The sequence below is a fragment of the Antedon bifida genome, chromosome 10 (genome assembly GCF_963402885.1).
Source record: "Antedon bifida chromosome 10, ecAntBifi1.1, whole genome shotgun sequence".
NCBI classification, from domain to species: Eukaryota; Metazoa; Echinodermata; class Crinoidea; order Comatulida; family Antedonidae; genus Antedon; species Antedon bifida.
In genome coordinates, this window is record NC_136235.1 from 3,790,108 (window position 1) to 3,862,196 (window position 72,089).

A 72,089-nucleotide genomic window follows, 5' to 3' on the forward strand; every position below is an offset into this window, starting at 1 on the left:
ATTGTCTGATTAAACAAAATCATGACTCTTTTAAATGAAAGAGATAATTTATTTTAAATTTATTTCAAAGTGAGGAAATGTCGTGATGGCACTAGTTACTCTTCATTGTGCATGATTATTTTTTTTAATGATTGCGTAATGTATACAGTATTGCCTAAAATACGTGTTGTCATGTTCATTACTGGTACCAGTGGATCTGAGAATGTATTCATTTGCAGAAGCAATCGTTGTAAATAAAGAACGAATTAATTTGATTTAATGTCATTACTTTGTACTTTAACGAATATAATATTTTGATAATGTGTTTTATTTCATTGGTTCAAAATAAGAAATCAAATAATCAGATAACCAGATGAGTGTACTCATGCAGTATTCGACCTTTTGAATTATTTTATTCTACGATGACCAACGCATGCAATATTAAAGAAAAAAACTAAATGGTCAATGGAAGAAATAATGCCTTTGAATTAAGTATCGAACTCTCGCGCAATGGCGACTCTTACGTCATCATAGTAATCCTAAATGGTTCTACGTATTATTGATATCTCTCATTAGGTTACCGGCCATCCCCTATTATATTGTAGTCAGTACTGTAGTTTGGTTGTAGTTAATCATTCTATACAGTGAATCAGATATGTTTATTAATCTAATGAAATAGGTTCAAAACACCGTAAATATAACGAATTGTTGTTATCAGTGATTGTTTAACGTATCGTTACACACATTTGTTTAAAAATCAAAATTGACTTGTTAATAAATGTTGATAAGAAGACAATTTCAGATTTTTGGTGTAAATGCAACTTTCAGCTCACTTGAAAATAAACTGCAAGCACATGCATGTTTAGTGTGAATGTAGCTTTAAGCTCGCTTGAAAATAATTCGATGTGATACCGTACAAATCGGCTAATTGAATCATGCCTAATCCTGAGCCTAATACATAGGTTTAAAGCTTAGGAGATTTCGTAGTTTTTTTTTTTATAATAGCTGACATGCTACTGTATGTGTCAAAAAGTAAAAATAGTAAATAACATAAGTTCAAATTGATTCACCTAGAAATGTGTAAACGTAGTTTAAACGTTAACATTTGGCAATAAAATGTAAATTGATGAGAAATCTTTTAAAGATGTAGAATGCAAATTGCAAACAGAGATTTTTTCTTTTTTAAATGGTCACATATGATGAGGAGATCACAATTTGAGCATCACACCTCTGTTACTCATCCCGAATTAGCTTAAATATGCAAATTAGTGTGAAATTACAGAGTTACCACATCTCAAAAACTACTATTCAGATCTAGAGAGAGTTGATTTGTTCACTGATTTATTCAGAATGTATATATTTATATTTACTCTAATGAAACATTTTACGAAAAGTACCGAAAAGTATAACATTTGACCTTCGACCCCATTTCTAAATGTTTGCATACATAATGCGACTAAAATGTATGTAGCGACTTCGTTTTGGCCTCAAATGACTCATTTACAGGTTTCCAATAGCCAGCATAGGACTGCTTTGTAATTCCCAAAATCACACTTTTGTCAAACACCTCGAAAGTATGCAAATTAGTAGTACACGTTAAATGAAATATGCAAATGAGGGGGTAAAATTACAGTCGTCCCATATCTCGAAAACCACTAATGCCAGAGTCGTCCTACGCTAGCTATTAGGAACCTATATCTGAGTCATTTAAGGGCAAAACAAAATCTCTACAGACATTTTAGTCACATTATGTATGCAAACATTGAGAAATGGGGTCGAGGGTCAAATGTTGTACTTCCGGTCATTTTTTCGTAAAATGTTTCATTAGAGTAAATATAAATACATACATTCTGAATAAATCAGTGAAAAATCAACTCTCTCTGACTAGTAGTTTTTGAGAAATGGTAACCATGTATTTTCACCCTAATTTGCATAATTTAAGCTAATTTGCATATCATTGTGATGAGTGACGGAAGTGTGATGCTCAAATTTTGATCTCCTCATCATATGTGACCATTTAAAAACAAATCCCTGCTTGCAATTTGTTTCACTCAAAATGATAGATTGCCTAGTCTATAATAAAACTTATCAGATGAAACAATACGATTAGCATTTACTGGAAAGCTGCAATAAGAAAAAGTCATACTCTGGACATATACAATAGACCCAACGCAGTCATTAAGGATAAGCATGCTTTAAATAGGAGACACTGATACAAGTTTTATTCTAAAAGATAAACTAATCTTAGTGTTCCCAATTTCTTTATCCAACGCTGCGCATAAATGTTCATACTTGTTCTGGTTGTGCCCATAAGATACTTTTCTTGATAAAGAAGGTGGGAGTTACAATGAAACGTTAGTTTAATATTTTATTACTTTATTTTCACCATTTAATTTTTATATTTTTACTACTAAAACCAAGGACTGCCACCATAAGTCAGTGCTGAGTGCGTAGGCCTAATGTAACAATCAAAGGAAATACATTCACGGACAAGTTGTATACATTATTTCTATCCCTTATTAATTAAACTTGTTGTTTTATTTTTAATAACTGCTAGAAAATCTTGAGAGTTTGATTAACTATCATAGCAATATTCCATCTCATTTAAATCACCTGTGGTGCCTGTATCATGTAAGGTTAGGTTAAGGGTTAGGTTACTACTATATACTATACATGTGATGTTGTATTACCAAATATTCCTATGATACTTCGGAAATAGATATAGTACCAAGAATCGGCTGAGTGACTTTAACAAATTTCACATTGTGAACATGAGCTCCTTTCAAAGTTGGCAAGATCCTACAGACCGAAGAAACAAAATTCAAGAGATCGATCTTTATTCTTTCTTTCCTTTTTTCATTTTCTATATTATAGGCCTAAATTGCTTTGAATTTTAATTCGTAATGTAAGATTTTTCCATTTTTAAATTTCTTTACAAGTGGGCCAGATTACCGTGTTTTCCCATTGGGCCCTTTATTGATAGGCCGACCAGGAGTTTAACGGCATCGTGCGTATAACGTTTGTCAAGTTTTAACTTCACTTATAGTGCAATATGTCCTAATTCGGCAAATGTTCTTCATTAATATTTAGCAAATGGCATCGATCTTGTAATTCTTAAGTGCCGCTCCGTCTTTGAGAAAGCGCCTGTGAGTGCATACCACAATCGAAGAAAAGTAGAACGGAATATATCTTACAGTGTGGCAGGTACAAAAAGAAAAATATGTACAATTTAACTGAAAAAGTCTAACTTGGAGAAAATCGAGTTTACTGAAAGTGAAATACACCGAGCTACTAAATCGAATTACAACACACCACCCCTGGCTTTTGTTGCTCTGGGCATTCGCAACAAAAAGTAGAACGAAATATATCTTTGGTATGGTTGTGTACTGTATGTAGAAATGTACGCAATTACTGAACAAAATGTGTTTGAAGTTTATATAACGAAATAAATGTCGAAGTGCCAAGATTAGATTAGTTGCTGGAGGTAAGACGCACGAATGAACAAAATAGGCCTAAAAACAAATTAGTACAATTTTTTTTATATCGCAAAAAAAGATGTAGATCTTCAGTAGTATGTGTAATAAATAAACCTTGTCTTAAGCTTGAATTGCGTTTTTTCAAAAACAATATTGTAAAGAAAGTAACAGTGAGTGCCATTAGTTTGTAAACAAGACTCAAATATCGAAAACCTATGGCACAATCACTTTAATTTATTATAGAGGGGTATTAAACTTAACTTTTTGTTTTTCTTTGATGGTAATATTGTTATCTTCTCCACAGTGTTAAAATTATTTAACAAGTGAAATCGTATGCCACTGGCGGAAGCTTCCGTCATTTCACGCTGAGCTGAGGGGGTTTTCATTACATATAATGACTAGCCTACGGTATGAACTACATTGCTATACATCTTGTGCCAAAACATTGGGTAACAAATTGCATTTTTATTTGACAACGTCAGATTGAAATGCACGTTTAATTGGATGTCTCATCAGCTACTGTTTATAAGTATACACTTCGTTCGACCTGGATTTGATACACCGGTACATCGTCATGTTGTCTTTGTAGGTGTATATTAACAAAGTTGGGTAATAACTAATACAAGCCTTCATTTTTACTGATGATACATCTAATATTATGTTTAGTTATATTTTAAAACGGTATCCTCTGTACGCGCACGTCGTCGTATTGCATAGGACTACTGAGCGCATTTCCAAACTGATCGTTAAAACAACACAAAATGCATCTATATATAATTTAACATAATTAAGTGTTCTGCGTTTTTTTCAAGCCGTCATTTTAGAAACTGGGGATACTAAACGAACTTCGTGAGTGGAGTAAAACAACAAGAAAGTCGAATTCGACTGATTCTCTGTTTATTTGTATCTGTAATTTCGGCCTAAAACTTATATCATTTTTGTTAAATCTATTGACGCCTGTGTGATTGCTTGCAGCAAAACAGTATCAACCAAAACATCAAATAAAATGAATGAATATATTATACACGTCTACATATTTTACTTTCGTATATCGTCCTTTATATCAACATTTTAAACAAATTTTTAGTGTCTACTACATTTTTGAAATACGATCTGAGATTTGGCAAATGTTTGTTTTCTTAAATCAGCTGTTTAAAAAAACTCTGAATATTCTTATTAGCGCGAGAGTGATAGTATGAAAATATCATATCTTCCAAGGGCAGCTGACTCAATTAAGTTCATTACCATGACAACAACGTAAAATCATATTTAGTTTGATCTTATATCGTTCGTTGTGTGTGTTTTAATTGTAAATTTGACCTTTACACTTTCATTTGAAGATAATTTAGTCTGTTTTAATTATCTTTATTTTGCAGTAAACGCATCAATTTGTTCCAGTTGGTCAGTTGCTGTACCACTACCACGCAAATATGACATTTTCCGCGTTTCAACGCGCGTGTGTGGAATGTCGTTTTCCTTCACGGTCTGTAGCATTGACCAAGAATAACTATTTAAAATACATTACACTATTTATTGATTGATAATTATGTTTGTGTAAACATCATACTGCTATGAACATTTTGTTGAACAAATGTGCGAGTAGACTACCGTACTCAAACTGTGCGTTGCCCACCTGGGATAATAATCGAGACGTGACGGATCATCCGAATTGTCTCTCTCGCGATTGATCAACTCACTTGCGTTGCATGCACGCCATTGCGTTGTATTCAGGTGGGAACCAATTATTTGCTTTTCTCTTTTTCAAGTATCACACATAAAACAAATTATTGAAAATGAGCTTATGATGCAATGTTGAGCTCTGATCAATCCTGTAGGCCTGCGCTAAATATGTGCCCTCTATTTTGTTGTCTGTATTCTTTACCAGTATGTTATTATGGAAATTATTTTCTGAACTAAAGTTGATCAAATAAAATCAAATTTGAAATCTTTTTCCAAAATCCTCTCTCTCAGTAGTGTTAGCAGTGGTGAAAGGTTGAATACTGTTAAATAGAGGGCGTGATCTAAATTCAACTGAACAAGAGCGATTTAGATCCTCTATTATAACACACCTATTGGTTGATTGTGGTTACTATATACAATTCTATAGAACACTTAATTAATCGTTATATGCAACTACTTATATTCTTGCAATGTAACAAATAATTTCATTCGATGAAAGATGAAATTAGAACACATTTTCATTTTAAACAATAATATTTACATAAACAGGTAGTTTAAATAAATCTAAAAGATACAATGCCACTATCATGTGCTAGACAAGTACAGGTTGTATTTCTTCTTTTTTCAGGAAAGATCCAACAAGCAAATTAAAGTCTTTGTTGTGAGGCGAGTTAGTTATAATAAATCAAACAAATATGTTTGCCTGCAATATTTCTACGAAAAAGCATCAGACTGGAATGTAACACGGTTTGTCTTGTCCCCAACTTTTGTTTTCTTTGATATTTTTGTCTTTTCTCGTCGAACAAATGCTGCGAATACATTTTTCACAATGTCGTAGAAACATTCTAAAAACTCCAAAAACGTTAGAGCTGACATACCGATCCATAGACCAAGATGGCCACCAATGTTACTAACTAGAGATAACAACTGAAAAAAAAACATTAATTAATAAAATAATTAAGTCTGTTTCATTAATTGGTATGATAACGAACGACGATAAATACAAAATTTACATTTTTTTCCAAAGAAACAAACGAAATTGGAAACGGTTTCATCATAGAACTATAGCATAGGCCTAACCATTTATACCCAAAATGACGTCATAATCAAATTAACAAAAAACCGATTTAATTGTTGTTATTGATGTTGGTGATGTCATTTGTTTGGATTTCTGGATTTTCATCCTACTATTCTGTCCTACAAACTATGATTTGTCTTTTCCAAACCATAGTGTCTTTCAATAAATTACAAACAATATTTTATTTTGTGTCGTACCGCGCCCCGTACAATGGACATAACATTAATTCATTATGTATTTTATTAACAAAACGATTTTGTTTCCGTAGTATAACGTCTCATTCTAAAGGAACAGTTGGGAATGCAAAAAGAACCACTTACTGTGTACGTTGGTACTTGCTGGACTGTATCGTATTGCAGATTTTCATAATAAACATTCACTTTGGCAAAATTCAATCTGAAATATAGAAAATAAAAATGTTCATGGTGTCTGAAACCAATACCTTCATACATTATATACTATAAAATGAATGAATTCGAAGTGTTTTTGAATACATATAAAGTGAATCGTATCCATACCCCCTGGACAATTACCACCCGGAGGATTACTCCCTAGGACAACTACCCTCTAGGACAACTACCCCCTAGGAAAACTACCCCCTAGAACAACTACCCCCTAAGACAACTAGAACCTTGGAAAACTATAAGACAGACAGACAGACAGACATATACTATTAAATATTGCCACCAAACTAAGTCAAAACGATATTGATTTGTAGTAGTTTTGTGTAGTATTGTTTACGTAATTACGAACGTAGTTAGAAGGAATTGATACGTTTACCGGTATTATTACAAAAATATTTCACTTACGAAATAAATGATTCTGTATCATTACTGGTAGATAAATACGGAGTATCCTCAATTTTATCTATGACAGTTGGCTGAATAAAAAAGAAATAATAAAGCAAGTAAATTATTATTTTCTAGTTTTTCTGGACGAGGAAGGGTCTAGGACAACTATCCCCTGGAAGGGTCTAGGACAACTATCCCCTGGACAACTACCACCCGGACAATTACCAACCGGAAAATTACCCCCCCCCCCCCCTCCGGACAATCAATCACCCTTCTAGGAAACTACTCCCCGGACAACTACCCTCTTAGGACAACTATCCCCGAGGTCAACTACCCTCTAGGATAACTACCCTCTCTGATAACTACCCCCTTGGACAACTACCCCTAGGACAACTACCCTCTAGGACAACTACCTACTAGTACAAAATTACCCCCTTGGACAACTATCCTCTAGCTACCCACTAGGACAACTACCCCCTAGGACAACTTCCCCATGTAGGCCTACAACTACCCCTTAGGACAACTACAGCTTTGGACAACTACGATTGGTAATCAAATAAACAAGCTGATTTTTTTGGTGCCAATTGTATTGTAAATCAAATTGTGTGTGAGGTGGTGAAATTGAATGAAAATCCTATAGGTGTAAGTGTCATGATATTAGCTATTTAGAGGTGTGGTTTTCCGGGTGGTAGTTGTCTAGGGGGAAGTTGTCCTTGAGGGTAGTTGTCCTAGTGGGTAAGTGTCCGGATGATAGTTGTCCTAGGGGGGTAGTTGTCCGGGTGGTAATTGTCCGGGTGATAATTGTGCAGGAGGTAGTTGTCCGGATGATACGGACGAGGAGACATATCTTCCAATTCGAGTAGTTATTATACAAAATAACATAGTAGCTTATTGTTTTTTGTCATACATTGGAGACGTTATCAACTTTATTTTATGCTGGGCGTTTGGTTTGTTGTCAAATCTACCTATGTTTTCATGCAACGTATGTTGAATAGTGGTAACATCCTTGTTGCTTGTGTTTGCAAACATATGCTCCATAACTCCAAAATGTATTGTAGATGGAGAAGCATTCTATATACTTAAGTTTAGATTTTTCTTTTTCTGTTTATGAGTTTATTAATATGGATGATATTTCCGAAATAAAAAGAAATTGAATTGAATTGAATACAATCATTATTATTAGTAGTTTACAGATTGTTTTCGGGAAAAGACATAGGCTTAACTGTTAATAATTAGAGTGAATGAGAAAGAGATATAGTCCCACAAGTGAGGACAAAAAGAAAATTGAAAAGAGGGACTATACCTACCATGTAATTTAAATTAGGCCAGGATGAAGACGAAGTTGTTGTTGTGTATGAAACCTCTCTAGAAAATAGAAGTGTAAATACAGCCTGCTCAAAAGAAGTTGTTTTCTAGGGATTTCTAAACAAATCCTCGACTGACTTTAATATTATTCGATAACATGGTAAAAATGTCTTGTCCATCTTTAATAACTCATTGTGTACGATTTGGAAATACTACCGACAACCACCATATGCAATAACGATAATATACCATTAACATTAATATATCATTAATACAATTATATCAACAACAAAGTAAAACCTATATTATAAAGTAATTGTGATATTCTATATAGGATAATGAAGTCTTACTTGCATGCTGGAGGACAATCACATGTAAAACTGCCTTCTGCAATCCTTTGTTCCGCTTCAAGCATACATTGCTCTGTAATGAAGATACAAATATGATTCTTAATGTAAAATCAATGTCTATTTATTAAAGCATATAATATTTATTTGTTGCTTTCGACTGCTGTTTATTATTGCTTGTTTATTATGTATTATGTATGTTATATAATTTGTTTGCGAACGTTAATAATTATTGTATAATAATTGGAAATACTTGTTGTATTAATACGTTTTTATCAAAACTTACCTTGTGTTGGATTGTCAGCTGTACATAATGGTGTTACCGAAGGGTCAAATGTGTATTTAGGAAGGTAACATTTGCAGTGGTCATACGTCTTATAATAAATACAATCTTTCAAACAGGCCTAGAAAAATAACACATTCTACAATTATGCCAAAGAAATAAACTTCTATAAGAATCAGTAGGCCTACATTTGTATTGTAGCCGATTCTAAGTATCAAATTATGTGATACAGTGTCACGTGTATCACATGTGATACCTCCTGTATTATACGGTTTAAAATGCATATACAGTATTACATTGTAGGCCATATTACAGACTGTTGTTTTCCATTGCTGAACCAAGAATCTGGAACAATTTACCAAGTTACATTAAACATTTTTGAATGACTATTATCAGTTTAAAAACATTTAAAGACTTTTTATTTTAACCAATGTTATGAGAGTATGTGAAGCAATGGGTGCTATATAAATGTTGATGTTAATTGTGTTGCCTCACCGGTTTGCTGTATGTAAGCTGTGAAAAGAGTTCACTGAAGAGTGTATGAACACTGCTATCACTGCAGTCTGAAGGGTAAGGTGATGGAAGTCTTTCAAACTCCGTCTGAAATTACAAGTAAAACAGCAACATTAAGATTAGGCCTATTTATTTATGGAAATGTCTTCTTACCAAACATTCAGCAGGGAAAACTCCATGCATTGAGGTTATAATGAATGATGATATAACCTTTCATAAACCTTTTTGAATCTGTCTTAACCACATGAAATTCATCCTGCCTCGAGAGGAGGAATTTTTAAACTACCAGATAAATAGGACAAAATTAAAATCAATAACCTGTTTTGCCATTAGGTTTCGAATTGCACCATTCAAAAATGAATCAATTAAGTTAGTTTATTGTTATTGAATAAGTGTCAGTAATTTACACTTTATAACAAACATTAATTGCATGCACAGAATAGAATTGAAGAGTGAACGATTGGAAGCAATAATAAGCATAAGCTTTGGATTACATATTGCGAGCAAGGCAACGCTCGCTCCCCCTCTAGGAAGTGTAGACGATGGTTCTCGGAATGATAATGACTAATGAATAAATGGTTTTAGAAGGATGTTCTGGCTTGGACGTTTTCTGTCGGTTACCATGATTGAAATGCTTGATATTCGTAAAACTAAACCTACTCTGTTTTACAGTGTCTTAGATGATTAATAACATGTTAAAGTATAGTGTTTATTGTTTGGTAGGGCCCTTGTAAGGCTGTGTAAAACTAAACCTACTCTGTTCCACAGTGTCTTAGATGATTAATAACATTTTATTAATAAACAAAAAACTAAAATGGCTATCGCCACCAACGGCCAACTTGCAAGGTGAACCCGTGGACTCGCCGTTAACCCGGAATTTACTTCTAAACGCCCACTGAGTTGAAAATCTACCGATGAAATTAGAAATTTTGATTCAAAACCCTTTATAATATCTTTCTAAGATAGAAATATGGAAAAATATCGTAATAGTAGTTATCAATCTACGTTTCGTGGTACATTTGAGATAAATAAGGTAACCAAGGCTGAGATTTGTCCCGAAGTTTTTCCATTGTGCTCGCCTACGTCAGAATTAACCATAATTTATATATACATTAGATACATTCTACTGTAACGGAATGAACAAATTGTGGAACGCGTTCAAATAAATCTATAAATATATCTATAATTTTATATTTATTTAATAATAAATTAACTCGGACGCAACCCAACGACAAGGTTGACCAATCACAAATGACAGTTCTGGTGATCCATCGCGATCGTTCTTTCGGTGACCACTTACTATCATCATTATACCACTACCACCGATTCTCTGCTGTATCTCTACATAAGATACTAGATTATGGATACTGTACCGAGAATCGGCTATAATAGTTAACGAAAACGTTACCCTGTGTATGCCAATGGATGTTTCTTTGCCAGGGGAAACAGTGACGCCCTGATCCTCTGGAAAGGGCATCTCCGACTGGTCGTGTATAAGGATTCGTAGTCCGGCCGCGGGTTGTATATCTGAAATGTATTCATCCTGTTGTATATTCATTTCCAATGTTAAGCCTGTAAAAACAAACAGAACATAATAATTTTCTTTCAAAGCAACATTTTTCAGCACTGCCGATTATGAGACTTTTCAGTTTACAATAAACGAAATAATTAACGTTTTTGGCCAAAGCTCAACGAACTGGTTCGGCAGTTCTTTCACTATGATCGACATATTATTTCTAATAAACCATGTGAGGCTATCAATAATGGTAAGTGTATAGATAAATAAATGTTAATTAAGTAACAGAGACTTGTGAGTATAGTGTGCATTGTAAACCATGCATAATTCAATTATTTTTTAAATTGTTTACTCATTAGTCCTGTATTTGTATTAACGATAGATATATCAATCATTTCCATGACTTTTAGGATTAGACTATAATAATACTGTACAATACAATTGCATTAGGTCAGGTTCCTATAATGTAAATAAGAATAATACCGTAATAAGTATGATCAGGATAATAACGGCAAGACCATGATACAAATACAACGCCCCTTCCAACCGTCCCCACTATCCTCGTAAGTCCCTTACTTCAATAGTAATATCTAGCCTTGGTTTAGTTAAAAACAAAAGTAAACGCTCACCATATAGAGGTCCAGCATATGAGGTGTTACTTATAGTATTATCAAGACCGTTAAACGTATAGCAATTACCGTACAGATAATTGTATGAAAATGTGAAATTTCTGAAAACAAAAAGATATTGTTATTATTATTATTGTCCACTATAAAGTTTATCTAGCCAATCTAGCAGAAATATTAATTAATCATTAAGACATACACACATATTAAATTCAAGAAATTAGCCTAAGCAATCAGGAACTATGCGAATAAAATGCAAAGCGATGTCGTGCGTGCTATTTAATATTCCATGTTCTATTCAGGACGATAACTTCGGGAAACAAAAAACAAGCAAGCAGACAAACAATGCAAATGTTGTTTTGCCAAGTATAATGATACCAACTTGAACAGTATTCTAATGCCTTACGCTGGTACACATGGGTATCCATTGAAATTACACGACAGCATAGAGCTAGTGATCCTGTGACCTGCATACTCTCTGTCTTCATACGGCATTTTGGCGAGTGTTTCTGTCACTGCGCTGATCATATCAAAGTAACCTTCACGACTTTCAAGATTAGAGCTCGTCCATTCCATAAATTGATCATCCTAAAAACATACTCAATTTCAATCTTTTATTTCTGGATCCCCAGTTCATATAAAATTATAATTACGTATTAACATATTTTAAAACCTATGAATGACTGGGTACAATATGACAATTAATACCTACCTGTTCCATAGCCTGATTATATAATGAACTACGTAATTCAGGAGTTTCCAGCAAATATGAAAGTTTCATTCCGTTCAAGTTACAAATGGTGACAGCAGGGAATATAAGAGTAGTTGCCACTCGAACTTCCAAGTTTGTGGTGATCTGCCAAGATATGTAGGCACTGACCAGAAGCGTCACTTGCCATACGCACACGGAGAATGAGACAAGAAATGCAAATACCCATAGAAGCCGTCTGCTAGGATACTGTGCGCGCTTTATGTTGGGAATTCCATGCGCAGAAATATTCTCCATGCTGGTCCCTACAACAAGTGCAACGTTCGTGCCATTTTCATCTTCAATTTTTGTTTTACTTAGTTCGTGAATAACCGTCATGATGTTAGTCGTTCTCCACGAAATTAATTTCTTAAAGTTTCAATCTCCAGTTAGTATTTCTCCAGTTTAGTAACAACTAATTATTTAGCTATAAATGAAGAGAATGTTAATAACCATATAGTATTAATGTTCCATCAACTGTACGCTTCAACAATCAGTTGAGCAACAATTATTCTTAAAAACCTTAACATGTCAGTTGGGCTTCCCTTAATCTACTGTTGAATGCTCTAATGTATATAGACCTAATGTGAAGATTTACATATAGGAAAAGTACGGGTTAATTTAATAATATTTCATAATTACAAATTACAACGTTGTATGTTTACCCATTGTTTACCATCACGTCTTAGAAATCTAAATTACAATAGTTAAACCAGAAATCTTAATTGCAAATTCCTAAAACGGTTAATAACCATTACACAATATCAAATACATTATGATAGGTATGATAATAACAACATTAATTACTGTTTTGTTACATCTTTAATTTTAAATAGATGGCCTACCTTGTTAGTTTTTCACACAACTTGATTATGTATATTACAGAAAACCTGTCACTGCATTGGTTGACGAGACACTAAATGACGGAGATTTATTAAACACGCTTCTACCTGTAGCTGGTGTGGAAGGAAGTGGCGCACTTTAAACTCGTGCATGCACTTACCTTTATTAACAGGCAAATCAATCAGACGGTGTCGTAATTAGAATGTCGATACCTACAAGAAATACAAAAAAAAACTATAGCAACGTTGGTTTCATAGTAATTAAAGTGCGTGATATTAAATTTAGAAATGATTGCAAATAATTCACGAGTGAGATTCATTACAGATTTATTTTAGTAGTATGAGTAAAGTTTGTGGTTCAACATGTGTTTAAAAACATAACCGTCTTCTAGAGTTGTGTGGGCAAGTCAAATTGATTCGAATAAGTAGCGCAGTCTAACTATAAAATGTTAAATGTTAAAATGTTAAATGTATTATTACTGGTCCTCAAGTTTAACTGGATGATGTGACATTGCTAAACAAAACCAGTTTTGTTACAGAGTATGGTAAGCCTTCCTTCACTCCCATTTGTATAGGTAATTGCTGGTGATACATTTTTGTAGTGACATTTATTCTTTCTGGTGGGAACGCAATCATAGAGATTTTATTTGCAGCCTACTTTATAAATTTACCTTCCTATTATATAACCCTATCAATAGTATTTAATAAGGTTTGCTGAGATATTGTAATTATTGGCGTTGCTGAATGTGGTACTTTGAGATTGTTTTCAATGTCTACTTAGCTTATTCTGACATTTTTCTCATTGTAAGAAAATCTATCCTTGATTTATTGTTCTCTAAACACAACATGATTAATTCAGAATCGTTGTCTCAAATTAAAAATTTTTCCAGGCAGGTCGGAAGATAATTATGTAGACCTACTGTAATGCACCTCTTGCTTGAAGCACGCAATAAGTAAATATAGTAATTTATAGATAGAATCAAACGTTTAGCGTGCCATGACGATATTTCGTAGTGTTCCAATTGTAATTTGTATAATGTATAAATTGTTTTTCATTTTTTATAGAATAAAAAGATATAGAATTCTTCCCTACTTTTCAAAAACGTACTTAAACAAGAAATATTTCTTACAAAAAACGCCGCTCGACATTTTAAAATTAACCATTTTTGGTCGCCATTTGAATCGCAATTTTTTTACTGTGAGTGTGGGTACTGTTAGATATATAAACACATGTATAAATGAATGTAGCTAATGAATGTGAAAAATATACACATATATTTTTGGATTTGGATTAATGCCAGTAATGTTTTTTGGTTGTGAATGAAACTTCATTTCCTCATAAAACTAAAATGTTGAAACGTTAGCAAGTAGAGTCAATCAGCAGATTAGTTTGATATAAATCAAGAATGGAATCGATCCAATTCCTTTTTCCAATTATAAACGCTTACAAACAGTTTTTTTTTGTTTTCAAATAATCACCAAATTTGAATAACACAATAATGCATATTATTAATATAGTTATAGTTCCCACTTTAACGCAACGACGCAAGGACGTATACGCAACGCAGGTGAGTTGACCAATAACAAACGACAATGCAGAGGATGCACGACGTCGTGATTGGTTATTAAAATACTGTAGATTTTTATCTACAGTAATCACTTGCTTGAGCAATAGATGTTATTGAGATTGTAAAAGAAAATGAAGATGTAGAATACTATTTTACATCTCCCTGCTACATATTTGTTTGTTCATTGGATTATTTGTATACCGTATAATTTACGCAGTGTAAGTCCTAAAAATGTAGATTACATGGGCGTGTGCCACTACGTACGTCACGTGGATCTTATGATAATGACAAATTAATATTAAGAGTCATATCCGTGTTTAGACAACAAATAGAACCGACTGATTCTTTCTAGTTTCATAAAACCAAATTATTTTGTTTTGTGGTTAAGATGTTCAAATCCCGATTTCATTTTCTTCTTATAATAACACAAAAAAAACTATGTACACTACACTCCTTCAAGACTTATTTAGGTAGAGCAAAGTTTAAAGCCTAGGTCCACACATGCGTCATCTAAATTCTTTACTTTTGCCAATTTAGTCTGATTGCTCTCAAAATAAACATACGTACAACATTTTTACTTATAGGCCTAATTTTCGATCACATCAAGGCTTTGTTTATTTTCTACCATCTTGTTTGGTTTGTCTAGGTAACCGTCATTTATTCCTAATTATTTTATTAAACATGTTTAATCTTGTTAAATATTTTGACCTTGTATTGAATGTTTTTAAAATGCAAAGTATTATTATTCTTTAGACCTAAATCAATCGTTTCTTGAAGATATAATACACATTATTATGTGTGTACGTGACTGAAACGTGGAGGAGTCAGGGGGGAAACTGACCTCCCAAAATAAATCATGGGGTCAAATACCGTAAAACCTCGAAAAAAAGCCCATGGGCTTCTTCTATTTTTAGTGCTCTTGGGTGGGCTTCTTTTCGAGAAGGGCTTCTTTTCGAGATGGGCTTCTTTTCGAGAGTACTTTTGCAAACTGTAGAGGGGGCTTCTTTTCGAAATGAACGCTGTAAATTTTGTGAATTTCTACTACAATAACATGACTTTTGAGACATTTTTTCAACCATGGAATTATGTTTAATATACCAATTAAAAAACAATATAAAAAGCAAAAAAACAGTCCTATGATTCACCGTCAAATACAATCATTTCGTTATCATTTTCGTCGTCATCCACAATGGAATACAAGAGTGTCGTCTGTCGATGATTGCATCTCATATCCAACCAACCCTTCGACGTTTACTTCTTTGTTTTCAGAAGGAAAATGGGTACTTGGTGGAGGTGTGGAAATTCCCTGTCGATTTTACATATTTGACAAGGAAGAAGACGAGAAAAAGATGCGATCAAAGCACCATTTGGACGACAATAAACTGTAAAATAAATGTATGATAAACACGACCATACATATTAATTATTATCATCAGTCTGCATCACAAGTATCTGGCATTAAATTATCCTACTACAGTAACTCTTAATCACGTGTTTGTATTGTTTATTTCTGTTCCTTTGACGTTCAATTAATAAACCTACATTTTTGGGGGGCTAACTTTTCTGAAAAGCTTGTCAAATTTAGAGAAATAATTAAATGGTTTTTGGGTTATAATTAAACGTTTCTTTTCTCTTTTTATACTTGAATAAATATTATTTTTTTGTTACAGAAGTGAATAACTTTGATATGAAACACAGACTCAATTTCTGTCATTTTAGTTGATTTTATTGCTAAGGTCAAGTCTGGGGGTCACTTCATCACGCCTAGATACGTGTGAAGTATCCTATTACAAACAAAAACTTTAATAGACTGTTTTGATAATAATTCAATGATTATCTGACAGCGAATTACAGTATTATAGTCAAATGGGACTCATAAATACCAGAAATGCTTTGGGATTTGTAATTTTAGCATGACATATCCTAATAGACTCTTTTCCCAGACGTTGTTTGGGTCCAGCAGCTGGGACCTCTAAATTATAGTCGAGTTTCCATTTTAGCAAAAACGTCAGTGTCTAGTACTATAACTGCTGCTTGCTTTCAGCTAAAAAATGAGTCATCTCTTGCGGGCTAGAGCAGCAGCGTGAAAAAAAACTTATAGTGAGCCACCTATAAGGTTGCCGAGTATGACGTCACCAAACAACAACAAACATATTTTAATAATGTGCTCTGTTGTGTGGTGGTGGTGTTGTTAATAATACGTTCGTCGATGGGAAAAACACATCATTAAAAAGGAAATGCTTTTCCATTGGTTTCGGATGTTATTGAATATAATTTGTTAAGGTATAGTATGTTACATATAGATTATTATAATTTATATAAATAAAAGCGTAATGACAGTGAAACGAGACTATTTAATTCAAAACTAAGTTTAAAGTTGAGTGACACATTTTGGTGTCTAGCCTATAGTAATAGTATATCGCGCTAAAATTGAGGTACTGCTGTATTATTGTAAGACCCACCACACCACCACTGAGTTCACGTTTAACCCAACTAGCCTAGTTACTAGTAGTAGGCCTAGGACAAAATGTGATTAGAGAGCAGATAAACCTATTTCTGATTCTTAATCCTTTTTATATGTACTTCTTGACTTAATTGTGTATCCCGCGTGACTTGACACACTGAATGACATGAGCAAACAATAATAATATATTGAATTTAAATGAAGGATTGAGTTGTAATTTTCCTCAATCAACAAAATCCATTGGGCGAGTGTCTACACTGACTGAGGAGTAAAATCTCTCAGATAAAGTTTATTTTTTTCAGTACAACATCCTATGACCAACAATAATATACAATCAGCTGCAATTGTCATCTTATCTAATTCATACACAACTACAGTAACAGTATAACTCCTACGGGTCAGTCTAATTACCGGAAAAAACCGAAAACAACCACAAACTACTGAAAACAACCGTAAACAACCGAAAACAAAATAAAAAAAATCTAAATACCGAAAACAAATTTGTATAATATTTTTTTTAATGACGCCCTCTACTAATGGGTGTTTCTAAAGCTAAGATTATGCAGAGAGAAAACCGCGCGCGCAAAAGCCAAGGAAGCGTAAGACCCTACGAAATTGTAGTGAGCACAAAATACAACTCAAAATCGTACAAATTCAATGATTTACACTGTAGACTGCAGGGGCGGACGCAGGGGTGTTGCCCCAGTTGCCCGGGCAATCAATCAATAATAATTAATTTGTATTAATTGATTTTAATTGCTAGAATTGATTACATTACCAGAAGTACCTTCGTCGGGTACCTTCCCTGACCTTTGCATTGAACGCAAACAATTTTTGTGTTATACCGGTGGAAAAAACAGGCGTGATACAATCTGTTTGCTACTGTAGCCCGATTATCATTTCTATTTATCATAATTTGTACGTGCGAGAGTACCATTTCTGGCCATCTAGGGGTGTAATTTATATATGTATATTATGTATTGAAAATAGACTGTGAAAAAATGGGAAATTTAGTGCACAACTTAAATTGAGCATAATTATACTGTTTGTTTTTGCCATATAACTTCAAAGGTCAAATGTCTCTTTATCATTTATCTTATGATCATTTAGATATGTCAACTCATTAATAGTTTATTAATATTATACTAGAGTATATTAACTTGTGTCAACATGTCAACTACTATTTGAATTTTAAATTAACCTGGTAATTCAGTACTAGTTTTCTGGTGTGGCCTGTTATTGTGGATTGTTATTGTGATCCAAATCAGGTGAGGATTTTTAGGCGAGGGCTAAACAGGCTTTAGCCCCCCCTCCCCCCCCCCCCTAAAATTTAACTTTAAAAAATAAAATAATGACTATTTTTATTTTTCTGCAACCTGACGGATCTTTTTTATCATTTATGAAATATTTATCCCCTAATCTACAGTATAATGCTGGACCCGCCCCTGCAAATACAGTAGAAGTGCATAGCGTCATGGTTGAAGTCCAGAGAGGTCCTGAGAATCATCTCCTCTGTCAATCATGTTTTATTTTAATTGATTGATACAATGTTATCAAGTAAAGTCAATTTGCAGATTTTAATATTCAAATTATATATTTTCTTTTAGAGTAAGTGAATTGATGCTAAGGCCATGAGCTTGGAAAAAGATTTAAAGGAAGTTGACAAGTTAGTCCAAAAAGGAACATTTTGCATCAAAGAAGGCCATCCAGATGCAGCAGTTTCTGTGTTCCTTGAAGCCCTCAGAAAAGCAGAACTCATAAACAATGGGCACTCTGTGAGAGTATGCTCATGTAATCTAGGTGGTCTGTATCTTCTGCTTGGTGACACTCAAAATGCATTGCAATACCTCGAGAAGAGCTTGCCTCAAAATGGTGCCAGCTATGATTCAGAAGCATTTTACTTAAACGGTGATGTTTACTATAACTTTGGTCTTGCATATCTTATGATTAAAGAGTATGAGAAAGCTATTAGTAATTTAAAGTTTGCTATTGAGAATTTTGACAAAGTTGCCTCGAAGCGAGCATCATCAGCTGAGTCGCACACCTTACTAGCACAGGCTTACACAAGCCTTTCAAATTACAAACAAGGAGCATGCGAATATAAAAAAACTGCCGATATATGTAATGAGTTGCATGATTATTACAAAGCAGTGAAAGCATTAATCAACCAAGCAAATTGTTTATATCATAGTTGTAACCCAGAATCTTGCCTAAATGTTATCAGAAAATGTCCTGAAATATGTAGACAGTTGGAACAAGACACTAAAACAGGTAACCTTTTGTTTGTGTATTCTACAATTTGTTCGCATACAGTAGAACCCCTGTTTTAAAGGAATACCTTCAGGGTCCAACCTAGTGTTACCTTAATACTGTAAGTGTTGGTCATACTGTAGTAATAAACACAATATACTCGGCTATTTTATATTCAACTCATCTTTTCTTGCCTATCATTCTCTAGAAGACGGTTTAGCATAACAACCAAAACGTCAAGACATTCTCAGCCATGTACACTACTTTATTTCCTTTGGAATCACATGGTGTAGTACTGCAAACCTAGCTTTCTAAACTCAAAATAGATTAAATGTTTTTTTACGATCTTAAATTTACAACATAAAATGTTTTCTGATCCATTCATTTTATATTTCTATTAAGATAAATTCATTGGCTATAAAATCTACAGTAAATTGAGGTACTCCACAACAAACAATATATTACTGAATTGTTAATAATGAATTGAACTAATAAAATGTTTATTATATAATAAAAATATCTATACAATACAGTATATCATTGCTGTACTTTTTAATAATACATTAGTAAAGAAGTTCATATTATAGAGATATTGCCTGCTTTGAGGTAAAATATAAGATTTGACATCCCCGAGGAAATGATATTTTGCTTGAGGGAATATATATTTCCAGAAGCGCCAGCTGAGGGAAATATAATCCTTGAGAGCAAAATATCATTCTCGAGGCGAATCACTGTGAGTATTGACCATAAACAGTGTTTCGTCGCATCTTTAGAGGACGAATAACAAAATGAGGGCGCTATGTATGCATAGTTTAAATAGCTCAGTTTAATTATTTCTTCAAGCAAGTTACGTGGTGCGGCGTGTACAACGTTGTCTCATGATGATGTGGACTAGTCTTTGTGATATGAGTTCGAATCCCAGTAGATGACTTTTATTTAATTAGAAAACAAAACCAAAACAAAAATGACTGAAATATGCTTCAGGAAAACATAATTTCTTGAGAAAAATATAATGTTATATACACCCCTTAAGCAGTCAATATCCTTACTAATTCATATCATTCATTTACATTTTGTTTTTATAATCCGAATATATGGAAATTGAGATTTTAACGATTTAAGCTATTTCCATTTCAAGGTCAACATTAGAAATTGATCAATCAACATTGAAATGCTTTATGGCATCTATCATTTTTATTATGTCTTCATCTGATTCATTACATTACATTACTCTCACCCCTTTTGCCACTTTTTGATGACTAATAATATGTTAGTACAATAGTACAGTATGACTCAACATTTAGGTTGTTTAGTACATTATTCCAATTTTATTATCGATTAGCATAGGATGATGCATATTTATCATTATTATAAGAGGATTTTTAGGAACTACTATGAATAACAAAGACCAATATGTTTTACTATTTGTTGTATTTAACACAATTGAATCAATTTTATAGGAAAATTATATCACGATCTTGGTATATTATTTGGAAGAACAAGCGTCGCATCAGATGCTATCGATTGCTTTAAAACAGCTTTAGAGTTATTACCTACTACACCGTCTATCACAACGAATGTAGTACATGATCAGCAAAAGTTATTGAAGTACAGAGCGTCGTGTCTTCAGCACATAGGGGAACTTTTAAATGTTGAACAGCACTACCATGAGTCTTTGCAATATCATAAGAAAACTCTCAGATTACTCGGTAAGTTTATGCGTGTGTGATGCGTGTGTTGGGACGCTGGACTTTTGATCGCACAAATTTAATATTTGTAATATACAGTAGGTAAAAGAATATATATTATTGAGAAACATTTGTTTTTTAATAAAGAACATAATTATTGTTATTATGTTCGATTCATGCATCTTTATAATATAATTTATTATTCAATGATTTTGTTTGTGCAAACAATATTACGAGAGAGATAATGATTGGTTGGTTTACAGCGATCATATAACTGATGAATGAAAACATAATTAGCTCAATTGCCTTCACAAACATATTGTGAGAAATAATTAATTGTTACCAATAAATTCTGTGCAGATAATTATAACAACTGCATGGTTTTTCAGGTGTGTTGAATAGTCAGAAGTCAATGGGAAGGTGTTTTGCCAGCATGGCCTTTTCATACTCTCAATTACATGATTACTTGAAGGCTGAAAAAGCTTATCACAATGCATTACAGAAGATGGAAGAAATTGGTATAGTATTTGATTTTATTAGGGAACTTTCAATTTGTGATAATCATTGACCTACTGTACGACCTAAATACAGTATACTGTGATTTTGTCGTCTGGATCTAGAACCCACAATGTGTTTTCACTTCCAAGAAGAGGAAGGGAGATGGCAGCCAGCCAGCACCTTTTTCCTCTTAAGGTTAAGTTTAGCCCTTAATTTCATAATTTTTAGACCTTCGGCAACCACTTTACTCTAATGTGTACCAGCCCAGACAATTTAGAATATTTGTATTATCATTGATTTATTTGATTGCTTAATTTCTGTTTGCCTTTTAAATAAAATCTTAATATAAATAATATTTTTCTTAAAAAATATAACTGCTAATATGCGCAAAATATGTGTAGTGCAGTATATCTAGTAGAATATACATTTTTAATTTCAATTAAATCACATTTTATTTGTTTGAACATTTTTGATACAGTATTAATGTAATTCTGATAATTAGGTATTTTCAATATTTGATTTACCTGTTGCTTCCTGTATTTCAGCTGCCATTTTGAAATATACGATTCAATACAATTACCTGCATCTCTCATTTTCATTAATCATTTCACTACTCGTTTGAAATTATTCTCTCTACATAAAGGAGATTTAAATGGACAATGTTTAGCGTATGAAAGCTTAGCGGATGTAAACTATGAAGAGCAGGATATTGAGAGAGCGATAGTTCACTATAAACTGTCTTCGTCGATAGCACAGCACATAAATTTAGCACCATCCGTGTGTCGTCGCATTCTCAGCAAACTTGCCAATGTGTTGGAATGTCAGGTGTCTGGTGCTGTAAGGGCAACTTTGAATGGACAGAGGAGGCCAATATCACTGTCCAGAGACAAGGTATATTTCTATTTTTTTTTTTAACCATATTAGTTTATTTTGTTTTGTTTTGATTCCTTCTGTATTTGTAATCTGTTTTTTCAATTTTAAACTATGCATGTTTTTCTTTATGTACAAAATGTTACTTCTTATATTCTTTGTATACTTTTATAGCTTACAATCGTTCTGTTGAAATCAAATCAACATTTCCATTGTCACCACTGTACCGTAGGCCTGCGATCTCGTCCTTTACTTGAGATCACCTATTTTGATTATTGCCAATATTATTGTGTAAAGCCCTTGGCTGCTAATATTTGTCATGCTATAGATTTTGTTTTTATTTTAAAATAAAGTATACCTCAATAAAAATTCAAAATTTATGATAATTAAGTGAGTTAGTGACAGCTTAATAATAACAAAAAATAACAGAAAAACCTTATCAGTGTTTTAAGGGGGATGTTTTATAATGCACTTTCTATTCTATTCTTCTATGATATTTCAGTTCGAAGGTCAAAGCATAATTTCGACACCAATACATGGTATGTTTACCCACAATAAAGTAGTTCCACAGAATCTTGATAGACTTTCACACAAACCAGTTCAACGTAGCACAGGAAAACCTAGTAGCATCCCCACAACAGAACAGACATCACCCCAGAGGAGGTCGACCAGGTATGTGTGATTGAGTGCCGACATTTTAACTTGTTTTCTCCTTTATTTATTAGCTCGTTCACTCATTTTGAAAGTTGAGACTGTGCTGTTTTATAGTTTCTTTCAATTTAAATTTGTAAATATAAATTTAAATAAAAGTTCTCAAAACTAGTTTAGATATTAGAAAATTAGCTATAGTAGATACCACAAAAACAAAACTCTCCAACTAATTTTGTAGTCAAACATAAGTTGCACAATATTGCTTTTATTAAGGAATGCATATTCAAAAACTTTTTGTTTTGTTTATTTTAGCTAGGAATAGACTGACTAGCATGTGAATTATCGCTGTAAATTTATTCATTATATTTCCAAGATTGTGTATTGATGATATTTTATTATGCATACTATTATTTTAAATGTTTTGTAAAGAGAGCCTCATAAAGACACAACATTTTATGTCTTTTACTATCTTTGAATAAGAATAAAAGCTGAAACCAATATCTGGTGGATGAAAGTTACAAGTGGATTCTATATAGCGCCCTCATTTATTATTATAAATTCTGTTTAGTTTAAGTGCTTTAGCGTTACTTAGCGCCCTCAATTATTACTTTTGGCAAAGAATTCAGATACAAGTTTTAAATTGTATCTAGCACCCTAATTTATTATCGTAAATGCATTTACTTTTGTTAAGCACTTTCATACATAGTGTTATATATGTAGAGCAATATCTACCAACTGAAAACCAAAAGCAGTTTTTGTAACATGTTTTGCGCCCTCCTTAATACTATTGGCAAAGAATTTATATTTGTTTTTGTAAGGCGCTTTTAATAAAGTGCACTATAGGAAATCAATACTCCCAGTTGTTAAAATCAATACTAAGTTTAACTAACATGTGTTAGTGAATTACAAATTCATTTATTTGATACATTGAAATTCTTTCTGTTATGTAGGAGAAAGAAGGCGAAAAAATCAAAGGGAAAAAGGCGAACTGGAGCGGCGGAGTTGCCTGTTCCTCAGGGAGTTGTATCGTATGAAAGTGAATCAGAGTTATCAGTTGCCTTACAAGCCATGGCTATGGATGGTATTAATGATAACTTGAATTACGTGTTATCAGATGGTGCAAGTTCTACCAATGAATTATTTGAACAGGCTTATCAAATTCAGAGGTGAGTCTATATACACTTTTATACTCTTGCACAACATTCTAATTTCCATTTATTTCACTTTAAACATAAATTTTAACTCATTTGTGTTCAGAATCATTGTCATTCAAAGAGAACATAAATTTATTGATTTAAAATCATATTTTTAATTCACATGAATTACATGCAATAGACTTACCACAGCCATGCATAATTTACCTTATTAATCATGAGGTGGAGCTGTATCTTGGTGGATGCTTGCCAGATTCATTCTTGACCATATAGTGCAAGGGTTTTTTTTTTCAACTCTACACTCTAAGCCTCAAATGAAAATGAGATTATTATAAGCATGATAGATTATAAAATAGTTTTGACGAGTCGCTTGCTGTTAGATGCGTATGAAATAAATTATTTTAAAGATAACAGGATTCTGTTGTTTTAATGTTGTTATAATACTAAACATTTTTGATAAAAATATTGCAATATAAATGTGTTACTAGTACTGGTTCTTGATACTAGATCACATATGGTAGCTATTGACTGTATACAGTTAGCGCTTATGGACAATACCTGTTGATGCTCAAAACAACATCACTTCCGCAACCCACCAGACCACTATCGTGTATATATATATATATATACATTTTGTTTATGTTTTGTAGCTGAAGCCATCTCTGAGTAACTGCACAGTAAAATAATCTTGAAATTGATTTATAAGCTAAACCCATAGTGAAACTATACTGTATTTTGTGATATGCTGTAAAGCATAGGAAATTAATGTTTATAGTTTGTCACATTCATTACTTGAAATGCAATATCGTTTTGGAAACCTTATCCCATCATCAGTGTAATCAAATTAAATAAGTTATGAAAAACTGCAATGCACTTTTTGACAATTAAATGAGTCACATAGTTAATATAGCTTTATGGTTATGGTGCTCCAGCTACTGACCCCAGAGTCCTGGGTTCAAATCCTGTCAGAATTTTTTATCTTGACAAAAAAAAAACTTCACTCCCAAAATCTTTGTTTAGCTTTAAGACTTGCCACCTTTAAGAAAAATGGATGACACTTGGTTTTCCTTGGCTATATAAATGAAAACATTAAACATTATATTTCAATGAAGATTATCAGTTGGTTAAGTGCATTGCTATTAATAGCACTATAATAAGAATTAAAACGTAATTGCTTCAAGTAGAAAGCTACATTGTCTACAATTGATTTAGTGATCATACCCTTATAACTAATGATATAGCATTATACACTGTCAATGCAATTGAATTAAATTACCTATCTGATGTGAATAAATAATAAAAATAAATAATATGTTTTGTCCTGTGGCAAGACTATTAATCAATTTTGAATTTTCAATTGACATTTTTATCTATTTCAATTGCTTTTAATTGTTAATATTGGTAGGCAGTATAGGATAAATCAAACTGACAGGATAATTTGTCTTTGCATCTAGATACATATAGTTCTATCCTAGCAACCCTTAAACAAATATCGTATCTGTTATTATAAGCCGCCCACAAATGATGAAATGCTTCTTAGATATTACTGACAGAATAAAACAGATTGTCAAAAAGTAACTACATTATTCTGACTTAGTAATTATTATTATTAACTGATTAAACTCATATCATGTAATGTATATAATTTTGCTAAACTGACTGCTATTGAGGCTTGTTTACTGACTGAACTGAATATTATTATTATTAGATAACTGCTTTACTGACTGATAAGAGACTACAGTAGTTTACTGACTGAACTGAATATTATTAGATGACTGATTTACTGATAGGAGACTAGTTTACTGACTGAACTGAATATTATTTAGATGACTGATTTACTGATAAGAGACTAGTTTACTGACTGAACTGAATATTATTAGATGACTGATTTACTGACTGATTTACTGACTGATAAGAGACTAGTTTACTGACTGAACTGAATATTATTAGATGACTGATTTACTGACTGATTTACTGACTGATAGGAGACTAGTTTTACTGACTGAACTGAATATTATTAGATGACTGATTTACTGATAGGAGACTAGTGTACTGACTGAACTGAATATTATTAGATGACTGATTTACTGATAGGAGACTAGTTTAATGACTGAACTGAATATTATTAGATAACTGATTTACTGATAAAAGACTAGTTTACTGACTGAACTGAATATTATTAGATGACTGATTTACTGATAGGAGACTAGTTTACTGACTGAACTGAATATTATTAGATGACTGATTTACTGACTGATAGGAGACTAGTTTACTGACTGAACTGAATATTATTAGATGACTGATTTACTGATAGGAGACTAGTTTACTGACTGAACTGAATATTATTAGATGACTGATTTACTGACTGATAGGAGACTAGTTTACTGTCTGAATGATTAGATGACTAAATTATATAACTAGATAAGTACTAGGAGATTAGTTTACTGACTAAAGTGAATACTAACTGACCACCAATTAATCAATTGCACATGACGGTCTGGATTACTTAAACATGTCTGAACTTATTTGACTGGTTACTGACAGGTTAATTGATGGTTATTAAATCTTCCCACTAAATCATTACCATTTATGATTCCTTTCATTTTTTTATTTACACGTTTTTTCCAATAGTATCCCATTAATGACAAGTTATCAGTAGAAACTTGAATAGAGTGTTGTTGTAGCAACTATCTTCATTAGGTTTTATGTGTAAACCAACACTATGGCAACGCTTTATACACTGTGTGTCTTTTTACCAATTAATTCTGTGTAAAGATAATGGCATTGGACGCGAGATAAATTCTTTTGTATTTAATGCATAATTAATCATAGAAGGTATGATTGTGTGATTGGCTGATTTCCTCATTTGATTTGTGACAATCGGTGTGAAGGCAGAGTCGTTAAATGGTTTTAAAAAGAAGATTTATGCATTTGGTGTACTAGACAAAGTTTATTGTACTTTCTTAAAAACAGAGATTTATTTGCCAATCTTTGATGACAACAACTACGACATTGATTTATCACCATCAGTCAGTATCATGGTAAATTTAACTCTGTAATTTTGTTATCTTTAGATTTAGAATTCAAATTAATTTTTTTATTAGTTATCCGCAATATGCGGATAACTCCTTGTTTGAATTGGATCAATATTTTTTTTCTGTATTGTTCTTCTTTCTTTCTTCCTTTTTTGTGAGTCGCGTTTTTCTAAAATGTGTGAACATAACTGAAATTGCATTTTCTCGAGAACTACTTACAAGAGTAATTTGTGATTTATCATTTTAAAACATAATTTGATTTAATGTACAGGTTTTTTGATACGAGTAGTTTTAAAAAATCTATTTCTTTTCAAATTCACCCGTTTGTTTTTGGCGTTTTCCTGTTCTATTGTTAGTAAACTTAAACTATTTTTAGTTGAAAGGCTGGTTAATACATAACCTTTACACCAAACTCATACACATGCTTGTAGTGAAATTAGCCTAAATCACACACAGCATTAACACACACACAACAATATATATATATATATTTACGGAGAAATCTTATGTAGGAGAATTTTACAGTAGGCGGAGGTATGTACTCTCAGAGTGCCTCTCTAATTTTATATATCACCCTTTCTGTGCAGAACCTCAATTGAGTATAGTTGCCCATAGGTTTGTCACATTGTTGCAGCTTGGCTTCTCAATGTCTTTCTCCTAAATTTTCAATATATTATTATGTTTTAAACATTTTCCTATTTTTTCTAAATGTAATATATTATATTTCAAGTTTAGTTTCATAAATTAAAATATAATTTTAAATAACTTCATTCATTAGTTTTAGTTTATGATATCAAGAATATAAATTAAAATCTTTAATGGTCTGTCTCATATAGTAAACTAATTACAAAATGTACAATGCACAGTGTATGTGTTTAAAGCAACAACGAATACTAGAGAAGTGCAATTATTTGACATGTACAAATATAGAATACCCTGATGATGACATATAATTAATGTAGAAGTATTGAAACATTACACAATGGTTTGTATTGTATTGCTTCAAGTATACCATCTCTGCAGCTGCAGGTTATTGTACACATTGTAATGATCCAATAAAAATTAAGAAAATAAAGCTGGTCTATGTCACCTCATTATTGTTTAGAGTCTGTGGGTCACTGCATTGTCGATGATGTCAGACCATAGCACCACCACCAGTGTTACTTAAAAAAATGAGAGGAGTGTTTGCTTTCTTATCTTTGATTGGATCTAAAATAGAACATCACACATATTTTAAATTTTCTATGTTTTAGTTCATCTTTACCAGATGTAGACGTGAGCTCATCCAGGCCTGGTTCTACCAGAAAGAGAAATGCACCACTTAAGATTCAGCAATCAGGAGATGCTGCGACATCATCATCTTTGACAGACAGTACATCAGATGATCAGACTCCTATGTATGTATCTACTCACAATACAGTAGAACCTCTGTTAAGGGGACACCTTTGGACCCAACAATGTGTAACCCATAATAAGTTTGGCTGTATACCGTTGAAGCATCCTCATTGTCTGCCTTAATATAAAGAGATCAACTGTAATAATAATAATAATAATTCAACATTTATTAGTTTCTATCAATGGTAAAACAATACAATAAAAAAGAATGATAATTTATAATGAGACAATACAAAAATACCATTAATAGAGGATCTTGCAAGAAGAGATTACTTGTCACGCAAGACCCATAAACAAAAGAAAAAAATACATTTGTATATAATTATTAAGTAAAATAAAAAAACAGTTTGAATGTCTAGTTTGAGTACAATGATAATAAATGACTTTTAAGTTTTTTACGAAAAGTTGGAAGAGAGGAAGAGTTAACAATACTAGTATTTAATTGATTTATGTAAACAGATTGTGCTGTTTATACTATGTATATTCATGAATCTATAAATTTGGAAACATGATCTTAAATCGCATGCATTTATTAAGTTACAGTACTGTACATTGCTCAATTCAACATCATCCACATTTCAGCAGTTGAATTGGTAGAAATATTTTGTACAAATTATCATAGATTATTATGATAAATCATCAAAAATCAGAACAATGGCCTTGAAATGTTACACATTAATTACTATTTATTTCAGTTTTTTATGGATATATTTGATTTGTTTTGACTAGTCAATTATGGTTTACAATGTTGCAATCCCTGGTTGCAATCATCATTATCTTATTAAATTTCATTTATAATAATAATTACAGTAGGAACGATTTTAGGTTTGGAAAACATGAATTATTTATTAAATGCATTACTTTTTTCAATCAAACCCTTTTTGTGGCAAAGGTTACATTTATTCTTGAGATCAACATCAACACAGGGTAATGTAATCAAAAGTTGATTAAAATATATTGATCTAATACCGTCACTGCAAATTAAATCGACACACAAATTTCTATCACAATTAAATGAATTTAAAAGATGCAGAATTACTTTCATTAATCTCAATGTGCCATGTCGCCAATCACAATCTGAGGTCACCAATGGTAACTATCTGCAGTAGCAAGGAGGTCACCAATCACGGGCGGATTCATGGGGAGTGCTTACATATAATATTAATCTCAGCTCTAGAATTTTCTGTCAAAAATACGTAGATGTAAAAGAGTAACTCATAATATTATTTTAGATGGGGAGCCCCAAGTGCAGCCCCCTTGATCTGCCCTTTTCAATAACAAATGTACACATTTTAGTGTGAGGTCCCTAATAAGTTACTGTACCTACTGTTTAGTTTCCATTTTTGTTTCAGTTCTCTATAATGGATTATACAGTATAAATAGATTTCTATTGAAGAAGCAATTTTGTGATTTTATTGTCATAAAAACATTTACTGCATTTTATTGATTTACCTTGATTTTTACTAGCATCTCTGTGAAATATGGTTGGCATTTTAATAGCACAGTTTAATGACAATTTATAGAGTATTGTTATTATTAATTTTGTTCGCAGACCTCGATTAAATGGGACATGTGACATTGATGAAGTCGAAGGAAACCATGAGAATGTGGTATATGCGCAGGTGACAAAACATAAACGTAAGTACAGTACCATACACATTTTAATTTCATACCAAAGGTAAAGACATTTTCCCAATAAGGTAATTTTATTTACTTTATTTACTATCACTGTGATAATTATGCTGTATATTCATGTTATTAAGGTTCTAATCTTGTTCAACGTAGCAATTAATTTTGGTAAATTTATATTATTATGCTAGTATAAATATTGAAGATGTTACATGGTTATTGAGAAATGAATCATTTGTTGATTAAATTGTCCATATGTTTATATATATAAATCCAAAGGTAAATTACTGAAAAAAATCCACGTCGGCGAGAAAGTTTGTTTCGTCGTTGGTTCTACTATGCCTAGCCTAGCCCAGTAGCTGGGCTATAATTTCTACCGAAAACAACAGGCCTAAAAAAGGACATGCAAAACATTGTTAGCCTGGACTGGGAGGGATGTAACGTTGTACTTGTAATGCAGAATCCTAGAGTCTCTCGGTATAATTCTCCCCCACAAAATAATAACAATCAAATGTTATCTCATCGGTCCACATTGTTGTTTTGCTGATCATCGTCAATCGTGGAAATAAACAGCATGCTCTGTGAGTGAGGGTTGTCATACTCTAGAGGTCAAAGTGGGGTCAATAATCGCTATTTGTGTTGCAGCTCAAAACTTCTCCGCAATAATCGGTTAAAAAAAGAAATAATCGGTTAAAACATGCAATGGATTGAGTGTTTTTAATCGGTTATTTTTAATCGGTTATTTCATTTTGCTTTTGATACTGTGTTGAAATTATTATTATTATATATGTTTGTATGAGACTAGAATGATAATGAGCTTACAGCAAGATTAATTTAATATTTACCATTTTGTTATTTGAATTTATTGTCGCATGTGTGAAACAGACAAAATAAGGAACTTTACAATTTTCAAAATAATCTTCTATATAAAAGGTGCGGAGGGTAATTCTGCTGCAGATGAGGAGAGGCTATATGAAACTTTAAATTATGGATTAAAGAGCACAGCACCGCTTGGCTCATCAATGCCTATACGTGATCCGCCGTCACCACCACCGCCAACACTACCAAAAAGACACAGTGTACGACATAAGGATCAATCTTCGTCTTCAGAGAGTGAAACAGATGATGATGTTGATGGAAGCACTGATAGCGGGGAAGATGAAATTTCTTATAAGACATATGAGGCACCAAGGTTTATGAAGCAATTATCAAGAGGTCAAAGGTAGGTCAAGAATTCTGTTAAACATAATTCTATTTTGAGAACTACAAGGAACATGCATTCTCATTTTTCATCGGGTATTTTTACATGGTCAAAAAATGTATCATTTCATATCAGTATATACAGGTGAGAGTAAAGTGTGTTGCTTTATAAGGGTTCCTGTTGACCTTAGTGCCAGAGTTCTGATTCATTACTGTAAAACAACTTCACCCTGTAAAGCTCTGTCTACACTATCAAACTTTATGTGACAAAAAAATGTGATGTGCTCATATATGGACATGATGATGTCATATCAATACCATATTTGGGAATATCACTACCATATTTGGGCACATCACACTTTTTTTGTCAAACTAGTTTGATAGTGTAGACAGAGATTTAGCCAAAATTGACACTGCACGATATACTGTAGTTTATCCATCCTGTAAATGTGCTGTTGAATGCAAGTGAATAGAAAAAACGAGTTTATTATCTTGTAAGTGGCAATTATGTATATTTAATTATCGAATGATATGGTTATAGAGAAAGAAATTTTGGGACACAGTATTTTAATTTGTTTAATTCTGTTTTCAGAGAAAAAGGACTTTATCAGATTGCTTTACAGAAATCAAATTCAAAAACATTTATTGATGCAGTAAATAAAGTCAAAGAGAACAATAGGAAATTATCAGAAAGTCAGAATAGCTCACAAAATCTGTCAGAAAATCCTTCTAGTTCAATGACATCTATGAAGTCATCAGGCTCAGAATTGTCAACAAAATCTACCATGTCAACCAAGTCTAAAGCATGTGTTGTTATGTGAGAAAAACTGTTCCATTCCACCATGTGGCAGTAACATATGCTCAAGCGATTACGACCAGGAGTGCAGTATAACATATTTAGCAGCATTAGAAGGCTGTTCCTCAAGTCACGATCATACTGTGATTAAGGCGCTGACCACCTGATAGTGGTGTGTGATCAGTAATCACCATAGAGTTGAATGTATTATGACAACATGCATGTGTACTGTATCATGTGGACAACATACAGTGCTTGTCTATTATGTGGACGGGTCAGTGGTGTAATGCAGGGTGCAAAGGCCTCTGGTTTATCACTCCTAAGGGCCCTCCAATGCTGGGTAGTTGAATTGTGTCTGCTTATGCCCTGTTGCCCCTTAAGCCTTGGGGCCCCGGGGTTTAGCCAGTGAGTGCTTATAGCTGTTACGCCACTGGGACGGGTATATCAACAGGCAGTTACAGGTACAACATCTGTGTGTGTTTATATAGTCTTCAATATTTTTGCTTATGATCTGGCAAGATTATTTTCCAAGACTGATAATCGTTTGCCATGTTTAAGTATCCGATGGTTATGCTTCCATCAGAAAAACAAATGGGTACAAGAGAATTTTTGCTTATATCTTCGTACACATTTTTAGGTACTTCAGTACACAGAACGAGACTCAACATGCTCAAAACCAGACTTATGATTTCATAATCTTTTTTTCTTTTATTCTGGAAGAAGAAATACAGAAAAAAGTCTTGATATATACAAATTTCTTGCTGTAGGAAGGCAAAATTGTTATTAATATAACAAGCTGTACAAATCTATATAACTACAGTACCAGCGCCTCCAACGCCAATTATTTAGTTACTAAAATTATAAAAACCATGCATGATGTTATACACCAATATAAATACATATTTGTGTGTAATTATATTATACAAATATATGATAGTATTAGTTAATTCTTATGTTTATTATTGAAGCTTTATAAGGATTTTCCATATATTTCAATAAAGATACATTAAGAAAGAATACCAATTGATTTTTGTATGAACTTATAAAACGATGGGACACCATGTCATACATACAGAACCTTGGTTTCCTATAACTAAATTTCATCATTTCTCATATTACTCAATGTATGCAGGTTTCCTAACCATGTAAGCACACACTATCAAAAGCATATTTGTCAAAAATTCATATATTATTAAATCAGAAATGCATTCATTTTTTCCAATCAATACAAATATTTCTTTTGATAAATTGACATTGTATGTATACTTTAAACTAATTAATTTAGATTTGGATCTAAATGGAGAAACACAAAAAAAAGCGAAAAGCTAAATCAAAACGATTAAGTAAAACAGCCAGAAAAGTTAATAACAGAGCTTTCGGGCAACACTAGCCCTCATCAGTTCAAGTTCTGGCATATTAGCCATGACCAATTGTTATATATATATAAAACTCGCAAAGAAAAAGAAAACCACTGGGAATTACAACTTAAAACCACAAAACCTTTTGGACTTAACATTAGGAACATACTCCCAGATCGGTACAATTATTCCATTGACTACCAATGCTGATGAAGGGCTCCATTGAGATCCAGCCACTGATACCCACAGCATTGTCATTTTTTCAGTAATTTGCCTTTGGATTTATATATACATGTGTATATATATATAACAATTGATCATGGCTAATATGCCAGAACAACAAATTTCCACATACATATACAATACAAGATGTTTCAGAAGAATGGATATCACACAACGTGTAATAATGGTGAAGAATTAGTTTGTAGACACAATAACAATAGAGAAAACCATATGTATCTTGAAATTTGTCTTTCAGCTCAAGCATTTCCAATGTAGATATAGCAAGAGTAAAGCAAGAGGGAGCCCTTTCAGTGACTTATGACCTACTCATATTGCAACGTTGGTTGTCATCTGGACCTAGAATCCTTTAAAAATGTCTGTTTGAAAAGAAACACGACATAAATACAATCTGAGCAATGTTTAAATTCTGTTTAACCATTTATTATTCATAAATGCATTTACACCAATGTAAAACATTAAAAGCATGCAAATAAAGTACAGTTTTAATATAGTTGTTTTTACCTTGTCAATAATAAATTACATGGAATAGACATAAACTATCAAATACTAGATTAATAGCAACATACATATTATTACATATTGAATAAATAATGTCCAAATATGGATTGCTACATTTTTTACAGATTGGCATAATAATTATTAATTGAGGCGAGATCTAGTCATTATTTAAATTGTATGTTATAGTATTAAACAAGATATTCATTAGATTGTAGTTACACAACATCTGAGATGCCAAGAAACCAATGCATTTATAACATTATTTGAATACAATAAAGGTCCAGATGACAACCAGCAATATGAGTAGGTCACTGAAAGGGCTCCCTCTTTCTTTACTTAAACATATTTAAGCATAAATACATAATTAAGTATATAGTGTTTTTTATTACAGTTGTCAATAAAGATGACAATGTCTCTGGTAATTATTGTCAACTCCAATCAAAATATTGGCAAGATATTAAAGACGTTTTGCGATGTTTATGTATTCAATTTAATCCATGGTAACATTTAATGCTTGACTGATCAAGCGGCCGCAACATGCTTTGTTTCAGGCAAGTTTTGTAAATAATTTTTCAGAAGCATATTGACCAAGTTCAAGCCATCTCAGTATTATATTAGAACTACAATAATCAATAATGTGAAATAATATAAAAATATATAGACCACTATTTACTCTTGGCTATGAATTTAAGCAAATTATAGATCCAAGCTGAAGTGGCCTTGTTCATCTTTCAATTCTCTATAACATGTACAATAATAAAGGCTGGACATGACACAATAACCTAATTAAACATCTGCTCGCTGTAATATAAAAATTGATACCAATATCTGAAAAGAACAAACACTTTACTATTGTAGTTTGTATACAATAATTACACTAAGTGCTATTACCAATGTTTGTAATTGACTACTAGAATGTTAATCTGTTACCATGGTGATGTAAATGAAAAATTTGCCTTTTGCTCATTCAAGAATGCCTATTATAGTTTTCCTATAGCAGCTATCAAAATCATATGATGTAGTAGCATAGAAAAAATGAATAACTTTTTGAGAATGCTGTCAGTAAACCCATGTATTAAGTGCTAGACTTTTTGAGAATGCTGTAAGTAAACCCATGTATTGAAGTGCTAGACAAGTAGAGCAGAAATACACCCTATGTGGAAGCGAAATAAAGAGTGTTGATGTTGCTAAATACCTTGGCGTCAACATCTCCCAAGATATGAAGTGGAACTCCCATGTGGATGCCATAACCTCCAAGGCAGATAGTGCACTCAACTTTTTGCGAAGAAACGTGTGTGTGAGGAATAACGGATAAAAGGCCTTGCATATAAATGTTGTGTACTATTATCTATTAGAGTATTCTAACACCGTCTGGGACCCATATAATTCCAATTTAATTGGTAAACTTGAAATGGTACAGAGAAGAGCGGCTAGATTTGCCTGCAACAACTATAAGCGCACGTCAAGTGTAACCGAAATGATGAAGGTCCTTGGTTGGGAAACCTTGAAGGAGAGGAGGAGGATAGCTCGACTGCTAATGTTCCACAAGATACACTACTGCAATGTAGCAGCCGATATGAAATTGGTCATGAAAAACACTTGTCGACCCAGTCGGAGAGAGAACAGTCAATCATACCATATTCCTCACTCAACAGTGGATTAATTTAGGTATTCATTCTTTCCACACACTGCCATCGACTGGAATCATCTACCAGATAAGGTTGTAAATTGTACTTCCATTCTGGAATTCAAAACCCATATTGTCCAAACTTAATTAATAGGGTACCCCTTATCACAACTTACTCTCTGGGGGTCTCTGTCTTGGTGACAGCTTGCTGGGCACCTGGATGGCTGAGGCGGGGTAAATGGGTATCCGGCTACTTTATTCTGCCTACATCTGAAGTTGGCTCCAAATACGAAGAAGAAGAAGGAAAACACGTATAAATATATTCACAAATACATGTAAAAAGATTTAGATTAGGGGTAGACTAAGAGAAGAATCAAAATGAACTTGTGGGGGTCACTGACTCGACTGTAAATCCTGACGTCGGGATTATCATACCAGGAAGACATCTACACTATTAATTTAAGCTAGATAAAACATCATACAAAATATATATATAAATAAAAAGCTATCATCACTCAGTGAAACTATAAAAAACAAAACAGAGGTAATTTAAAACAAATAAATATATATATATACCTGTACTGTATTAGCACCAAGTAATTGTACTAAATGTGTATAAATGGTCTAGTGATGCTACTAAACAACATTTAGATCTAATATTATACGGTGGCTACTGGGTTAAAATTGAGCTGGGTGCATATAGCATACTTATACATACAGTACTTAATACAGTAGACCAAATGCTTCAAAATTCAAATTTAAACACCTCATATTTATAAAATTTAAAAAAGTTATTCTATGGTTACATTACATAAATACAACATTTATATGATACAGTGTATAAATTAACTAAAAATAATACAGTGAAGTGGAGGATGATGGACTTTGTATCAGCCAGGTTGAGCCTTTAGCTTTTCCAATGGCCTTTACAACTAGTTGTTTTATGACTCTGTATGTTACCTTGCATAAAAATACAATCTTAAATAATAAACACAGTTACAATAATTAATGACAATGAATTCCTAGAAAGCCTTCTTATTATGGTCCTTTTAGTACCCATCACTCCAATCATAGATTTTAAATATAGCACTTTTTAAAAGAATTATCATCATTCAAAAAAACAAAATGAACTTAGCACAATTTTAATACTGTTAACAATTAAAAGTTATTAAATATTATACACTATGTTAAAGAATCGGTAAACTAGAATTATTATGTTCGTAATATATAATATATTGTCATTTTATACAAAGAATGGGTAATTGCACATAGTCCTAATTTGTAATACAAAAATGTCTTATACAATTATTAAATATACTATCAAAAGTTACAACTAAAAAAATGACAAGAATGTATACACTCACAGTGACCATCAATATGTTATATTACTTTAAACAACAGAAGGACATGATTGTAATAATGCTCTTTAATTTAACTATTACATATTTTGTTTACATTTTTATGTGGTAAAAAGTAACATGGGAGGAAAATGTTAATTTTTAAATCTAAAGTTAAAATATAAAAAACGTAAACTTTATATTTTAACTTCATGAACTGCTGGGTAAGAGAAGAACACAGGCTCTCTTTTGTGTTTCCTACCAACTTATTCTTTGGCGCGATACCCCTTTACATCGCCTAGCAAAACTCTGGATTTTACACACATCAAGGTGTCAACACCAGAGTTCAAACTACCAAAGTTTAACATCTTGAAATTCTGGGGATACAATGTCATCTAGGGACACAATGTCAAATGTACGGAGGCGACCATTTATTTAAATGTATTTGGAATACTTCAAATATTTTCTTATTGGACATTTTCATGGCATTACCACACTTGTTGATTATCAACCCTTTGACTAATTTATAGTAAGCTTAAAATAGTACATTTTCCTGAATGTCCTTCTGTTGAATTACCTTATTGCTTAACGTAATAAGATAATTATTGCTACATAAAATCAAATTTAGCACAATTATTTTTTTCCATTTAATAATAACCTTCAAATTAAATTGGTCCCTAATCTTCTACAAACATTTTTGGGCAATAACAAACTAAGGCATGAATTGAAGGTTCTATACATGTAAAATTGTAACAATGAAATGTGTTAGATTTTTAGGCCCAGATTCTTAGGGTATAGTCCCAGCTTCCAGTACACAGAGCTGTTCCGTCTGGGGAGATACAGAGACAGCTTACCCTGTTTTCATGTCCATTCAACATTGCCAGCCTGTTTGCTTTAAGGGTGTCCCAGATATTGACAGAGTAATCGTTGTAGCCAGCGAATAACAAACGACCTGTAGAATAAAGTGTAAAATATCTATTTTATTTGCAGTAGTTTTTATAACAATAGCTCTCAATTACATTTGAAAGATTTTATAAGTCTCTTCTATTGATTGTTTTAATATGGAAAAAGCTTCCCGATATTGTAGAAATTTATTATATAGGCTCTACTAGTAAGGCTATATGTTGTTAACTAAAGACAAAAATGCATTGTCCCATCAATGGAAACTGCCTGGCTAACATTTATCACATGGTGGCCATGCAGCCACTTACTTACCACTAAGTGAGAAGTCTAATGAGGTAGCACCAAAAATAATGCTTTCTTTCCCATAGCAATTAATCTCTCTATCAGCTCGCAAGTCATACAAACGACACTATAGTGGAAAAGTAGAATATTGTGTGATATAAACATAGAATTGCAAGACAAGTGTTAGGTTATAAATATTTCTTATCTTATAACTTAAAATAATGTCATTCATATGATGATTTTTAGCCATATGAGGAATATTAAGTACACTTAATTAAATTAAGAGTACAAAATACATAAAACACAATTAAAAACTGCTTGATTTGAATTGCCGTGTTATAAATTTGTATGTATTATTATAGCATCAAGTCCTGACTACTTATTAAATACACAGAACTGTAACATAAATTGGAACTTTTCTCATTGACCAGTCATCAAACGCATATATTAGATAGTGGCCCCTAAATTAACACTTACTGTTGCATCATCAGATGCTGTGGCAAATGCATCTCCGCTGGGAAAGAAACGAATGGCATTAATATCCGACTGATGGCCTTCAAATGACTGCACGCACTGACCGTTCCTCATGTCCCACACCAATGCTTGTTTATCACAGCCCTACAACAAATTATTTAGAATATCATGAAGTTGAATCAAGATTATGTATATATATCACCCTAGGTTGCCTCCATTACGGGCTATTATTGAGAAACATATGCCCATTCTACAGTCCACAGAATGTCTCAGGACTGTTTTTCAGGAACCACACATTATTGCATTTCGTAGACTTCCCAACCTTTGTGATATATTAGTAAGATCCAAATTTAAGAGTGAAATTAACTCTCATGTCACCTTTGCGGCAAATCATGCAGAACTTGTTCACTGGTTGACTCTACTGGTTCAGTCCGATAAAAAAAGTTCAATACATAGAATTAAGCCATATGTACTGTATTTTATTATACTGATTACTTGTTTTATTTTTATTCTTGTATATTGATTTTATTTAAGGACTGTGTTTATTGAGAATTTGTAATCATTTTTATCATATTAAAGTTTTAATTATTGTAATTTTAAGATTTATCCTTTTCGGCTCTCTGTTTTTTTCTTATTATCAATCATCTAATATAAATCTCATTCCACCTAGGAGTTAAATTGCAAATCCATTTTTATTTAACAATGCAGTAGATGGCTATTGAAGATCTAACACCCATGCTACGTGCATGTTTTTTTCTTTTGTGGCAATGGCGGGCCGGTTACATAATAATGTCGCTTCCTTTATGTATAGCGCGAAGCGCATCATGAATCGCAGCTTCTTTCATGTATTTTCTCCCCTAAATCAAAGCAGTGGAAATCGCACTTATCTGGGAGGGGTGACTACAAACTAGTTTATATTAGGGGTAACACAGATTGTTTTCTCTACCACCAATTGAAACTACAAAATAACATATTCAAAGTCTGATTTAATTAATCTTCATTTTTCATGTTTTTGGGGGACAGTACATCTTTAATTATGAACTAGAAGTTATTGAAAAGCATCTATTCTCTGCTAAATGTGTTTAAATAATTTGTTTATATAATTATTGACATGCATTATACTAACTATAATTTTAAGTAGAACACTTACACCAGATACAAATGTATGACAGGCTTCTGAGGGTGAAAGGTCAAGTGACATTACATCAGCATCATGACCATGGAAACTTTGCAACAGCTGACCACTTTCAACATCCCATAATGCACAGGTACTGTCACCACTTCCTGTCAGAATCTAATAGAAAATAGGATTTAAAATGTAAACGTTGAACCGTAATAATTTCCCGTGCTATTAATATCTTTCTACTTTATTTCTATATCATTTTCTCCAGGCATCATTCTACTACATATATTCACAACTCATGTTTTGTAATTCACCTGAAGAGTGTGACCAGTGCTGGCCATACGAAACAAGCTTGTAGTGAATAAATATGAAGTTATCTTAGTTCATCTTGTATCGTTTTATTTTATTTAGCTCTACCTCCGTGTATCAAGCACTCTATCCAAGTGTTCTTATTCATATATTTATATAGTTGATTGTGTTGTCTATAGTTTACATTTGTTATTGTGTAATACATGTGCAATTCAGCCATGTGTGCCATGTATGCACTTTTAAATGTGAATTTTTGAATAAAAATACCGAGATATCTGAATAATTTATATATTATATTCACAACTATATATACTAAACTGATATTCTATCAGTACCTGATGATGACCTATGGTCAAAAGTACTCGTATAATAAATATTTTATTTTGAGGCAGAAACAAGAAATTTGTTTTTCTTTCCTAATATTTACTATTTTATCTTTATGTCTCAAGCTAGCTACTGCTCTATTATCCTAACAATAAGCATCTTAATTATAATCTTTATATCACAATATTATTGTCTTCTTTCTATTGACTTATAGTTTTTTTTGGTTAAATCAACAACCAAAGCACATACTGTACAGCAAAGCGCTATATAAATTCATTATTGAGATTGTGTACATGGAAAAGAATTTGCTAACTAATTGAAACTGTAGCATGCAACTTGCCTGTTGGTCAGAATTGGTAAATGTACAGCACGACACATAGCTGGTGTGCATGGCAACTGCTCTCTTTTTGCTTGACAAATCTTCCTCTTGGTTTAGCATGTATACACAGCATTTATTATCCAGTCCTCTGGGAAAAAAAGTTCAATATACATTTTTCACTGGCTGTACACTTATAGAAAATGAATATGCTGAAATTCACAAATTTAGCGCCAACTGCAAACAGGATTAGCATAAGGTCATATGTCAAATTGGGAAAGAGGGGATGTTTAGCTGAAATGCAACCAATTTGGACCGCATTGGAAATCGGCTGTTTTTTTCCGGCCTAATGGGTGTTCCTGATGCTCGTTATTTTGTCTGATGAAATTCTAATGTTGAGCATCAAATAAATTCAATCAATCAATAAAGAATACTATAGTTTTTTTAATCAGGTTTTTTTATTTTTTGTTGTCTGATACTAACCCACAAGCAACCATTGTTCCTGAAGGTGCATATGAACATGCCATCACCCATGTTGTTGGCATTGTGATGCTGTGTTCCTATAAAACCAAATAAACATTTAATTACCTATCATTGCAATTTAGTATTAATAATTCCATCTACCACAAAGTATTTACTGCAGGTTTTTTAGCTTGGCCTAACTTACTCTATGCAAATTAGCAAAAATAGCAGAGTCAGAACTATTTCTGTATTATTTTTATACTTAAGTATGCTCGTTTAAAAATGGAGAATAGGTACTAACAAAGCTCCTATCATCACTTTTTAAGCTTCAAAGACATACATAAGAAATCCGTCTCTATTTTACCATCACCAAAATGTAAACATTTTTTAATTCTGTCACCACTAAACTTGCATCAAAATACCACAACCAAAACCACCTAGTCATGTCCACCACCACTGTGTACCATGGTTTTAGGTGTCAATGATCACATCCATCAATCATAAGTCTAGTGTATCCATCAAACACTGATGATTTCCATTAATTGTTTACCCGATTTGTAGTAAATGCATCCCATACAATAACTTTTCCATCTTGTGAGGAGCTGACCAAATGGCGTTTATCCCTGGCCCATTCCATGCACAGTACCTTTCCCTGATGTCCCTTCAGAATTCGACGAGGCTTCATACTTAACTGAGGTAATGCTTCCAGCTTTTCAGCTACAACAGTTACTGTATATTTTTTTTCAAAAAACAGAATTCATAAATATTAATATAGTTAGGCCTATATATTATGTAGCCTAGGGCCTAGGCTAGATAGATTGGTCTATAATGAATGTTTCCATGCAGCATACAGGCTAGAAAAACCAGTTTTAAAAGCAGTTTATTTTGTACTCCTTAAATAGTAAAAATAAATACACAAAACAAATAATAAATAGGGCCTATGCTATAGACAGTTTGTGCTTTTAGTTTTGCCCAAACGATTCCCAACCTTTCACACTTTTTCCTTCCTTGCCTAGCTAGCCTAGGCCTTGTTGTCTCTAGAGTAATAGGGCTTGCTAGAGATGGGTAGCCTACTAGCATTAGTTACTAATGTCTCTATTCTAGCCTTCATCGAGAGTACTTTTATCGCCAACGACCTCCCCTCCGAGCCTACTCTCTAGCTAGGCCTAGGTCTGTCTGACTAGCTAGGCTAGGTCTAGGCCCTAGTAGTAGTTAGGCTAGCTAGCTAGGACCCAGCCCAGGCTAGCCTAGCTAGGAAGGAGCCTAGGCCTAGCTAGCAAGCTATAATTAAATAAATATATATGTGTACTTCTAGGCCTAGTATTAAAATATGCAAAAGATTAAATATACATTCTATGTCATTTAATTTCTTTCGTTCTTCTTCTAATTTTGTCTTTAATGCCTCTGCTTCCCTTGCCAAAGCAGCCAAACCTTCATCTCTTCCTCCTCCGTGAACAGCCATTTTTCTAATGTTTATTTATTTTTCGCTATTATAGAGGGCGTAAATATCACAAATTTTGCGCACAGATTTCTGATAATAAGTGAAGATAAGTTTCTGAGCATGCGCAGAATGCATTGTACGACAGGTCGTCGATTTGTGTATATAGTTTTTCCGTGTAGTACCCTAGTTATCTTCATTTCCGTATACGTCCGTAATATTAGGCCGAATTTCCGTAGTACAGAGAATTATATCGGTAGCAGAGCAAAATTTGCTTCTTTCTGCAAATTTCCTATGATTAATTTCTTTGTTTTATATTTATTATATTATTGTACAGTTTATAGTGGATAAATGAAAATGAATTTTGGAAATTGTAGTTTTAATTAAATGCTGACTTATTTAGCATTTAATTCAAAATAATACAATTTAACGTTTTCCTCATTTATAGCAAGCAGCAGCTTCATATTTTTTGTCTAACTTTTTTAAATCATTAATTTATAATAATAATAATTAATTTAAATTAATCAAAAGTATTTTATTTATTTTCGTACCAGAACTACCGCGTTGACGCAAAAAAAAAAAATAGTTAGTGTGTTCTCTAAAAAGGGCACCTTTAACATTTAGATCCGGACCCGGAACTTGATAGGCAGTACTACTACTATAAAGTAGTTACAGGGTTGCAGGGCATTTTATCATTGTTGAATGTTTTGATGTTAGCTTAATTGTTAAAATGAGTAAAAGAAGTAATGCTGGCGCCAACGAACTTAACGACCTTCACAACCAAAATATTTCTTTGTAAGAAAGTTTATTTTAAATGGAACGCTACCAAAAATAATCCTCCGCTTCATCACTGCATGAATACCTAATAACCAAACAAGAACGTATCTTTGTTACGTTTTACTATCAATCCATTTTCATATCACGCAATCCATTTTTCAGCAATATAGTAGTATAATAATAAAATGTTGATTGAATAGTGAGGGATTAGTTACAGTGTTAACTTTGAATAAACCATTGGTAATTTACTGAAAATCCAAACTGAACTTGTGTTATAATACAAAAAAAGAAACGCTCTACTACACATGAGAAATAGATGTCGGTCGTTAAACTTCTGACGACGGCTTAAACAACGACAATCAGCTAGCTAAATGTATTCGTGATTTTATCATCTCTGGCTTGTTACACATTATCATTACACATATTACCGGACTTCCCCCTCTCCTCTCACAATGAACGGCAGTACATATCTTCCCTATTTAGGCTCGTCTACTACGTCATTACCTACGCATAGCAGTGTTACTAGCGCCATCACCGATTACCTCTAATGGATCAAGCATTCACACATGAACTTTGCGTAAAAAAAATCATCGACAAACGAAATATAGCCTATATTCATTCCTTTTAAATATTAGGAATATTGCCAAGGATAATAATCGATTTTTCCATAATTATTGAGTTTTGACGGGGGTTTTCCATAAATTAAGCCAATTTTTAGGCCAAATCATAATTGTGCGTATAGTTTTGTATCCAGCTCGACCAATAATATACAAACATTGTGTCATTACTGCAATGTCCTTTCCGGGTGGCACCAGCTCGATCTAAAACTGGTCTATATATCAACAAGTTTGAAATATTTTTGCATTCGAGAAGTATTTTTTTCTCAATGTTTTTGTATGTGACCATTTCACTGTGTTCCCTGGCACCAAATTGAGTTCACTGGAGCACAGTGTATTAACATTAAAGGATGTTAAAATTCAGTGACTTTTTTTCTATTTTATATCACTGTGCTGCACTGGCGCGCGCCAAATGAAACAAAATATATATATTTTTTAAAGATGCCATTTTAATTTTGTCAGGTAAATCATTATATAATTTCGTGCCACTTATATAACGGATATTATGTTGCATAATATTAATTTGGTAAGTGGAGGTTACAAGAGGATCTAGTGTTATGAGTATGGCTGTTATTGTTTTTATAAAGCTGCAAACAATTTTAGTTTGAGGTAGACAATTGACATGTTCATAATAGACGAGTGCATTGTTGGAGGATATATTGATGTTTTTCAGTTAACGTTTTAAGATCAGAGAAAAGCACACTAGTGTGATCTAGGCGTGATGCATCAGAGATGATGCGAATTGTTTCTTTTTGGAGAATAAACATATTGTTGAGGTTTGAAATATAGTTGTTTGTCCAGACAATATTGTAGTAAGAAATAAAAGGTAAAATAATTGAACCATAAATAATGCAAATTAGGATTTGTTTGGATAAGTAAAAGGAGAGACGATATACAAGTCGAATATTTTTAGATATCTTTAGTTTCGATATCTTTAATATGTATTTAAGTTTAATTTTTTCTCTATTTCTACTCTAATAAATTTGGTATGCTTAGCAAGAGGAATTCTATGGGTAGCAAGGTAAACATTATGTGTGTCATTATTCAAGTCTCGGTGTCGAAAACCAAAAAGCATAAAATGGCATTTGCTAAATATATGGAAAGTTTGTTTGCATTGAAGTAATCATTAACGTTATTCAATTCCCTATTCAAAGTTTTAAAAATAAATCAAAATCTGTGTGTGAATAAAATATTGTAGTGTCATCAGCATAAAAGATGTCAGATGCATTTGGTAAACCATAGGCCCAATAAAAAAGAAGAATGGCCTAAAAGAAAGACGATATAACTATTTTAGAAATTTTAGTTTCAATAATAAAAAAAAAGACCTAATAGAGACCCTTGAAGTAGGCCTACACCACAAACAATAGGTTTTAAAATCAGAACAAACATTGTTGATATACTGTATGTGCATTGAAGTCGATTGGACAGATAATCTTTGAATGCCAGGATACCATAGTTAAAGAGATTTGAAAGTAAAATAATGTGATCAAATTGAGTCCAATGGAGCATAGTGTACATCGAAAAGATATTACGCTTTAGTAACATCACTGTGCTCCCGCTGTGCCAAATTGGATCCACTGGAGCAGTTACACCGTAGTACTATTTTTATTTTAAAAGTTTAAATGCATAAATGGCGCTCCGTATATAATAAGTAGAGAATGCCAGTTGCGTCAGCATGACGTTTTATTTACCCAAAGAATAAAAGATGTAGGTGTGTAATTGTGCATATCTTTGGTGCAAAGGGATTTAACACACCCGGAAATAAATACAGACGGTTAACAATCTACCCATGAAATCAGATATTTCGCGTTAAAACTCTTCATGGTATCTTCTATAACTACTGTTACTCAATCTAAATTCTACGGAACTGCATGAGACAGATAGGATAAGGTAGGTACCACATGGAGTGGAGGAGATCAGTAGAAAAGTTTTTGCATTGTGCAGACACAAAGTTGTGCAGCCGATGTTCGTGCTGCTTCTACGGAAGCCATCTTGCAGCTCTTTATTTAGAGATCAAAGAGGCGATTGATACTCCCACACTTTCATTGGTAAAATATAAAAATCACACTCCCATAATTCGTATAGCGTGCGCACTAACTATGAGAGGAAAGTAATATTTTTTTTAGCGATGTAAAGTAGGGTTCCAACTAGGACGCAACGCAAAGACGAAGCCCTACAATGCAAGCAAGTTCATCAGCCTATGACAAATTATAGTTTGATTACTCCAATGCTTGTCATTGGTCAAATTTTGCGTTGTTCTTATGTCGTACGTTTCGTCCTAATGCCAGTGTTTTGTTTTTATTGGCCGATTGTTTGCTTGTTCACATAGCTAGATACTTTGTTACAAATGGTTTGTTTTCATTGAATCTGGTTTCTTGACGTTGACTGTTGCCGATTGTAATGATTTAGTAAAATTTCATTTTCATTGCAATGACTTAATTAAACCTAGAAAGTTGCACTGTCATATGTTAAAAACATTATAAACTTCTACACTTTGATTACATGCTAGATATTATTATGTGGAATATTTAATAGATATTCATTATTCACCTCCACTATCCCTACCACTATTGACAGAATTAATGAATCGTCTAAAACAGTCTAGTCTATCTTTTCTTGATCGTTTGGTGCTTGATATTTTTAACCTTAAAGCCCCCTTCCCTATGTTTTTTAGATCTAATTTAAGATCACAAACTATATTTAATGTAAAAATAATACTATATGGTCCTATTGCGATAACTTTTTTCGTCTTTAAACCGATAAGAATGTGAAAAATAAGTTGATTCTAATAATTATAGCGGCCCGCTATAAATCCCAAAATGCATTGCGCGCGGATTGATATTTTTGTTTTTCACCTGTAATTTGCCCACTTTTCGATCGATCGTGAGACCAAAACAAATGGAAGACTCCTAACTTTTCAGCGAAAATACCGGGTTTTCCCCAATTTGTATCAACGGAGTCTGGCAAAAATAGAAAGACAATTAATGCAGCAACTATACAACTTCAGGCTAGGTATATAGCTAGCGTACGATGTTCGTACGTTACCGATGTTTACCAGCTAGGCCTACAAAACTAAGCCCAGCTAGGCTAGGCCTAAGACCGTCCACGAGAGGTCGATCGCCGTGAGCTACTTAGGTAGTGCATTGTTTCTCACTTTTTATCATAATTTACCATAAAACGTACATTTAAGACAAGGAATGACATGGTTTAATGTTTTTAAAGTGATATATATGTATTATTTTCTAAAAAACGTCCAAAATTGCAGGGAAGGGGTCTTTAACTTTAACTTAAACTTGAGTTTTTTAATTGTTTTAAACTTTTACAATTTTACATTACATTACTTGTCTTGCTTGTGCTATCCCCTTTTTATTGCTTTTCTTTGTACATTATGTGCAGAATATTTCAGTCTTTGGCTGCCTTCTGTTTGTACGATTTATTAAGAATTTTTAAGAATAAATATACCTGGAATATATATATATTTCCCCATTTGGTTGTAAGTGGGTTTTGCTAATCATGTGACTGTCTGGAAAAGGAGCAGTATTTATTGTTTAGATCGTTTGTAGGAACGCAAGATCTACGTATATGGAGGATTGTGATCACGTTTTTTTAAATGAAGGTCTAAAGTAATTTTAGAAATTAAAATATCTCCCCCACTTTTATTTCCATGTGGATACATGTTCCTCTTTACATATATATTTTTACTCTTAAACACATTTTCATTTCTATACACTATATACATAATTTATTCTATATTAGTTTTTATAATCTGTTTACATTACATACAATTTTTTTTAAGTTAAGTTTCTTTCATTTCATATTATCACTCTTTCCATTATTTTATCATCTGTTTAACTCTACTAATATTGCATTCCTCTTTTTATACATATCATTTTTCGATTAAAAAACAAACATCTTATTTTCCTTATTAACATAGTTCTTTTTTTTTACATCATCTACATACATAATTTATACTCGCATACATTTCTTAATACAGATTATCTAGTAACCCATTTTATGTTAAATAAATTCATCCATTTTAACATCTCTAGGTTTGGCTTTGGATTTATATATATATCTATGCTTTATTTGTATTTTGCATAGCACGCTCATTGAGTTTGTGCACTCTTTGTGTTCATAATCAGTGTACCATGTCCCACATAACTGACTCAGCCTATACAGGTATTGTGCCAGTTCTTTATTCTTTATTTCATTCCAGACAAACAGCGAATCATTGCCACTAAAAGGCTGGTTAATTAGTTAGTTCAGTGAATCCTTGCCACTAACAGGCTGGTTAGTTAGTTCAATGAATCATCGCCACTAACAAGCTGGTTAGTTAGTTAGTTCTGTGGTACTGTACATATCATTTCAAAACCTGAGCTGCACTCACAAGATATAATAAGATCCAAACAGTACTCTCTGCACATTGGTTATTCTATCTAAACATTTGTTTATATAGATATTTACAATCATATTTTCTACTAATTGCATTTGTTTTAATCAAACATATATTTAACAATGCATTGCTCTCTTTTTTTTATAACTATTTACTTTGACAAGTTTTCTATAAAATACTATTTTTCACCCTTTAACATAAATTTTAGTTACTCATTAATTGTATTTACAAAACATTTTTTTTCAAAGCGTCTATTTACAAAACATATTTTCATTAAACAATTTTTTAATAAACAATTATAAAGCATATCTCCATTTACAGTATAAGTTATAATCAAAATCATCTATTTACTGTACAAGGCAAAAAATAAAAGTGCCACTTTTCAACAAGCTATTTTTTAAAACTTTTTCTAGTAAACTTATAATCTTTACTTTATAGATGCATAATTCTAATGTGTATAATTTATTAGTTATCCGCATTCAGCGGATAACTCCTTGTAACTGTCCTGTTTCATCTTCTTTTTTTTAGTTATCCGCACTTGGCGGATAACTCCTTGTTATTGTATGGGATCAATATTTTTTTTTTCTGTATTATTAGTTATCTGCATTGAGCGGATAACTGCTTGTAACTGTCCTGTTACTTTTTAGTTATCCGCATTCAGCGGATAACTCCTTGTAACTGTCCTGTTACTTTTTTTTTTTTTTCTTTCTCCTCTGTTTTTGTGTCTCACGTATCTCAAAAACGTGTAAACATAACATGTTATAACTTTGTCAGCATGAGGGCATTCACGTGAAGTTGTGCACCTCCTATTTTTGAATGACGTCAGAGTTGCGCAACATGACTTACGCGCTTTTTTACGAATGTTGCCTATTTAACATAGATTGAAAACCATATAACAATTTAAATTGAAACTTAACAAAAGTTTAATTTATGTTTTGGGCTAACTGAATGTGAAAAAAAAATGGCATGTTTCACACGAAGTTTAAATTTTCAAAATGCGAAAAATCAATTTCTAATCAACTTTCTACGCGTTTCATGTCATTTTGAGCATGTAAAAAATTCCCAGGGCGCGCACATTTTTTTACGCGCGCGGTGCGCACGTAGCGTTGAAAACAATTTTTTTCGTGTGATTTATGTTTTTCCAGCCTTTTCTATTAATTTTACCAACTTTTGAACAATTTCGACTTAAAATTACGTCATACGGGCACGTCAAATTGGATAATTTATGTGTGTTTTTGATGAAAAAGTTCAAAAAATTGTCAAAATTTGTCAAAATTATGCCTTTTTTTAAACAGTCGTAGTTCCTAAACTAAACGGTTAAAGTTATTTTTATTGCATATTCTGGAAGTTGATGAGTTGTAGATATCGGATCATGCATTAATATGGCTAACCGGACATTGTGACGTCATCGTATGGCCACGCGAATATAAAATATAGGATTTTTGTATCTTTCGTCTTAGCTCATCACATTTAATAGAGCGCATCTCCACTTATCCATTATCCATTTTCACACCCGATTTTTATATTATCTAGGTCAATCAACTATCTTTCGCGTGAGTTAAAAATATTTAAATTTTTATGACGTCATCATGTCTAAAAATATAAAAAACGTGGGTCAATTAATTTCATCTTTACAGTAAATTTCAATCTGTTATAGCTCATCAGAATAAAAAGTGATAACCATGATTAAAAAGTTTTCTGGAAGCTATTGGATTGTAGATACGAATTCATGTGAACATTTTCCCAATCCGACGTTGTGACGTCATCATATGGCCAGTTGAATAAGAAAAGTCGTATTTTCATCTTTTGCGTCATAGTTCATCACATTTAAAAGAGCGCGCATCTATATTTTACGTATTCAAATTTCTTCTACACGTTAACATGTTGTTGCTGAGATAATGTACTTCCGAAATTGCTATCTTAGTGTTTCATTTTGATACCGTCGCCATGTTAAAAATAGGAATAAATGGCGGGTCCCGTAATTTCACCTATTCTACACTGTATGTATAAGTATACAGATTATACCGTTTATACTGTATATACTATATGACACAAAATTGACAGAATTCAGCACTAACAGTTCAGGTCATAATGCCATAATCTTTTTCCGTGTGCAAAATTCCAACGTATGACGTGCGCGTGGCGTTTGTCGTGCGGATAACTAACTCGTCAAAGTGACGAGTTCAAATCTAGTTCTTCTTTCTCGCTATTTTTGTGCAGCGCGTTTCTCTAAAATGTGTAAACATAACATTTCATAACTTTGACAACATGTGGACATTTACCTGAAGTTGGTCACCTCCTATTTTTGAAAGACGTCAGAGTTGCGCAACATGACTTATGCGCGATTTTATGATTTGTTATGATTGCTCATAGATTAAAAACCAAACGTAATTTTTTTTTGATACTTGGTGAAAATTTAAGTCATATCAAGGTCAAACTTTCTACGGATTAAAAATGGCATGTTTGACAAGAAGTTACGCGCGCAGGCGCATTTAAAATTTTAAAATGCGCAAAAATAATTTCTAATCAACTTTCTACGCTGATCATGACATTTTGAGCATGTCAAAAATTCCCCCGCGTGCGCGAAAAATTTTACGCGTAGTGTGCGCACGGAGTATGAAAAACATGTTTTTTCTCTTGAATTATTTTTTTCAAGCCTTTCCTAGTAATTTTGAAAACAATCTAGACATTTTCCACTTTAAATAACGCCATACGAACACGTCGAATTAGACAATTCGCGCGCGTTTTTAATGAAAAAGCTTAAAAAATCCTCAAAATAATGTCTTTTTTAAAACAGTCATAGTTTCTAAAGTAAACCGTGAACTGTTTATTTTTATTACAAAATCTAGAAGTTGATGAGTTGTAGATATCGGATCATGCATCAATAAGGCTAAAAAAACATTGTTACGTCATCGTATGGCCACCCGAATATAAAATATAGGATTTTTGTCTCTTTCGTTATTGCTCATCACATTCAATGGAGCGCATCACGCTTATCTGTATTCTTTTTTCTCCGAGATTTTAATATTGTCTAGGTCAATCAACTATTTTTTGCATGAGATAAAAATATTTTAATTTTTATGACGTCATCATGCCTAAAAATTTAAATTACGTGGGTCATTAAATTTCACCTTTACAGTAAATTTTAATCTGTAATAGCTAGTAAGAATAAAATGTGATAATCACGATTAAAACATTTTCTGGAAGCTATTGGATTGCAGATACGAATTCATGTGAACATTTTGCCAATCGGATATTGTGACGTCATCATATGGCCACTTGACTTTAAAAAGTCTTATTTTCATCTTTTGCAATTTTTTTACGCACGCGTGCGCACGTAGCGCAAAAAACTTTTTTTTTCGTGTGATTTATGTTTTTCCAGCCTTTTCTAGTGATTTTACAAACTTTTAAACAATTTCGACCTAAAATCACGTCATACGGGCACGTAGAATTGGATAATTTTCGCGAGTTTTTAATGAAAAAGTTAAAAAATTCGTCAAAATTATGCCTTTTTTTAAACAGTCGTAATTTCTAAACTGGACGGTCAACTTTTTGTGGATGACATATTCTTGAAGTTGATGAGTTGTAGATATCGGATCATGTATTAACATGGCTAACCGGACATTGTGACGTCATCGTATGGCCACGCGAATATAAAATTTAGGATTTTTGCACATTTAATAGAGCGCATGTCTACTTATCCGTTTTCCATTTTCACCCCGATTTTGATATTGTCTAGGACAATCAACTATCTTTCGCATGAGTTAAAAATATTTTAATTTTTATTACGTCATCATGTCTAAAAACGTAAATAACGTGGGTCACTTATTTTCATCTTTACAGTAAATTTCAATCTGTTATAGCTCGTCAGAATAAAAAGTGATAATCATGATTAAAACGTTTCCTGGAAGCTATTGGATTGTAGATACGAATTCATGTGAACATTTTTCCAATCCGACATTGTGACGTCATTATATGGCCAGTTGAATAAAAAAAGTTGTATTTTCATATTTTGCGTCATAGTTCATCACATTTAAAAGAGCGCGCATCTATATTTTACGTATCCAAATTTCTTCTTCACGTTAACATGTTGTTGCTGAGATAATATCCTTCTGAAATTGCTATCTTAGTTTTTTATTTTGATACCGTCGCCATGTTAAAAATTGGAATAAATGGCGGGTCCCGTAATTTCACCTATTCTACACTGTATGTAATATATGTATAAAGATTTTACTGGTTATACTGACTGTAACGGAATGGTATAGCCCAAATCATTTATTTCCTACCTATTTCTATAATGTAGCAGGCCAAATAAGACTAGGTTCTGATTGGCTATTTTACTATTCGTGTAAAAACTACTTACTAAATTTTGGTAAAGAACTTATCCAGGGACCTAGTAGGTCTCTGGCACTCTTCGTTTTGATATAAGGTAATAAATGCCATGATCTTTTTCTGTGTGCAATATTCCAACATATGACGTGCGCGTGGCGCTTGTCGTGCGGATAACTAACTCGTCAAAGTGACGAGTTCAAATCTAGTTGATGTAATTGTTGTCAGTTTCAAATAAAAGCTTTTTAAAAGAAAAACAGGAAAATGTATGTTTACTGCTTTAATTATTCTGTTTATCTTTCCATAGACATACTGTATAGTTTACACTGTATGTTTACTGCTTTAATTATTCTGTTTACCTCTTTCCATAGACGTACTGTATAGTTTACAATGTATGTTTACTGTTTTAATTATTCTGTTTATCTCTTTCCATAGACATACTGTATAGTTTACAATGTATGTTTACTGCTTTAACTATTCTGTTTACCTCTTTCCATAGACATACTGTATAGTTTACAATGTATGTTTACTGCTTTAATTATTAGGTTATATGCATGATATGCATATAACCTCTTGATTCTGTCAGGATCTTTATTTATTTATTTATTAGTTATCCGCTTAGTAGCGGATAACTCCTTGTAACTGTCCTGTTTCATCATCTTTTTTTTTTTCTGTATTCTTCTTTCTTTCTGTCATTTTTGTGTCACGCGTAACTCATAAACGTGTAAACATAACATTTTATAACTTTGTCAACATGTGGGCGTTCACATGAAGTTGTGCACCCGCTATTGTGAATGACGTCAGAGTTGCGCAACGTGACTTACGCGCGTTTTTATGAATTTCGCGTATTTAACATAGATCGAAAACCATATAACATTTTAATTTGAAACTTAGAAAAAGTTTAAGTTATATCTTGCGCTAACTGACTGTGAGGAAAAAATGGCATGTTTTACACGAAGTTACGCGCGCACGCGCGTTTAAAATTTCAAAATGCGAAAAATCAATTTCTAATCAACTTTCTACGCGTTTTATGTCATTTTGAGCATGTTAAAAATTCCCACACGCGCGCATATTTTTATGCGCGCGGTGCGCACGTAGCGTTAAAAACAATTTTTTCCGCGTGATTTATGTTTTTCCAGCCTTTTCAAGTAATTTTACCAACTTTTAAACAATTTCGACTTAAAATTAACGTCATACCAGCACGTCGAATTGGATAATTTACGTACGTTTTTGATGAAAAAGTTCAAAAATTCCTTAAAATTTGTCAAAATTATACCTTTTTTAAAACAGTCGTAGTTTCTAAACTAAACGGTAAAAGTTATTTTTATTACGTATTCTGGAAGATGATGAGTTGTAGATATCGTATCATGCATCAATATTGCTAACAGGACATTGTGACGTCATCGTATGGCCATGCGAATATAAAATATAGGATTTTTGTATCTTTTGTCATAGAGCATCACATTTAATAGAGCGCATCTTCGCTTATCCGTTTTTCATTTTAACCCAGATTTTGATATTTTTTAGGTCAATCAACTACCTTTCGCATGGGTTAAAAATATTTTAATTTTTTTGACGTCATCATGTCTAAAAATGTAAATAACGTGGGTCACTTATTTTCATCTTTACAGTAACTTTCAATCTGTTATAGTTCGTCAGAATAAAAAGCGGTAATCATGATTAAAACGTTTTCTGGAAGCTATTGTATTGTAAATACGAATTCATATCAAAATTTTTCCAATCCGACGTTGTGACGTCATCATATGGCCAGTTGAACAAAAAAAATTGTATTTTCATCTTTTGCGTCATAGTTCATCACATTTAAAAGAGCGCGCATCTATATTTTACGTATTCAAATTTCTTCTACATGTTAATATGTTGTTGCTGAGATAATATCCTTCCGAAATTGGTATTTTAGTGTTTCATTTTGATACCGTCGCCATGTTAAAAAATGGAATAAATGGCGGGTCCTGCAATTTCACCTATTCTACACTGTATGTAATATGTATTCAGATTATACCGTTTATACTGTATATACTATATGACACAAAATTGACAGAATTCAGCACTAACAACATATCATATTCTTCAGATCAGGTCATAATGCCATAATCTTTTTCTGGGTGCAAAATTCTAACGTATGACGTGCACGTGGCGTTTGTCGTGCGGATAACTAACTCGTCAAAGTGACGAGTTTCATGTCTAGTTTATTTATTTATTTATTTATTCTTTCCTTAGCACTATTTTGTCCGTGAATTATCTTGGCATCAGTTTCATCTAGCTAAGTCAATTTTTCAGAGTATATTCCTTATGGCCAGGAATCGATGTGGTCATGTTTTCACGGTGCGCAATCATAAATTACGCGGTCTACGCGCGATTTAATGAAATCACGTTTGTAATCATATCTTCACAAGCATGAATCACTTTTAAACAAAATTTGGTACTCATAAATTTCAGGTCATATTTCATCATATGGCAATATAATTACGTGCGTAGCGCATATAACGCATGCGTACGCGCGCTTAAAAGTTTTAAAATTGTCAAAATTTATTTTCGATGAAATTAGAGTACGTTTCAGGCAATTTTAAGCGTTTAAAAAATTGCCACGAGTGCGCAGAATTTTGCACGCGCACTGCGCGTTAAACGTTAATGCGCACTCTTTTTGCCCGATTTCTGTTTTACAATCTTTCTTTAATAATATCATCATATTTGATTCACTTTTCAACTCGAAATTGCGTTATACAAGCACGTCAAAAGTGACAGGCTACGCACGTATAAGTTAACAAAATAGTGAAAATATGCTAAATTTTAAAATTAATATATATCGTCAGAATGCTGGGGAACACCTATTTTTTATTTCATTTTCTTGAAGTGTATGTATCATATGTATGATTTATTATCAAATTAAGAGAACAAAAGTTGATTAAGTCATCATTAATTGCATATTGAATTAAAAAAAATTAATTTCGACAATCAAACAAATTTTGACATTTTCTTAGGCCGAAATAACAAACTTAACATTAACTTTCTTTCTTAAGAATTTCATATATTAAAGTTAAAAGTATATAGTTTGACAGTGCATCATTTTTTAAAATTTTTAAAGATGTCATCATAGTAATAAATTATAATTCATTGCGGTATGTAATAATCTATCTGCACCAAAGTGGCTACTGAATAGTAAATACACGGAGGAATCATTCTACATGTTTTAGTAAGTTGCGTATGGCTCGGTGGTCTGTGCTCGTGTCTATAGCATTCAAGGTACCGAGATCGAGCCTCACTTTGGGTAACGAAACGAAATAAGATTTTTTTTTATTATTTGTATTGTTTGTTCAATTTTATTTCTTAGTGTATAGATTATACACATGATTTATAATGAAATCTAGATAAAAAGAAACTTATGTCTTTATTATTATGTAACAAATGTGGTTTATGACATTATACGCAGAGGGATCTTTGATCGGATTGCGATACCGGCTATTGTATTTGCGTTAGTAAGATCCTAGCATATATTATAAATAATTAAAGATTCTGAGAAAATCAATCAATCAATATATCTTTTACAAATCAATTATCTTTATTTTAATCAATGCATATAACCTATAATTCGTCATAGTGACGAATTAAATCTAGTTCTGTTTATCTCTTTCCATAGGCATACTGTATAGTTTACAATGTATATTTACTGCTTTAATTATTCTGTTTACCTCTTTCTATAGACATACTGTATAGTTTACAATGTATGTTTACTGCTTTAATTATTCTGTTTACCTCTTTCCATAGACGTACTGTATAGTTTACAATGTATGTGTACTGCTTTAATTATTCTGTTTACCTCTTTCAATAGACATACTGTATAGTTTACAATGTATGTTTACTGCTTTAATTATTCTGTTTACCTCTTTCTATAGACATACTGTATAGTTTACAATGTATGTTTACTGTTTTAATTATTCTGTTTATCTCTTTCCATAGACATGCTGTATAGTTTACAATGTATGTTTACTGTTTTAATTATTCTGTTTATCTCTTTCTATAGACATACTGTATAGTTTACAATGTATGTTTACTGCTTTAATTATTCTGTTTATCTCTTTCCATAGACATACTGTATAGTTTACAATGTATGTTTACTGTTTTAATTATTCTGTTTACCTCTTTCCATAGACATACTGTATAGTTTACAATGTATGTTTACTGCTTTAATTATTCTGTTTATCTCTTTCAATAGACATACTGTATAGTTTACAATGTATGTTTACTGCTTTAATTATTCTGTTTACCTCTTTCCATAGACATACTGTATAGTTTACAATGTATGTTTACTGCTTTAATTATTCTGTTTACCTCTTTCCATAGACATACTGTATAGTTTACAATGTATGTTTACTGCTTTAATTATTCTGTTTACCTCTTTCCATAGATGTACTGTATAGTTTACAATGTATGTTTACTGCTTTAATTATTCTGTTTATCTCTTTCCATAGACATACTGTATAGTTTACAATGTATGTTTACTGCTTTAATTATTCTGTTTACCTCTTTCCATAGATGTACTGTATAGTTTACAATGTATGTTTACTGCTTTAATTATTCTGTTTACCCCTTTCCATAGACATACTGTATGGTATACAATGTATGTTTACTGCTTTAATTATTCTGTTTACCTCTTTCCATAGACATACTGTATAGTTTACAATGTATATTTACTGCTTTAATTATTCTGTTTACCTCTTTCCATAGGCATACTGTATAGTTTACAATGTATGTTTACTGCTTTAATTATTCTGTTTACCTCTTTCCATAGACATACTGTATAGTTTACAATGTATATTTACTGCTTTAATTATTCTGTTTACCTCTTTCCATAGACATACTGTATAGTTTACAATGTATGTTTACTGCTTTAATTATTCTGTTTACCTCTTTCCATAGGCATACTGTATAGTTTACAATGTATGTTTACTGCTTTAATTATTCTGTTTACCTCTTTCCATAGACATACTGTATAGTTTACAATGTATGTTTACTGCTTTAATTATTCTGTTTACCTCTTTCAATAGACATACTGTATAGTTTACAATGTATGTTTACTGCTTTAATTATTCTGTTTATCTCTTTCCATAGGCATACTGTATAGTTTACAATGTATATTTACTGCTTTAATTATTCTGTTTACCTCTTTCCATAGACATACTGTATAGTTTACAATGTATGTTTACTGCTTTAATTATTCTGTTTACCTCTTTCCATAGACATACTGTATAGTTTATAATGTATGTTTACTGCTTTAATTATTCTGTTTATCTCTTTCCATAGACATACTGTATAGTTTACAATGTATGTTTACTGCTTTAATTATTCTGTTTACCTCTTTCCACAGACATACTGTATAGTTTACAATGTATGTTTACTGCTTTAATTATTCTGTTTACCTCTTTCCATAGACATACTGTATAGTTTACAATGTATGTTTACTGCTTTAACTATTCTGTTTACCTCTATCCATAGACATACTGTATAGTTTATAATGTATGTTTACTGCTTTAATTATTCTGTTTACCTCTTTCCATAGACATACTGTATAGTTTACAATGTATGTTTACTGCTTTAATTATTCTGTTTACCTCTTTCCATAGACATACTGTATATAGTTTACAATTTCAAAACGTGCGAGGCATATCTTAAAGTGCTATACTATGCAATGATATTATATCAATCAATTATTTATATTTTTATAATATATCTAAATAGATAACCCTAACCCTAAATAGATATTGGCTACGGTCACACTACAGCCTCAAGCCTGGCACGACTCACCGCGATTGAGATTTCAAGCCAGGCTTTATGGGCGGTCATTAGGGTCAAAATAGACAAACGTTGCTGTACGAACAATTCCGCTCCCGTAAAGCCAAACAAATGGCGTTAAAAACATTATCCGCTCCCGTAAGCCAAACAAATGGCGTTACAGACATTATCCGCTACCGTAAGCCAAACAAATGGCGTTAAAGACATTATCCGCTACCGTAAGCCAAACAAATGGCGTTAAAGACATAATTCATCGAGTGACAAACAAATATTGCCGTACGGACATACGCACACATTGCCGTATGAACAAATTGCCGTATGGTTAAATTGCCAAAAGGACAAAAATTGGCGTAAGGACAAAAATTGGCATAAGGACAAATTGGCAGTCTAACTAAATTTAAACGTTGAGGGCAGCATAGTATTTTAAAACCATGTGACTGACACCACTCTGCTCTCTGGGGCCAGGTGGGGGAAGGGGGTTAAAAACATAATTATGTAAGCGAGAATTGTAACGAACTTTGGAAACAGATTTCAGTGCCTTGCAACTTCTCTCGAAAATAAGGAAATTAATCTAAATCACATGCAATATATTTTAGATGGGTTATGTAGAGATGCCATACAATTTGAACAATATTTTCATTACAATTCTCGCTTCCATGATTAGGCCTATGTTACCCTCCCCACCCAGCCCCAGCAGAGAGCAGAGTGGTTTCAGTCACGTGGTTTTAAAATACTATGCTGCCCTCAATATTTAAATTTTGTTAGACTATACGCCAATTTTTCCTTATGCCAATTTTTGTCCTTATGCAAATGTTTGTCCTTTTGGCAATTTAACCAATGTGTGCGTATGTCCGTACGGCAATATTTGTTTGTCACTCAATGAATTATGTCTTTAACGCCATTTGTTTGGCTTACGGGAGCGGAATTGTTCGTACAGCAACATTTGTCTATTTTGGCCCTAATGGCCGCCCATAAGGCTTGAGTTTATTGGGCGGTCACACTATTCGAATTCTGTTAGGTTATTCTCTGAACGAAACCGGAAATCAGTCGGCTAGCTAAATAAATTACGTGAGCCAATCTGTAGTACATACTTACAATTTTATTTAGAATTCACTAGGCCTATGCATTTTGCTGTTATTGTAGATGATCTAAATTTAAATATATATGTAATCGACTGATCGTAAGCATAGCCCTGCTGCACACAAAAGCGGCATCCTATCTAATAGTAGGCTAGCCGATGCTAGTTTCGTCTTCAATTCAATCACTAGATGGCAATGCACAGCGTACAAAATGCCGGTGAGAGTTACGAAGGACCTCGGATTACAAGAAAAAAATGAATGCACAAATCTCTTTGATATCTTCATGTGTTATATAAAAACTCAACCAAAACCCGACGAAATTGAACGATCCACAAAAAAACGCCATGTCCATCTACTAAAATTCCCAATAAATGACAGTTGATGGCTGTGATTGGCCAGATTCTAATAAAAATGTCAATCCCGGTCACGCTAAGGTCAATCCAGGGTCAATCTGGGTAGCGCGTCTGGGTTGAGTTGCCTGGATTGAGGCTGTAGTGTGACAAGTAGCCATTAATATATGTCATCTGTATTCACCCTTTTTTTTTTATCTCACCGACACTCTTCCGATTACAGTTGACAATCAAATGACTCAGTGCTGGATTGGCATGAGGTCTTTGATCATTGATCATACTGACACAGGTAAAATAATGCCTTGCATAAATTGTGTCTTGCCTCGCCCGCTTCACTGCCAATTGCACTACATACTACTACTTACTTAAGTTATTATCTACACTGTAGATGATAACTGCCCTACATGGCTATTTTGGAAGCAGGCGTGTTTGTAACACCCATGTTTTTAAAAAATAAAATAATGACTTTTTTAAGTAGTTTATATATATTTTTCGAGAGCTTTTCCAACTTTCGTAATTCCTTGATTGACACCGAAGTGCTTAAGGTGATATTGTGAATAAAGTTGCCAAACGTCCGACAGCAAATAATGACTATTTTTATTTGTCTGCAACCCGATGGATCGTTTTTATCATTTATGAAATATTTAGCCCCCCTCGTCTATGTGCTGAAAGTGTAGAGACTTGATGTAGATCAAGCCTGTTGTTTATTAACAAGAGTCCTATACAAATTTGAATGTCTAGTACTTTTAGGCAAAAGAGTACATAGTATCTCTTTGTACCATATGACAAATATTATTTTGTAACAATATTTTTTTATTTGGTCAATCTAGCAAAAACTGATAATTAAGTGTCCCTAAAAAATTAGCGTTATTGATATGAAAGTTTAAAATTACAAATAATATTCATTTATTATAAAGTAAAAACTATTTGAAGCCTTAATAAAGCTGATACTTAAAAAATAGCTTTGAGAAGAATTATTTTGAGAAAAAAAGAGGTAGTTTATCAGTTTATCATTTTTCCTTTCATATTTTCTTTTACAGCAATTGACGCAAATATTGGTGGATGAAGACCCAATATGTTTTCACCTAAGAGGTATGTTTTAAATTTTTTTTTTTTTTTAAGATCCCTACCAAACAAAGACCAGCCTATAGAAATATAATAAAACATTTTTTTGAATTTTAAATTTCTTATACTGTACACTAATCGGCATGAGTGTTTGTAAATGGAGAGGTGTGCTTTTTAAATTTTATTTTAAATCCACCATGAGATTCATTCTCAAATGTTATGTTGATGTGAATAGAGAAGTATAATAATTGAAAGAATTTTTTTCTTTGAACATACTTCCTACGTGAAATGAGTTTACTAAGTTAAATTACAGTATTACATTTTGGGTTATCCGCACTTGGAGGATAACCCCTTGTTATTCTCAGGATTTTTTTTTTCTTCTATATTCTTCTTTCTTTCCACGAATTTTGTTGCACGCATATCTCTAATTCTAAGCAACATAAGATTGTATAACTTTGTCATAAGATTGACCTGTAGCTGTAGATGTGCAATAAACTTCGTTTTATGACTTTAGAGTTGCACAACGTGACTTTTGCGCGATTTTATGAATTTCAATGATTGATCATAGATTAAAAACCAAAAATCATTTTGTATTGACACTTGGTGAAAATTGAAGTCATATTAAGGCCAAAATTTCTATGGATTAAAAATGGCAGGTTTAACAGAAAGTTACACGCGTTTAAAAATTTAAAATCAATTTCTAATCAACTTTCTACTGTACGTGTTTCATGTAATTTTAAGCATGTCAACAATTCCCACGTGCGCGCAAATTTCTACGTGCGCGGTACGCACGTAGCGCTAAAAACATCTTTTTTCGCATAATTTATGTTTCTCCAACCTTTTCTATTAATTTTACCAACTTTCAAACAATTTCGACTTAAAATCATGTCATACGAGCACATGGAATTAGACAATTTGCGCGCGTTTTTCATGAAAAAGTTCAAAAATTCGTCAAAATGCCTTTTTTTAAACGGTCATAGATTCTAAACTACGTGGTGAACTTTTTTTAAATTACATATTCTGGAAGTTGATGAGTTGTAGATGTTGGATCATAAATCTATATGGCTATCCGGACATTGTGACATCATCGTATGGCCACTCGAATATAAAATATAGGATTTTTGTATCTTTCGTCATAGCTCCGCCTACTGTAAAATTCCCCTACATAAAATGCCCCCTGAATATTTTTTTTTTATTAGTTCTAAGTCTAAATATGTTAACTGCACACTACAAAGTTGTGGATGACAGTGTGGTGTAATGGCTATGTATCCAACCTCTCACAGTTGAAATCGCAGGTTCAAGTCCCACTTAGGTTTTTTTGGTTATCCGCACTTGGCGGATAACCCCTTGTTATTGTCAGGATCTTTTTGGTTATCCGCACTTGGCGGATAACCCCTTGTTATTGTCAGGATCTTTTTTTTTTTTTTGGTTATCCGCACTTTGGCGGATAACCCCTTGTTATTGTCAGGATCTTTTTTTTTGGTTATCCGCACTTTGGCGGATAACCCCTTGTTATTGTCAGGATCTTTTTTTTTTTTTTTTTTCTTCTTTCTTTCCCAGAATTTTGTTGCGCGTGTATCTCAAAATCTTCTTAACATAACATTGTATAACTTTATTAGAAGATTGACCTCTATCTGAAGATGTCGTAATAAGGTTTTCGGTCCAGTCCGAGTTGCGCAGCGTAAGTTACGCGCAATTTTATGAATTTCGCGTATTTAACATAGGTTAAAAACCAAGTCATTTTGTATTGACACTTGGTGAAAATTTAAGTCACATCAAGGGCAAACTTTCTATGGATTAAAAATTGCATGTTTCACACAAAGTTACGCGCGCACGCGCGTTTTAAATTTCAAAATGCAAAAAATCAATTTCTAATCAACTTTCTATGCGTTTCATGTCATTTTGAGCATGTCAAAAATTCCCACGCGCGCGCAAATTTGTACGCGCGCGGTGCGCACGTTGCGTTAAAACATGCTTTTTTCGCGTGATTTATGTTTTTCCAGCTATTTCTAGTACTTTTACCAACTTTTAAACAATTTCGAATTAAAATCACGTCATACGAGCACGTGGAATTAGATAATTTACGCGCGTTTTTGATGAAAAAGTTCAAAAATTCGTCAAAATTATGCCTTTTTTTAAACAGTCATAGATTCTAAACTACATGGTTAATTTTATTTTTTATTACATATTCTGAAAGTAGATGAGTTGTAGATATCGAATCATGCATCGATATGGCTAACCCGATATTGTGACGTCATCGTATGGCCACTCGAATATAAAATAGAGGATTTTTGTCTCTTTCGTCATAGCTCATCACATTTAATAGAGCGCATCTCCACTTATCGGTATTCCATTTCCCGTTATTTTTTTATATTGTCTAGGTCAATCAATTACCTTTCGCATGATTTACCATTTTTAAAATTGTGATGACGTCATCAAAAGCGTCAATAACTTTGGTCTCTTTTTTTCATCTATTCTGCACTGAATGTAGTATGTATACAGTATAGTGTTATGCTTAATATACTTAGACGTGACACAAAATAGAGAGCGCGCTAACATTTTGTCAATGGCATAATCGTTTTTCTGAGCGCAATATTCTAACGTATGACGTGCACGTGCAGTTTGCGTGGCGGATAACCCGAATTCGTCAAAGTGACGAGTTCAAATCTAGTTTTTTTTTCTTTTTTTTCTTTTTTCTTCTTTCTTTCCCAGAATTTTGTTGCGCGTGTATCTCAAAATCTTCTTAACATAACATTGTATAACTTTATCAGAAGATTGACCTCTATCTAAAGATGTCGTAATAAGGTTTTCGGTCCAGTCCGAGTTGCGCAGCGTAAGTTACGCGCGATTTTATGAATTTCAATGATTGATCATAGATTAAAAACCAAAAGTAATTTTGTATTGACAATGAAAATTTAAGTCATATCATGCGCAAACTTTCTATGGATTAAAAATGGCAGGTTGCGCAGTAAGTTACGCGCGCACGCGCGTTTAAAATTTCAAAATGCAAAAAATCAACTTCTAATCAACTTTCTACGCGTTTCATGTCATTTTGAGCATTTCAAAAATTTCCACACGTGCACAATTTTTTTACGCGCGCGTGCGTACGTAGCGCAAAAACATCATTTTTTGCTTGATTTTTGTTTTTCCTGTCTTTTTTTAGTAGATTTACTAACTTTCAAACAATTTCGACTTAAAATCACGTCATACGAGCACGTAGAATTAAAAAATTTGCGCGCGTTTTTGATGAAAAAGTTCAAAAATTCGTGAAAATTATGCCTTTTTTAAAAAAGTCATAGATTATAAACTACGTGGTGAACTTTTTTTAAATTACAGATTCTGGAAGTAGATGAGTTGTAGATATCAAATCATCCATGAATATGGCTAACCGGACATTGTGACGTCATTGTATGGCCACTCGAATATAAAATATAGGATTTTTGTTTCTTTCGTCATAGCGCATCATATTTAATAGAGCGCATCTCTACTTATCCGTATTCCATTTCCACCATTTCTTTATATTATCTAGGTCAATCAATTATCTTTCACATGATTTACCATTTTTAAAATTGTGATGGCGTCATCATGGTCAAAAGCGTCATTAACTTTGGTCACTTAGTTTCACCTATTCTGAACTGTATGTAGTACGTATACAGTACATAGTGTTATACCGTATATATTTAGACGTGACACAAAATAGAGAACGCACTAACATTTTTTCATTGGCATAATCGTTTTTCTGCACGCAATATTCTACGTATGACGTGCACGTGGCTTTTGCGCTGCGGATAACCTAACTCGTCCGTAGTGACGAGTTCAAATCTAGTTTTTTTTTTTTTTTTTTCTTATTCTTCTTTCTTTCCCAGAATTTTGTTGCGCGTGTATCTCTAAATCTTCTCAACATCACATTGTATAACTTAATCAGAAGATTGACCTCTATCTGAAGATGTCGTAATAAGGTTTTCGGCCCCGTCCGAGTTACGCAGCGTAAGTTACGCAGCGTAAGTTACGCAGCGTAAGTTACGCGCGATTTTATGAATTTCGCGTACTTAATTTAGATAAAAAACCATTAAACTATTTAAATTGAAACTTGGCAAAAGTTTAATTTATATCATGCGCTAACTTTCTATGGAGAGAAAATGGCATGTTTTACAAAAAGTTACGCGCGCACGCGCGTTTAAAATTTAGAATTTTTCGTCATAGCTCATCACATTTAATAGAGCGCATCTCCACTTATCCGTATTTCATTTTCCCCCATGTTTTTATAATGTCTAGGTCAATCAATTATCTTTCGCATGATTTACCATTTTTAAATTTTTTGTGACGTCATCATGTCCAAAAGCGTCAATAACTTTGGTCACTTATTTTCACCTATTCTGCACTGTATGTAGTACGTATACAATATAGTGTTATGCTTAATAATTCTGTATTCTGTAGACGTGACACAAAATAGAGAGCACACTAAAATTGTTCCAATGGCATAATCGTTTTTCTGTGCTCAATATTCTAACGTATGACGTGCACGTGCAGTTTGCGTGGCGGATAACCCGAATTCGTCAAAGTGACGAGTTCAAATCTAGTTTTTTTTTTTTGGTTATCCGCAACTTAGTTGCGGATAACCCATGTGATTGTAAATATCTTTTTTTTTCATCTTCTTTGTTATTCTTCTTTCTTTCCCGGATTTTTGTCTACAGCATATCCCCTATTGCTTGTGAACATAACTTTGTATAACTTGGTAAAAAGATTGACATTGAAGTGTAGATGTGCAGCCAAGCTTTTCGATGATGTCAGATCCGCGTTGCGTAAGTTACGCGCGATTTTATGAATTTCTATAATTGATCATAACTTTAGAACCAACAAATATTCTTTCATGAAACTTAAAGACCCCTTCCCTGCAATTTTGGACGTTTTTTGGAAAATAATACATATATATCACTTTAAAAACATGGAACCATGTCATTCCTTGTCTTAAATGTACGTTTTATGGTAAATTATGATAAAAAGTGAGAAACAATGCACTACCTAAGTAGCTCGCGGCGATCGACCTCTAGTGGACGGTCTTAGGCCTAGCCTAGCTAGGCTTAGTTTTGTAGGCCTAGCTGGTAAACATCGGTAACGTACGAACATCGTACGCTAGCTATATACCTAGCCTGACGTTGTATAGTTGCTGCATTAATTGTCTTTCTATTTTTGCCAGACTCCGTTGATACAAATTGGGGAAAACCCGGTATTTTCGCTGAAAAGTTAGGAGTCTTCCATTTGTTTTGGCCTCACGATCGATCGAAAAGTGGGCGAATTACAGGTGAAAAACAAAAATATCAATCCGCGCGCAATGCATTTTGGGATTTATAGCGGGCCGCTATAATTATTAGAATCGACTTATTTTTCACATTTTAAACCTTTTAAAGACGAAAAGAGTTATCGCAATAGGACCATATAGTATTATTTTTACATTAAATATAGTTTGTGATCTTAAATTAGATCTAAAAAACGTAGGGAAGGGGGCTTTAATAAAATTATAATTCATATCATGGGTCAACTTTCTATGGATTAAAAATGGCATGTTTCACAAGAAGTTACGCGCGCATGCGCATTTAAAATTTCAAAATGCGCAAAATTAATTTCTAATAAACTTTCTACACTGATCATGACATTTTGAGCATGTCAAAAATTCCCACGCGCGCGAAAAAAATTACGCGTAAGGTGCGCGCGGAGCATGAAAATTATGTGTTTTTCTCTTGAATTGTGATTTTACAGCCTATCGTAGTCATTTTAAAAAAGATTGACATCATTTCAAATTAAAATGACGTCATACGAACACGTTGATTTAGACAATTTGCACGCGTTTTAGTTGCAAAATGACAACATATTGTCAAAATTATGCCTATTTTTAATCTATTATAGCTCCTCAGGATCATCCATGACCCCCAATTTTTTTAATTTAATATGTTATCAGATATGTTGTAGATATGAATTCATGCAGAATCTTTACCCCTTGGATGTTATGACGTCATCGTATGGCCACACGAATGTAAAATATAGGATTTTTTACTCTTTCGTTATTGCTCATCACATTAAATAGAGCGCATCTCGCTTATACGTATTCCATTTCCTCAGATATTTTAATACTATCTAGGTCAATCAACTATCTTTCGCATGAGTTAAAAATATTTTAATTTTTATGACGTCATCATGTCTAAAAATGTAAATAACGTGGGTCACTTATTTTTATCTTTACAGTAAATTTTAATCTGTTATAGCTCGTTAGAATAAAATGTGATAATCATGATTAAAACGTTTTCTGGAAGCTATTGGATTGTAGATACGAATTCATGTGAATATTTTGCCAATCAGATGTTGTGACGTCATCATATGGCCAGTTGAATTCAAAAAGTCATATTTTCATCTCTTGCGTAAAAGTTCATTGCATTTAAACGAGAGCGCATCTCACTTTTACGTGCTCAAAATTCTTCAAATTTGTATTAATGTAATTATTTAGATAACTATCTTCAAAAATTGTTATCTTTATATGTCAATTTGATGATGTCATCGTGTTAATAATTGGATTTAAAAGATGGGTCTCGTAATTTTGTCTATGATCACTGTATATAACATATACAGTTTATTCTGTAAAATACTGTAATATGGTGTATGCTACATAATAGGTACAATTCAGCACTGTAAACATATTTATTTCATGTCATAGGATGGCATAATAATTGTCGAGGTTCGTATAGTTATAAGTATGTGCATGTTGCGTTTGCGCGGATAACCCGAACTCGTCAAAGTGACGAGTTCAAATCTAGTTGATAACCCCTTGTTATTGTCAGGATCTTTTTTTTTTTTTTTTTTTTGGTTATCCGCAACTTAGTTGCGGATAACCCTTGTGATTGTAAATATCTTTTTTTTCATCTTCATCATCTTCTTTGTTATTCTTCTTTCTTTCCCGGAATTTTGTTCGCAGCGTATCTCTAATTATGGTCAACATAAGATTGCATAACTTTGTCATAAGATTGACCTGTAGCTGTAGATGTGCAAGAAATTTCGTTATATGACGTTAGAGTCGCGCAGCGTACGTTACGTGCGATTTTATGAATTTTAATTATTGATCATAGATTATAAACCAAAAGTCATTTTGTATTGACACTTGGTGAAAATTTAAGTCACATTAAGGGCAAACTTTCTATGGATTAAAAATGGCATGTTTCACAAGAAGTTACGCGCGCACGCGCATTTAAAATTTCAAAATGCGCAAAATTAATTTCTAATCAACTTTCTACGCTGATCATGACATTTTGAGCATGTCAAAAATTCCCACGCGCGCGAAAAAAATTATGCGTAAGGTGCGCTTGGAGCATAAAAATCATGTGTTTTTCTCTTGAATTATGATTTTACAGCCTTTCTTAGTCATTTTTAAAAAGATTTACATCATTTCAAATTAAAATGACGTCATACGAACACGTTGATTTAGACCATTTACGCGCGTTTTAGTTGCAAAAGTGACAAAATATTGTCAAAATTATGCCTATTTTTAATCTATTATAGCTCCTCAGGATCATCCACGACCCCCAATTTTTTTAATTTAATATGTAAGCAGATATGTTGTAGATATGAATTCATGCAGAATCTTTACCCCTCGGATGTTATGACGTCATCGTATGGCCACACGAATGTAAAATATAGGATTTTTTACTTTTTCGTTATTGCTCATCACATTAAATAGAGCGCATCTCACTTTTACGTGCCCAAAATTCTTCAAATTTGATTTAATGTAATTATTTAGATAATTATCTTCTAAAATTGTTATCTTTATATGTCAATTTGATGACGTCATCGTGTTAATAATTGGATTTAAAAGATGGGTCTCATAATTTTGTCTATGCTACACTGTATATAACATATACAGTTTATTCTGTAAAATACTGTAATATGATGTATGCTACATAATAGGTACAATTTAGCACTGTAAACATATTTATTTCATGTCATAGGATGGCATAATAATTGTCGAGGTTCATATGGTTAAGTATGTGCATGTTGCGTTTGCGCGGATAACCCGAACTCGTCAAAGTGACGAGTTCAAATCTAGTTGGCTATCCGCAACTTAGTTGCGGATAACCCTTGTGATTGTAAATATCTTTTTTTTCATCTTCATCATCTTCTTTGTTATTCTTCTTTCTTTCCCGGAATTTTGTTCGCAGCGTATCTCTAATTATGGTCAACATAAGATTGCATAACTTTGTCATAAGATTGACCTGTAGTTGTAGATGTGCAAGAAATTTCGTTATATGACGTTAGAGTCGCGCAGCGTAAGTTACGTGCGATTTTATGAATTTTAATGATTGATCATAGATTATAAACCAAAAGTCATTTTGTATTGACACTTGGTGAAAATTTAAGTCATGTCAAGGGCAAACTTTCTATGGATTAAAAATGGCATGTTTCACAAGAAGTTACGCGCGCACGCGCATTTAAAATTTCAAAATGCGCAAAAATAATTTCTAATCAAATTTCTACGCTGATCATGACATTTTGAGCATGTCAAAAATTCCCACGCGCGCGAAAAAATTTACGCGTAAGGTGCGCACGGAGCATGAAAATCATGTGTTTTTTTCTTGAATTATGATTTTACAGCCTTTCTTAGTCATTTTAAAAAAGATTTACATCATTTCAAATTAAAATGACGTCATACGAACACGTTGATTTAGACCATTTGCGCGCGTTTTAGTTGCAAAAGTGACAACATATTGTCAAAATTAAGCCTATTTTTAATCTATTATAGCTCCTCAGGATCATCCACGACCCCCAATTTTTTTAATTTAATATGTAAGCAGATATGTTGTAGATATGAATTCATGCAGAACCTTTACCACTCGGATGTTATGACGTCATCGTATGGCCACACGAATGTAAAATATAGGATTTTTTACTCTTTCGTTATTGCTCATCACATTCAACAAAGCGCATCTCGCTTATACATATTCCATTTCCCCCGAAATTTTAATATTGTCTATGTCAATCAACTATCTTTCGCATGAATTAAAAATATTTTAATTTTTATAACGTCATCATGTCTAAAAACGTAAATAACGTGGGTCACTTATTTTCATCTTTACAGTAAATTTCAATCTGTTATAGCTCGTCAGAATAAAAAGTGATAATCATGATTAAAATGTTTTCTGGAAGCTATTGGATTGTAGATACGAATTGATGTGAATATTTTGCCAATCAGATGTTGTGACGTCATCATATGGCCAGTTGAATTCAAAAAGTCATATTTTCATCTCTTGCATAAAAGTTCATTGCGTTTAAACGAGAGCGCATCTCACTTTTACGTGCCCAAAATTCTTCAAATTTGTTTTAATGTAATTATTTAGATAATTATCTTCCAAAATTGTTGTCTTTATTTGTCAATTTGATGATGTCATCGTGTTAATAATTGGATTTAAAAGATGGGTCTCGTAATTTTGTCTATGCTACACTGTATATAACATATACAGTTTATTCTGTAAAATACTGTAATATGGTGTATGCTACATAATAGGTACAATTCAGCACTGTAAACATATTTATTTCATGTCATAGGATGGCATAATAATTGTTGAGGTTCATATGGTTAAGTATGTGCATGTTGCGTTTGCGCGGATAACCCGAACTCGTCAAAGTGACGAGTTCAAATCTAGTTGGTTATCCGCAACCGTAAGGTTTTGCGGATAACCCTTGTTATTGTAAATATCTTTTTTTTTTTCATCTTCTTTGTTCTTCTTTCTTTCCCGGAATTTTGTTGCACGCATATCTGTCATCCTTGTCAACATAAGATTGTATAACTTTGTCATAAGATTGACCTGTAGCTGTAGATGTGCAGGAAACTTTGTTATATGACGTTAGAGTCGCGTAGCGCAAGTTACGCGCGATTTTATGAATTTCAATGATTGGTCATAGATTATAAACCAAAAGTCATTTTGTATTGACACTTGGTGAAAATTTAAGTCATGTCAAGGGCAAACTTTCTATGGATTAAAAATGGCATGTTTCACAAGAAGTTACGCGCGCACGCGCATTTAAAATTTCAAAATGCGCAAAAATAATTTCTAATCAACTTTCTACGCTGATCATGACATTTTGAGCATGTCAAAAATTCCCACGCGCGCGAAAAAAATTACGCGTAAGGTGCGCACGGAGCATGAAAATCATTTGTTTTTTTCTTGAATTATGATTTTACAGCCTTTCTTAGTCATTTTAAAAAAGATTTACATCATTTCAAATTAAAATGACGTCATACGAACACGTTGATTTAGACCATTTGCGCGCGTTTTAGTTGCAAAAGTGACAACATATTGTCAAAATTAAGCCTATTTTTAATCTATTATAGCTCCTCAGGATCATCCACGACCCCCAATTTTTTTTATTTAATATGTAAGCAGATATGTTGTAGATATGAATTCATGCAGAACCTTTACCACTCGGATGTTATGACGTCATCGTATGGCCACACGAATGTAAAATATAGGATTTTTTACTCTTTCGTTATTGATCATCACATTCAACAAAGCGCGTCTCGCTTATACGTATTCCATTTCCCCCGAAATTTTAAT

At 32.8% G+C, this 72,089-nt stretch overlaps 3 protein-coding genes across 3 annotated transcripts; 1 reads left to right on the forward strand and 2 right to left on the reverse strand.

The window, feature by feature from the left end:
- Positions 1 to 5,298: 5,298 nt before the first annotated feature.
- Positions 5,299 to 12,600, reverse strand: LOC144854584 (acid-sensing ion channel 4-A-like). Its single transcript, XM_078712523.1, has 11 exons — positions 12,307 to 12,600; positions 12,001 to 12,182; positions 11,598 to 11,698; positions 10,861 to 11,024; positions 9,435 to 9,539; positions 8,943 to 9,060; positions 8,660 to 8,732; positions 8,312 to 8,369; positions 7,023 to 7,093; positions 6,534 to 6,609; positions 5,299 to 6,062 (listed from the first exon to the last, which is right to left on the reverse strand). Exons 1-11 carry the CDS (start codon positions 12,598 to 12,600, stop codon positions 5,850 to 5,852), a joined length of 1,455 nt encoding a protein of 484 aa, XP_078568649.1. The 3' UTR covers positions 5,299 to 5,849.
- A 4,334-nt stretch (positions 12,601 to 16,934) lies between these two features.
- On the forward strand, positions 16,935 to 33,399 carry LOC144854076 (uncharacterized). The gene is made up of 11 exons (XM_078711961.1): positions 16,935 to 17,035; positions 18,824 to 19,487; positions 20,927 to 21,175; positions 21,544 to 21,672; positions 22,296 to 22,543; positions 23,025 to 23,194; positions 24,124 to 24,339; positions 28,616 to 28,759; positions 30,310 to 30,395; positions 31,320 to 31,608; positions 32,179 to 33,399. The coding sequence occupies exons 2-11, from the start codon at positions 18,848 to 18,850 to the stop codon at positions 32,405 to 32,407; spliced, it is 2,400 nt and encodes a 799-aa protein (XP_078568087.1). The 5' UTR covers positions 16,935 to 17,035; positions 18,824 to 18,847; the 3' UTR covers positions 32,408 to 33,399.
- Positions 33,400 to 36,587: 3,188 nt separating this feature from the next.
- LOC144854082 (guanine nucleotide-binding protein subunit beta-5-like) lies at positions 36,588 to 43,118 on the reverse strand. The gene is made up of 8 exons (XM_078711966.1): positions 42,989 to 43,118; positions 42,189 to 42,367; positions 41,660 to 41,736; positions 41,201 to 41,327; positions 40,255 to 40,398; positions 39,108 to 39,248; positions 38,661 to 38,757; positions 36,588 to 38,397 (listed from the first exon to the last, which is right to left on the reverse strand). The coding sequence occupies exons 1-8, from the start codon at positions 43,098 to 43,100 to the stop codon at positions 38,219 to 38,221; spliced, it is 1,056 nt and encodes a 351-aa protein (XP_078568092.1). The 5' UTR covers positions 43,101 to 43,118; the 3' UTR covers positions 36,588 to 38,218.
- Between the last annotated feature and the right edge of the window lie 28,971 nt (positions 43,119 to 72,089).

Coding starts and splice junctions, on each gene's coding strand:
- LOC144854584 (XM_078712523.1), bottom strand. CDS start 12,600: ATGGAGAATATTTCTGCGCATGGAATTCCCAACATAAAGCGCGCACAG. Junction 11,025..11,597: donor ATATGCTGGACCTCTATATG/GTGAGCGTTTAC, acceptor TTGTTTTTACAG/GCTTAACATTGGAAATGAAT. Junction 6,063..6,533: donor AGCAAGTACCAACGTACACA/GTAAGTGGTTCT, acceptor TTTTTTTTTCAG/TTGTTATCTCTAGTTAGTAA.
- LOC144854082 (XM_078711966.1), bottom strand. CDS start 43,100: ATGGCTGTTCACGGAGGAGGAAGAGATGAAGGTTTGGCTGCTTTGGCA. Junction 41,737..42,188: donor ATGCATTTACTACAAATCGG/GTAAACAATTAA, acceptor TTGGTTTTATAG/GAACACAGCATCACAATGCC. Junction 41,328..41,659: donor GGAACAATGGTTGCTTGTGG/GTTAGTATCAGA, acceptor TTTTTTTCCCAG/AGGACTGGATAATAAATGCT.
- LOC144854076 (XM_078711961.1), top strand. CDS start 18,848: ATGAGCTTGGAAAAAGATTTAAAGGAAGTTGACAAGTTAGTCCAAAAA. Junction 23,195..24,123: donor CCCCAGAGGAGGTCGACCAG/GTATGTGTGATT, acceptor TCTGTTATGTAG/GAGAAAGAAGGCGAAAAAAT. Junction 30,396..31,319: donor GCAGGTGACAAAACATAAAC/GTAAGTACAGTA, acceptor TCTATATAAAAG/GTGCGGAGGGTAATTCTGCT.